Here is a 60,948-nt window from a genome sequence, read left to right on the forward strand (position 1 = left end):
AATGTGGCTAGTCCAAATTGACAAGAATAAAATAAAATACACCAGATCTCAAAGACTTGGTATGAAAAAGAAATGTAAAATACCTCATTTACAATTTTTATATTGATTACACGCTGAAGTAATAATATTTTGGATAAATTAGGCCAAATAAAACATATAATTTTATACTTTTTAAATCTGGCCACTAGAAAGTTTAGAATTTAGCTGAGTACAGTGGCTCACACCTGTAATCTCAGTACCTTGGGGGGCCGAGGCGGGTGGAACACTTGAGATCAGGAGTTCAAGACCAGCCTGGCCAACATGGTGAAACCTCATCTCTACTAAAAATAGAAAAATTAGTTGGGCATGGTGGTGGGTGCCTGTAATCCCAGCTACTTGGGAGGCTGAGGCAGAAGAATTGCTTGAACCTGAGAGGCGGAGGTTGCAGTGAGCCAAGATCATGCCATTGCACTCCAGCCTTGGCAAAAAGAGTGAAACTCCATCTCAAAAAAAATAAATAAATAAAAATTTAGAATTACACATGTGGCTTGTGCTTGTGGCTTGCATTCTACATTCATATACTGCATAACAACATTTCGGTCACCAATAGCCTGTATATACAACAGCACTTAGGAAGATTATGATACTGTATTTTTACTGTACTTTTTCTAAGCTATGTTTAGCTATATAAATCTTTACCGTTATGTTATAATTGCCTACAGTAATTAGTACAGTAACATGCTGTACAGGTTTGTAGCCTAGAAGCAAGAGGCTACTTCATATAGCTTACATGTGTAGTAGGCTGTACCCTCTAGGTTTGTGAGTACACTCAACAATGTTCATGCAATGACAAAATCATCTAACAATGCATTTATTTATTTATTTATTTATTTTGAGGCAGAGTCTCGCTCTGTCACCCAGGCTGGAGCGCAGTGGCACAATCTCAGCTCACTGCAACCTCCACCTCCCAGGTTCAAGCAATTCTCCTGACTCAGCCACCCAAGTAGCTGAGATTACAGGTGTATGCCACCACACCTGGCTAATTTTTTTGTATTTTTAGTCGGGGTTTCACCGTATTGGTCGGGCTGGTCTCATCCTGACCTCAAATGATCCACCCATTTCTGCTTCCCAAAGTGCTGGGATTACAGGCGTGAGCCCTTGTGCCTGGTCTAACAATGCATTTCTTATACCGTAGCATCATGAAGCGATGCCTGACTATATTTCTGTTGGACAGAGCTGTCTGAAAGGGTCCCCAGCACAACTGTGCCCACTTGCCCACAGGAGGGAACCCACTTTCTATCACATCCTTTTCTGTCCTTCCTTTGCTTGTCTCACTTTCCTACTTCCTCACCAACTTACATGGGATCATCCCCTAAATCAATTAATTGACCCCAAACCTTGTCTTGAAGCATACTTTTGGGGCAACCCAAACTAAGGAACAGATTTACCATATACAGGAAATCATGTTAATATCTACCTTTCTTTATATTCATTTTGCTAGGATCCCATAGGGAAATAAAGACAGTAACAGAAAAGGTTAAATACCAGATTTAAATAACAAAACAAGAGATGTGCATGATTACCTGTTAAGTGAGTAGTACAGAGAGCAAGTGCTAAGGGTTCGAAGGAGAAATGATACTAATATGGAATGGTATTGTTGGGGAAGGAGATTTCTGCTTGGTCCTACAAGATCTAACTGTTGTTTGCTTTGCTGCCAAAGGATGGTTGTGAAATGTAAAGCCTGAGCAAGGTCCTAGACTCAAGGAATGACTGGTGCATAACATGAGCTGTGTGTTTTGTGGGAAGTACATTTAAAATTGCAGTGTGTGTGTGTGTGTGTGTGTGTGTGTGTATGTGTGTGTGTGTCTTCAGAGTAGCGAAGGATGCCAGACCTGATTCCCTTTTTTCACTCATCCTGCTTATAAACAAAGCTGACAGTTTTGGGAAACTGTCAGAGAAGTAGATACAGCCTACTTGAGAGAAGCCAAACAAAACACACTTTCTAGAAAGGGATCAAACCCTCTACTCCTTTTCTATCAGGACCGTGCTCTTTGTGACTGAGATGAGCAGCTGTAACTGTCACCACAGGAAAGCAGGCATGCGTTCTTTGAGCATTACTGACCACTCACAATGGCCAGGCATTGTTAATAACAGCCATGCAGAAAGCAAAGAGTAAATGCATTGTCGCTTCCAGGAAGAAGAAATAAACCCCTGCACCACCAGTCCTTGAAAATAGGAAGTCAATATACCAAAAAAAGGCATAGAGGAAATAAAATGTCCTGAAGAACTGACATTTTGGCAGAATTATCCATTCTTTTCTAGTCCCCTTTATAAGAGAGACAATTGTTTTAAAAATAAGAATCCAGAGTTAGTTGGACTTTAAGAGTATACCAAATGAAGTATTTCTCCTGAAGAAAAGCAAACTCGGGAAAAAAACCGGTGATTGTGGTGCGCTGTCCAAGGTACCCAGGGCTTCTCAGTGAGACCAGCTGGAATTTGTGCGTCTTTAGTAGCCTAATGGAGTTAACATTTTGCCCTCAATAAGCAGGTGGGCATCACAGTCTATACTGATGTATGTGTATGTTAAAAAGAGCTTTTCTTTCATTTATTTTTATTTAAAATGTCCTATTCTGATTTAAAGTTAAGTTCTTTTAAAATACATAAAATCAGCTGGGCACAGTGGCTCATGCCTATAATCCCAGCACTTTGGGAGGCTGAGGTGGATGGATCACATGAGATCAGGAGTTCAGGACCAGCCTGACCAACATGATGAAACCTCATCTCTACTAAAAATACAAAAATTAGCCGGACGTGGTGGCAGGCACATGTATTACCAGCTATTCAGGAGGCTGAGGCATGAGAATCACTTGAATCCTGGAGGCAGATGTTGCAGTGAGCTAAGATACTGCCATTGCACTCTAGCCTAGGCGACACAGTAAGACTCTGTCTGAAAAAAAAGTTATATAGAATCAAAGAATTAAGGTTTTTCCATCCATTCAGTTCAAATGGTTGTAAAGCACATTTCATCTTCCTGATGAGGTTCTTTCTTATGCCCAGTTGAAACCTCTCCTGATTGAATGTGGAAATTCAAATTCAGATGTCTACAAAGACCAGACAGTGGAGCAAATGACTAAAATGGGACATTTAAAACAGTAACTGACATGGCTTCGGTGTGGGGAAGACAATAGGCGTGATGAGGATGGGTAACAGGAGAGTGTGCGCTCTGTCTAAAGAAAGAAGCTTCGTCTAGTCCATTGTGTCCATGTGGGACAAGCCCAGTCTTGCAAGGTTATCTAATTACTCAAGAAAGTTTCAAAAATCTCTCCATTTTAAACTATTTTTTTTTTTTTTGAGATGGAGTCTTGCTCTGTCTCCCAGGTTGGAGGGCAGTGGCACAGTCTTGGCTCACTGCAACCTCCACCTCCCAGGTTCAAGCGATTTTCCTGATTCAGCCTCCTAAGTAGCCAGGATTACAGGCACCTGCCACTGCGCCCAGCTAATTTTTGTATTTTTTAGTAGAGATAGGGTTTCACCGTGTTGGCCAGGCTGGTCCAAACTCCTGACTTCAGGGGATCCATTTGCCTCAGATTCCCAAAGTGCTGGGATTGTAGGCGTGAGCCACCATGCCTGGCCTAAACTTTTAAATTTAATTCAGTTTCTTAAAATTCACTGTGTAAGCCTGAAAATCTCTGGGTTGGATCCTAGCTACAGATTGCCACTGTGCTACCTCTGTTTAATGTAAATCCTTTTGTTCAAGATCTCATAAACAGAGAATTAGAAGATGTAAAAACAGGTATTATCTTTCCTACTTGACAGGTGGGAAAATCGAGGTAGAAAACAGGTAGGATTTGAAATTAATTCAAAGAGTTGAGAATGTAACCCCAAACATCTGTTACCAAATACACTAAATGAAAAAACAAACATTAGATAATTAGACAGTTTGCGAGCACTTAGGAAATCACTATGCAGTAGCCCCCCTTATCCAGGGAGGATACACCCCAAGACCTCCAGTGGACACCTGAAACCTTGTATAGCACCAAACCCTGTATCTACTAAGTTTTTTCTTATATACATATGATAAAGTTTAATATATAAATTAGGCACAGTAAGAAATTAACAATAACTAATAATAAAATAGAACAATTACAACAATGTGCCAGCATTACTACTCTTGCATTTTGGGGTCATTAAGTAAAGTAATAAATATCACCACAGTCAATCTGATAACCAAGATACCAACTACTAAATGACTAATGGGTGGGTAGTGTCCAGTGTGGAGATGCTGAACAAAGAGATGATTCACTTCCTGGGCTGGAAGGAACAAGACATCTCAAGACTTCACCACGCTACTCTGCATGGTGCACAATTTAAAACTTATGAATGGTTTATTTCTGGAATTTTCCATGTAATATTTTTGGACCATGGCTAACAGTGGATAACTGAAACCATAGAAAGCAAAACTGCAGATGAGGGTGGATTATTACTATAGAAAAAAATACAGCATGGATTGAGCACAGGACTTGGTATAGGGCAGGCACTCTATAAATGTATACTGTAAAAACTGCGGAATGAATGTCAGCTCAGCCACATATCATGGTTGTTTATCATAGCAGCGTGGTTTAAAGTATTTTGAATCATACAAAGTTTGACTTATACCACCAAATTGCTTATTAGCTGTATGACATTCTCTTGGCCTCAGTTTCTTCGACTGTAAAACAGGAACATCTAACCTGGCCATTTTCAAAGAAAGATCTGAGATAATACACTGTACCACACATGATTATCCAACTGTTACAACAGGTAGCTGGTCAGGTATGAGCAGGGCAAGAGAGGGCTCCCAACCACCAGGAGTATCAGACGACCATCAGGTGATGGTGTGGCAGTTTCCTGATTGTCCAGCAGTGGTCACACGAAAATGATAAGTTGTTGCAGCCGGCACCAGCGATTCCTAATAAATAAAAACACCTGAAATTGGTAATCAGCAGCTTTCAGGATTAACCAAGTGGGCTCGAGCATTTGCATTAAGAGGAAAAATGGTGAAATATGATCTTCCAGGGGCCTTTCACAGGAAAAGGGAAGAAAGCCTCAAATGAGCATGGCTACAACTTCTTAAACACACTGCACATGCTCACTTCCCAAGTGCAAGGAGGGCACCGCGCATGCGGGCAGTGCACCCTAAGGGAAGAATAAAAGGAAAGGGGTGAGAGATGCTGGAAGCACGTCAGCCTATGAAGTCCTAGGATCAAGACTAAACAGGGCGCTTGACCTCCAAAGTGCCCACTTGGGTCTCTTCCAAGTGTACTCTTCTTTCTTTCCTACTCTGGAGTACTTTTTTTAAAAAATAAACTTCCACTCTGGCTCTGAAATTTGCCTCAGACTGAGGGCCTTCTGCCCCTTAGTTGAATTCTTTCTTCTGAGGAGGCAAGAATTGATGTTACTGCAGACCCATACGGATTCACCATCAGTAACTCAGATATTTGCCACCCCTAACACGACTACATATACTTATATAATTACATATTTATATAATCATTATTATAAGTATTTGATAGATTACTAGACTGGTAAGCCTGGAAATTATGGCAGAAAAAGACAGTAAGTTTTAACAGAAAGGTCACAAGTCTTACAGCCAGTCCAAATTGAGTTGAAATGTACTTCTACCACTTACCGGCTCACCTACCCTGAGTAAGTTAAAGTCTTTAGTAATACCTACCCCCTCATAGAGCTGTTGTAAAAATTAAAGATATTTTAAAAATAAATCAAGTATTTACCATATGCCAGGCGCTATGCCGAGCAATTCACTTACATTTTTGCTCATTTATATAGGGTGCTTAGTACCGCCGGGACCATAATAAGTGCTCAACAAATAGGAATGTTATTACTCGTACATCTGAATGGCAACAGGGTACTTAACATTGCTTGGGAGAACCAGTGGACAACATGGAGAAAGGTAGGCTGGAAAGAATTATAATTAAGTGGGTTAGCAAATGAGTTTAATGTACATGGAGAAAACACTGGGTAAAGCTGAGGACCACAAGAGGCTTAAATGATAATTTAGAATCACATTAGGAAACTTTTTCTGTAAATGGTCTGACAGTAAGTATTTTCAGCTTTGTGGGCCAGTCTCTGTTGCACCTCCTCAACTCTGCCCTTGCAGTGCAAAAGGAGAAATAAATAATGCACAAAGTAATGGAAGTGGCTGTGTTTCAATAAAACTTTATTTACGAAAACAGGGGGTGGGCTAGATTTGGCCTGTTGGCAGTAATTTGCTGACCCCTTGCTTAGAATAAAAAGACAATGACATGCAAAAAAAATCAATGTAAAGTGTACCGTTCAGGAAAGCAACTGCACGAGCACTTAAATTCAGCGTTTAAATGAAAAAGTAGGACAACTGGAGATGGGAGTTGTCCTGAGTTACCAAAACAAAAACAAAACTACATTTATTTTAGTCACAAAGAAGAAAACGGTGCACTAATCTGTTCTGAAAACACCATTCATAAATCAGGTCTGGCTAAAACAATGTGAACTGAAGACTGTTCAACGGAGGTTGGTGATAAAGGACCGGAAATGGCATGTGTGTTTCATCTGGTGTGCTCCCTACTTCCCAGTCAATTTCCAGTGGCTTCCAGGAACACGCAGGGACAAGGATTCTGAGATCTCACATCTGAGCCTAGAGGAAATGAGGGCCATGATTAGTTATGAATGTCTGCCATGGGCACAAGGGGGAAGAGTAGCGGCAAGCGTGCCACATAATTGCCATTCCTAAAAATCTTATCACTTAAAGGATATGCAGTAAACAAAAGGAATTTGTTGCCCCACATAAGTTGCATAATTCAAAATATAATCATCTTTAAGCCAGGAAAACACCTTCTAAATACTAATCTCACTAAGAATGGACATGACAAATCCAAAATAGCTTTTATCACAGTGGCAGCAGGGGGTCTGACTCGGTCACCTCTGAATATCCTTCCCAGCACTGCACAAGACTGTGATTTTTCAGGAGGCCTCATTGTGCTATCACAGCTGTGTTCCAGGTGGCTTAGTCTTCCCAACAGCTTTGCTTTGAAGACATCATGAATATTTAAATATACTTTAGGCTACACATTTTTCATGCTTCTCAATTCACCCACAGTCCAAAGGTGGGTTTTGTTTGGCAAGAGGCTTATTTTCAAGATCTGCGTATTGCACATATATGTATATAAAGCCACAGGCATTGTATTACATACACACATTTAGACCTTCAAGGTGCATGTATGTAAATTCCTTTTCTTAAATCTTGACACTCAGCTCTGAAATCAAAGTCTGCAGTTAAAGACCATTGGCGTAACTTCAGGCCCAAGTCAGCAGCTTTGCAATAAGTAAGAATGTATTAATTATTTGGAAATGACCTACCAAGATTCCCACTGTAGTTATTCAAGGACCATGACCTCAGAAACACAGTGACTATGAGATACTCAATGAGTCACAGGAAGTCCCTAAGAGAGGTGGGAGCAAGTGTGGCATGAACAGCTGAGGTAAAAAATGTTGGTTAAGCCGGGCACGGTGGCTCATGACTGTAAACCCAGCACTTTGGGAGGCTAAGGTGGGTGGATCACTTGAGGTCAGAAATTCCAGATAAGCCTGGCCAACATGGTGAAACCCTGTATCTACTAAAATACAAAAATTAGTCAGGTGTGGTGGTGGGCACCTGTAATCCCAGCTACTTGGGAGACCGAAGCAGGAGAATCACTTGAACCTGGGAGGTAGAGGTTGCAGTGAGCCGAGATCATGCCATTGCACTCCACCCTGGGCAACCAAGAAACTCCATCTCAAAAAAAAAAAAAAAAAAAAAGTGTTGGTTTAATACACATATCTGTTTTCCTCTTTTCCATGAAATCACACCAAAAAAATAAAGTTTTTGTTTTTGTTTTAGAATTAAACCTACCAGAATAAAGGAATTGGAGAGAAAAAAAAATTGTAGAAGCTGAATGTAAATTTAAAAAACACAACTGAATCTTAAGCTGACAGTGGAGAAAACTGAGAATCATAGCAGCACCAAGGACCTCTAGACATGGAAGGGGAAGCAAAGGAGCTGGTTGAAATTCAGTTTAAGAGGCTCTCAGCTCCCTTGTTGCCTACTTCATGCAGCAAAATTGCCCAGATTCTAACCTGGCAAAATACTGGACATTTCTTCTGTAGAGAGAGTAAAATAAAGAGTCTCTGGATTCAGAAACTCTAGAATAGGATACTATTTTTTTAAAAAGGAGGGGATAAATATCAGGTAACAAAAATAGCTCTTAGAAAAAAAATTTAAACACAAGAACACAGGTAAAACTTGGTAGACGGTTTAGAAAATAAAATTTAGGGCTGGGCACAGTGGCTTATGCCTGTAATCCCAGCATTTTGGGAGGCCAAGGTGAGCGGATCACCTGAGATCAGGAGTTTAAGATCAGCCTGACTAACATGGTGAAACCCCATCTCTACTAACAATACAAAAATTAGCTGGGCGTAGTGATGCATGCCTGTAATCCCAGCTACTTGGGAGGCTGAGGTAAGAGAATCACTTGAACCTGGGAGGTGAGCCAAGATCACACCACTGCACTCCAGCCTGGGTGACAGAGCAAGACTCCGTCTCAAAAAAACAAAAAACAAAAAAACAAATTTAGAAAATCTCCCAGAATGTAGAGTAAAAATACCACAAGCTGGAAAATAAGAGATGAAAGAATATATGAAGACTGTTATAGGAAGTACAAAATCCAAGTAACAGAAATTTTGAATGTAAGAACAGAGAAAATGTAATTATCCATTACATTAGTTATCCATTGCTGCATAGCAAATTGGTCAAATTACTGAGCAGCTTATAATAACAATATTTTTTAAGTTACTCAATTTCTGAGGGTCTGGAATCTGGGAGCAGCCTATTAGGATAGTTTTAGCTCGGGGTCTCCCATGAAGTTGCAGTCATGTTGCTGGCAAAGGCTGTGGTTTCATCTGAAGGCTTGACTGGGTCTAGAGAATCCACTTTCAAAATGGTTCACTCACAGGGCTATTGACAAGAGGCCTCAGTTACCAGCTGGATATTGGCAGGAGGCCTCAGTTCCTTGCCACATGGGCCTCCCATAGGGCAGCATGGTCAACACGGTAGCTGGCATTCCCCAAAGAAGTGATCCGAGACTGCACTATCTTTCACACCCCAGTCTCAGAAGTGACATACTATTATTTCTGCTGTAGGCTGTTGGTCACAGAGATGAACCCTGGTCCAATATAAGGGTAAACTGCACAAGGGTATGACTACCAGAGGCAGGATCACTGGAAGCCATTTGGAGGCTGGCTATCACTTTATATATATTTCTCCCCTAGAATATAAGGGCATGCATTTTCAGAATTGAAAGACCCTCATAAGCACTGATTATCCCCAGATGATAAAAAGGAAGAAAAACCTCCTAACTGCTTAGCATAATGGATCCACACCAAGGCCCATCATCATGAAACTTGAAAACACTGGGAATGCTATGAGCTTCCAGAGATGGCAAGAAGTCATCTAGAAGAATCAATAGTCAGAATCATTTCAGACTTCTCAAGGGCAACATTGGAAGCTAAAAGCAATATACAATGTCTTCAAAATCTTGAAGAAAAATTATGTCCAGACTAGAATTAAACCCACCAAAATAAAGAGAATTGCAGAAGAAACAACCAACTTTTAGTAGCTGGAAAGTAGATTAAATACACACACATGCAAACATCTGCGTCTTAAGACTGACAGTGGAGAAGGACAAGAATAATGAATGAACAGCATGAGGAACCTCTAGAAGTGAAAGTAAAGGAAGGGGTGGGGTGGTTAAAATATACTTTACGTGTCAAGCACTTAGAATAATAGAATGAAGTTCTTTTCAATCTTGCTTGGGAGGTTGCTGGAAATGTGCTTTAACAAAATGGGGGAGTAAAGTAGAGAAACAGAAGACAAACAAAAAATGAAAGATTCAACCTCAAAAAAGGCATAAGGGGAGCTCCAGCATGGCGGTGCAGAAACTGCAGAGTGACAGCTATGTGCACGACAGGAGGAACCAGTCCAGTGTAGAGCAGTTGGGGTCCTCAAGGAGGAAGATTTTTCAAGGTAACAAAACTGATGGAATACCTGGTGCATCAGAATGCCTTAGGGGGAGAATCTGGACACTTGGTGAAAAGTTTAAGGTTGAATTCGTATTAAGTACATAGAAAACTAAGCAAACAACAAAAAGGAAAAAAAATACAATTATTAACTCCTGCGGGGAACGCTGTCAAGGAAAGATAAAGCAATCATAGTTTCAACATGGCTCAGCTGCGACTCGCGTTTACATAGTCATAATAACATAAACATTGAATACTGACCTAATCAAAATTATGAAATAACTATAGTGGGAGAGCGAAGGATGACTCCCACCATGGGAATTCAGTAGATAATGCCTGGAACTGAAATAGCTAGCTTTAATAATAAACAGACTATTTAGAAATAGATAATACCAAAATAATCAGCTAAGAGAGAGAAAATAATCAGCTAAAGGAGATAAAATAATCAGCTAAAGGAAATAAAATCATCTCTGCGAGGTGGAAATAAAGCAGAAGGCAGAGGGCTATTTTGTGGCCAACTTGGTGAAACATTTTGGCTTTCTGGATAGTTTTCATATTACTATGATTTAGAAAGATATTAATATGCTGCAGTGAGAATATGAGGCAGTAACCAACCATGCCTTCACTCAGTTTGGGGCTCTGGAGCCCCGAGAGGTTATGTGACACCTACAATGTACTCATCTTGGGAGATTTGGAAGAAAAGCAAAAAGACTCAGTCCCTGTCCTCTCCGGCTCACAGTCCAGTGGGTATCTCAACACACCCAGAGGGGCAGCAATTCAAACTCTTCTCTATTGAGAAGGATAACAAAGCGCAGAACAGATGCCTGAATATCTGCCTGTCTTGAATTAGTCAAGCCACTTGACCAGTGGCTTCTGTTGGCTTTCCCTGGATGGGGTTCTCTTGGAAGTCTGCAATGGGCTTATCCTTGAGGCACAACGGGACCTGCCTGAGTAGGTGGGGCAGGAGTTGGGGTAGGCAAACCCTGAGAGAACCATGGCAACCCAGCCCAGCAGTCAGCAGTGTGGGCGACATTTTCTTTTTGTCTGTTTGGTTTTGGGGATGGGGTCTCGCTGTGTCTCCCAGGCTGGAGTACAGCGGTATGATCATGGCTCACTGCAGCCTCAACCTCCCAGGCTCAAGCAATCCTCCCACCCCAGGCCCTGAGTGCCTAGGACTACAGGCATACACCACCACGCCTGGATCATTTTTGTAGATACAGGGTTTCATCATATTGCCCAGCCTGGTCTCAAGCTCCTGGACTCAAGTGATCCTCCCACCTCAGCCTCTCAAAGTGCTGGGGTTACAGGTATGGGCCACCATGCCTGGCCAGGTTATATTTTCTAAAGCACTCAAGTGACCTACAGTTTGTTTGGAGCACAGTAGTTACGGTATTGTTTTGCTCACATGACTTCATTTAATCTTGACAATAAACCTTTACTATCATTAGTTCCACTTTCTAGATGAGAAAACTGGAGTCCCAAGAGGCTAAGTGATTTGCCTAAGTTCACACAGATTGTAAGCAGCAAAGTTCAATCCAAATTCAAACCTGTCTCAAGCCCCTGCCTCTGAGTCTCACAACTGGATTTTTTTTTCTCCATTTGGACTGTTAAATTGAGAGTTGCAAAAACTGAGTTCTAGCTTCTGTTCTATCCTTAATCAGCTGTGTGATCTCGGGCAAGTTCCTTCCCTTCCTGGCACCTGTTTCCAAATGTAAAAAAGGAGGGGGTTGGCTAAGATGACAACTAAGGATCCTTTACGCCAGGCGTCCCCAAACTACGGCCCCCTGAGGCCATTTATCCGGCCCCCCGCCGCACTTCAGGAAGGGGCACCTCTTTCATTGGTGGTGAGAGGAGCACAGTATGTGGCGGCCCTCCAACGGTCTGAGGGACAGTGAACTGGCCCCCTGTGTAAAAAGTTGGGGGATGCCTGCTTTACGCTTTGGCCATCTCTATTAGGATGGGGGAAGCCAAAGGGGAAAGGAAATGTGTGAACATGGTGCAGAGGTGAACACTTCCCTCTGCAAGCCTCACTTTCATCATCTGTAAAATGGGAATCATGAAGACACACATCACATGGCAGTTTAGTATATTACATACAATAATGTATGAAAAGTACTGAGCACTCACCCAAATGCATGGTAAGTGCGCAATCAATGTGAGCCCTTATTCCTTCCCAAGATGCCTGCAGGGCTCCACCATGCTTGGATCCCCATAAGCTTCCACTTCTGGGAAGGTCAAAGGACCGTGTTTGAGAGAAGAGGACCAATCAAAGCAGGAGAAAGGGAGTCAGGTAAAATTACTGTCTGACAGGAATGTGTGCTGTTGCCCTTTCTTGGTTTTACATATGAGTTAGTTTATGAATACTTTCAGGTGCATGTAAGTGTGAAATTGGAAAGTGTCACTGCAGGACGGCCACGAGCCACTGCACTGGCGACAGAAAGGGGAAGAGCAAGCAGGGTGTGCATAGCGGGGAGAAGAGAGAGGCAGAAAGGAAAGAAAGGCAAGTCCTTGATGGGAAAGGGCAGAAAGATAACTGAATAGGGAGCAAACTGGTTTTAAAGTTCAAAACTTCTGGCTGGGCACAGTGGCCCACGCCTGTAATCCCAGCACTTTGGGAGGCCGAGGCAGGTGGATCATGAGGTCAGGAGTTCGAGACCAGCCTGACCAACATGGTGAAACCCTGTCTCTACTAAAAATACAAAAATTAGCTGGGCGTGGTGGCAGGCACCTGTAATCCTAGCTAGTCAGGAGACTGAGGCAGGAGAATTGCTTGAACCCAGGAGGCGGAGGTTGCAGTGAGCCGAAATTGCACCACTGCATTCCAGCCTGGGTGACAGAGCAAGACCATCTAAAAAAAAAAAAATCAAGCCTTGTGATGTATCATTGAACATACGATACTCTCCGATTTAAACATGCCTCATACCCACTTGTCTTTTTGCTCAAGCCATTTCCTCTGCATGGAATTCCCATTCCTGGTCACAGACATTGCTCGAGGCCTGCCTAGCTTTCTCTGAATCCCCCAAGAGAGCCTAGAACACTACCTAACATGCAATAAAATTTAATAAGTGGTTTTTGAACTGAATGCAATGACAAATGTGTTCCTCAAGCTTACAATTATTTGCTATTTCAAGTAGAAGAAGAAACACTCCGATAAATTGGCTGCAGGCAACCAAAAGGTGATCATGGGAAAGTCCCCGGTCTTGTTTGGGAGAAGAGTGAAGATCTCCAGGGATCCCTTCTGTGGTGGAAACACTGTTCCAATAATAATGAAAAAAAGAATAACAAGGAAAAATAAATATGTATTGTCTGTAGTCCCAGCTACTTGGGAGGCTGGGGCAGGAGGATTGCCTGAGGCCAGGAGTCTGAGGCCACAGTGAGCCATGATGGTGCCTGTGAATAGCCACTGCACTCCAGTATGGGCAACGTAGTGAGACCCCATCTCTAAAAATGTGTGTGTGTGTGTATATACACGTGTGCACGTGTTATATATTATACACACACGTATATGTGTGTGTATATAAATATATATAGAGAGAAGACTATGTCCCAAACACTACTTCTAAGTACTTTAACCATAATAAGGTATTTACTCCTCAAATCAAATCTGTGAAATAGTGGTTGTCACCCCCATTTTACAGAGGAAACTGAGTAGGGTGACCAACCGTCCCAGCTTGCCCAGGTCTGACAGGGTTTCTCGGACCTAAGACTTTCAATACTAAAACCAGACAGTCTCAGGCACACTGGGATGTGAATACACTAACACTGAGGCACATAGAGATTAAGTAAACGTCCCAGGGTTAAATGAGTGGCTGGGCTGGGAATATGAACTCAGGGCCCTCATCACCTCCACTGTGCAGGCACGGACAGAGGCAAAGATGCACAGAGAACCATGGCAATGTGAGGGCATTCCCAGCCCAGCGTGCCTGGGACTTTCTGGTTTTAGCAGTGAAAGTCTCACATCCCAGGAGCTGTCCACTACGCGTTCCAGCACCCAGCCTGGCATAAAGAGGTCCTCAAATGATTGTCCCCACTATATTCCAGCTGTCGTACTCACTACAGCCCTAAGACCAAGGGAAAGTCATTTAACATCTCTGGGCTGCAGCTGTTTTCATCTTCAAATGAAGGGTTCAAACTAAATCAAGAACACTAAGTAAATGGGCTCCCTTGCTCACAGCAAAGAAACTGATTGGGCCACTGTTTTCTGCTACACTGGAACTTGGGCCTCAGTCCTTCTCACTGCCGCACATGGGGCAGTCCCCACTCATTCGTAGGGGTTGACACTTAGCATGGTCTCCAAAGCCAGCAGCTTTACCTTCGTCATCTGTCATTAGCTAAAGTAGCATCCTGAAACGGTTCTGACTGCTAAGGATCTGGTACTCAGACCAGCATCCAAAGACAGGAAGCAGACAAATCTGCAATGGCAGGGACAGTCTTCATAGACTGGCAGTAACTGCCTGGGCTCAGAATCCTGGCTTCACATTTACTAGCTGTGTGACCTCGAGCAAGTTACTTAACCTCTCTGTTTCTCAATTTCCTCAATTACAAAATTGGAGCTACCTCATAGGGTTGTCATGAGGATTCAGTGAGTTAATAAAATACTTAGCACAGTAGGTGCTATGTTTTCAACATTTTTAAAAATTGTATTCCTAGCAGAAGAAAATTGGGGCTATACGTGTTAATATTAGAATCCTCAAAAACATATCTGAAGTAGATATGATTTAGCAGATGAAGAAACTGAGGTTCAAAGAAATTAAGTTGCCTGACATCACACCTAGCTAAACAGCAAAGCCAGATTCAAACCCTGATTCCAAAGCCTTTGCTCTTAGCCATAATGCCGCCCCGCATCTCAGTCAACACTCAAAACCAGGTGTCCCCAAACTACGGCCCGCGGGCCACATGTGGCCCCCTGAGGCCATTTATCCGCCCCCCCCGCCACACTTCAGGAAGGGGCACCTCTTTCATTGGTGGTCAGTGAGAGAAGCACAGTATGTGGCGGCCCTCCAACGGTCTGAGGGACAGTGAACTGGCCCTCTGTGTAAAAAGTTTGGGGACGCCTGCTCAAAACACTCATGAAAATAATCAGTGGTGAAATAAAGGGGATTCTTGATCACCTGTAGGGGCTTGCTACCCTGTACTGTGCACACTTACACAGTATCTGCTTGTTCCAACTCGGCATTGCTGAATCCCAGGACCAGGGGCATTGTTTCCCTAATTGGCTCTGGGAATGCCACCTACTTTAACCCCCTGCCTGTCCACACCACTGGCCGAGAGAGATGATGCCAACAGATTTGAACGTCAGCCTATGGAAAAACATAACACCACTGAGTCTCCAACTTCTGAAAAACAATCTTTAAGATTCTGGTTATTGGTCTTCTCGTATCAGCAAAGTGAATGTCATTTTATTTATCTGTATCTTTCAGGGAATCAGGTAAACAGAGATTAGAGAAAATGAGTAAAGGGATTAAGCACCTTGGTACCTACACTGTCTCTTATCTACCTCTCGCCTCTAGGGATCCTCCTAAACATATCTTTTTGTCTTAATAATCAGTTATTCACGAAAATATCTATTTTGGCAAACACCAAAGTTCCCAAAGCAAATGTATTCTTCACCATATTATGTCCAAAGAGAGTGAAATGATGTGTTTCTAGCTCATCCCATCCGGTGCTTTCCTTTTAAAAGCAGAAGTGCTTAGCCTTCCCAAGGATGGGGCTTGGAGTTCCTCTAACGATAGTGAAAGGGGCCAGAAACTGGTTTCATTCCTGCCTCTGCCCAAAGACTGCACACTCCGTGTTTGGTTGGTAAGCAGGTCGCCAATTAGAACTGAGCAGCTTTGGAGCAGGTGACATGGAGCTGAGGTATTCTTCCATTACAGTTCCTCTACCTGAAGACATTGCATGAAAACATCCACCAACATCACAGATTCAAAATGCAGAATGCCCAACTCCTCATCTACATTTTTAGAAACCAGTTCACTGGCTCCTACTCCATAAAGCAGGGCAGGAAGTTATCTGAATATATACCGATACATGTTTTTGTCCAAAGGCGCTTATGTTGCTTATTGGATAAAGCAGTTCTCATCAAGACCAATGAGCTGTTTCCATTCCTTTTTAGGATGGTTGCACTCATGCGCTATCAACAGAAAGCAAGCTCTTAGCTGGTCACTGTGACACTCAACTATATTGCGGAGAGAGAAACCCAGAGTTATCAGGCAGGGGAAAGGGTCATAGATTAAAAAAAAAAAAAAAAACTCGCAGAAAGTTGGAAATGTTGAATGTAATTTTAACAGATGAAGACAGGGAAGGACTGCAAAGCATAGTGGTTAGGGGAAACCTGGCTTAGAAACTTTAAATCCAGACTGTACTGTGTGACCTTGGAGAATCACTCCAATTCAAGAAATCGGTTTCCTTCTTTAAAAACTGGTGAGATGCTTGTTTCGTGGGTGACCAAAATAATTAAATTAAATACTTGTAAGAGCAGCAGTGTACTCGTCATTTATTGAGGCTTAAATGAGGTAACACAGGGAAGGGCCCCGCACCCAGGGCATTGGTCACCAGTTTGCGTTTGCACATCATATCCTAGTATCATTTGCTAACATTTACAGAGTATTTATATATGAGGCACAGTGCTTAGCTCTGGGTTTCTAGAATTAAGGCTTAGGTTGAGCCAGCCTTAAATTTGGCAGTTAGTGCTTTCACAGATTGTGAAGATTAGTCAAAGTGCCTGGCATAAAGTACTCAGGAAAAGGTAGATTCTATGATATCAAGGGCAAGCCCCATTCATCTTAGGAACAACAGGGAGGGTGAGCAGGTGGACCTGAATCTGTTTTTCCCCTCCCCATACAGTCATATCCTTTGCCGCCAGCTCTTAGCATTCCTGGTTAATCCCTAGCCTGCACCAGGTACCTGGCTGTTCTCTAGAAGCAGCTCAAGAGCTTGAAGGTTAGGGTACTTAAAACAGAGAAAACTGGTTGGGAGGAGTAGCTGAAAGTCTATGGGGCTTGTGGGTTGTGGAAATGTTACGTGTTGATCTGAATGCTTTAACAGTTACATGGATGAATTCACGTTGAGAGATTTCAACAACTTCTACAATCAAAACTAGTGCACTTTTCTGTCTGAATGTTATAATTCAAATGTTTTAAAAACAGGAACCACCCCTCCCCATCATTTAAAGCATGAAGCAGTCTTTCCCAAAGGAATGCCACAACTGGGTCACAGGTCCACCAGGTTAGTCACCTGGTGCAGCATGCAGGCTTGCCAGCTGACCCCAGGAGCAGTGCAAATACCAGCATTAAGATTGGTAGGCACTGATCTCAAGAGCCAGGAACAATATCCTCCTTAATGCCAAATGAACAGTATCCTTAATCACAAGTTTATTTCAAGGTTGTTTTTTCAACCCAAGATCCATTATTTACTCCATTTTTAATTACTTTTAACTGCAACAAGAAGAGTGCACAACATTTAAGGGTCAACACCCCTAGCTCGCTCTTTACAAAACTGAGTATTAGCCTTTCTGACATCATTCTGTATCTTGCTCTTCACTGATAATTAAACGTCTAGAATATCCCTTCCTCTGCCCTAACTTCCTTTCCCCATAAGCAACGGATCAAAAACCTAAAATAAATTTCTATCATTTATCAAGTCAATGGATACAATACAGACTTCATGCTGGTTTTCTTTTTGAAAGTTTATTTAAAAAAAAAAAAACCCTATACCTTTCATATTTTACATTCACCTCTCAGAATATTTAATGGTACCCGTTTATGATATTATAAAAAAGACCACCAGCTGCTTGAAATGGCTGCAAATTTACCATGTTCTGGCATTAAAGTGATTTCAACTCTTTGGAAAAATTGGTGTCATAGTAAGCACCGAGATTTCAAATTCCCAGAAGAGAAAAAAAGTTTTAATCAGGAGGAAATTATTTAGTAAAAATTCAAGGCTAAAAGGAAATGTTAGAAGGAAGCCAAAACCAAAAAACTGTAAAAAATAGAATCTTCTCTCCAGAATTCGGTTAAAAAATACAGTCAACCCCACTCTAAACCCCATATTTCTTAGAAAAGCCACCCAGTCCTGAACACAGGGTCTCACACACAAATACATGTAAGCTTGATTTGCAGATCAGCCTCTGGGATCGATCTTACACTGGCCCCAATTAGAAGTTCAAAAAGAAAAATTAAGTTAGCCATCTACAAATACTGGTATCTGCATGAATGAAAACACCCTGGCTTTGGTATGGCTACAGAAATCCATCTGGAAATTGTTCAAGAGGACACTGGCTCAAGGAAACGGGGGTACGCCAGGGCATGGGGGGAGGGAAACACACAAAACCCCCAAGCAGAGGTAAAATGAATACTGAGACACACCCACAGCAATCACTGTACACAGACTTGAGGCAGATGCTTCTAACATAACACATGCACAGCTTCTTTATCAGAAGTGTCTAGACCAACCTTGTTCAAAGTAATCACTTGCAGGAAACAGTTTAAACTTGGCAATTCATCTGGTGCCCTGGGGTCTAGTGAGAGACAAAGACCTCCTGGAGTAAGAATGGCCACCCAGGCTAGAAGCTAGCCGCCTCATCCAGGAGCCTCAAAGTCTGTCTCCCCTTTGAGTCAGACTTCTGCCCACCACAGAAGTACCCCCATCTAACAGGAAGGTTGCTTCTGCTCCTGGTCACCCTGAGGCCTGTCAGAAGAGTTCAACTGCTGATTTTTCACCTCTGGGGTGACATAATAAAAGATTAAGTCCTCTGGGATTAGAAATGTAATTTATTATGATGCATCTCAAGTGGACTTTCACACCTGCCTCCATTTTCACTAGGCCCAATTAAGGGCTGTGAGGACACCAAGGAGAGGGCAGTGGTGGAGTCGAGACCACGATTAAGAATGGCCTCAATACCCTCAAAAGTCAGAGAAGAGAGAAGGCAAAAGTGCCCATACCCTGGTCTTCAAGTCAATAGCTGCTTCACAAAAGCACAGAGGTACCACCAGAGAAGGCCAGGAAAAAGAGGCAACTGGTTGCTACTTCAGTGCGGAGCCCCAGGGGTTATCAACACAATCCTCAACAATAAAAACGAACTTTGGTATACTGTTTAGGAGGACAAAAAAGAGGGCCATTGAAAAAACCCACCTTCAATGACAAAATACATGAACTATATCTGACTTCCATCACAGGGCACTAGATGAAAACCAACAGCTGCATGATATGCGACGTGACACACACCCTGTGTGTGCAACAGTTCAAGCAAAGGACGTCCTGCCTCATAGCCAAGGCCGGCAAACAAGTATGGGTGAAGCCTGTGTTCACCATGGCCTTGGTGCACTGTAGTAAACATCGTGGCAGTGGGGGCTGGAGGGCAGAGAAGAAACACAGAACGCCCAGGCAACTTTTGATAACAGCGTCGTTTATCCTGTTTTCTAAATAAGACTCCCACACCAGGAAAAAAAGTGAGAAGAAAAAATGGATTATAAGTTAAAACAAAAATCTACCTGTACGAGTCTTTACTCTGAGACAGTAAGGTTTGGTCTCTGTGGAGCCAGAACTTCAGAGAAGGTGATTTAATTGTCATCACAGCCCCCCAACCTGCTTTGGGGTATGTACATCAAGAGACAACACGAAGAGAATCACTTGAGACCAAGAGAATTACTTACAAAGAAAGATTTCCTAGAATGTGTAAGTTCTACTGATTGCCCATAGAGATGCTAACTGTTGCTCTAACCCCAAATTTTTTAAACATCTCAAGATGGCAACATGAGTATAGAAAACCCCAACACCCATCACCCAATGAATCATTTCTCTAATCATGGGAATGAGGAGAGGATGTAGGAAAGGCTGTTTTATCAGGACTCATTAGGGAGGGTGTCAGTTCAGAGGCAGCCAAGGCAGAGCTGTCTTTGTCTTCAACCTGGGCCAAATCTCCTGGGAAGCTGTGAGTGCTCAGGGCCTGACAACAAAGTTCTCCGCAGATTTGGAATGGCCAATGTGCAATAATGGCATCAGCCACAGGAGCAAAACTTCAGTCGTACATGAAGGTCTACAGATCACTGATGATTGCACTATCAATCTCACCTCCCACCCGTAAGAGATTACCCAGATAATCAGCCCATGGCACATACTACTACTAACACCCACTTGAGAACAAGGGAGAAGAAGGAATTACAAATGAAAACTTCTGAAATGACCACTTCTTATTCCAGCTTAAGCTAGAACAAATGTTTGAGTAAATCACCTGCATTAAATAATATTTAAAATATGGCACCTTCGCACATTATAAATACGAAATGTTCCCTTCCCCAACCCCATTTACTTCAGTGCACAGAGTCTCCCAGTCAAGCTTTCCCATTGTTCAGCCAGTGGAATGGATGGCATGTGCCAGATGTTACACAAAGCATTTATTTCTCCAAGAAGGCTGAGAGCCAGGAGAATTAATCTCCTTCTGCTAGGACCTCTGCCCCAAGCTTCTGGTGAAATAGTGAATTGGGCTCGACAGGGAAAGTAGCTACATGATCCACTAATCAGATTCAAAACATGAAATGCACTGGAGAGTGTATCCCTTCCTGTTCTTCTCTACGGTAGAAAGACCTAAAGATAATTAATCAAAACAGCTGTCCCTTCAAACGCAAAGGTTTTCAAAAAACAAGCAAAAATAAAATAAAATAAAAGGAAAGGAAAGGAAATCAAACCCCCAATACTCCTGAAAGTAAAACACTCTCATGGTGACTGATGTCTGGAAGAAGTTGAGGCAGAAAAGACTGACACAGAGCTGGAAGTGGCCGGCCACAAAAGTGCCTAAAGGAATCCACGACAGTGCTCTCCATTTCCAACGCTGAGTAGCTATTCCCAGTAAGTTAATGTTTTTCTATTAAGAAGAAAACAAAACAAAACAAAAATAAAAACCACTCCGGAAAAAAGGTCAAGAGAAGAGCACTGCAGAACGTCAAGCAGCCGAGCGTCGGCGGATCACGAAGAGCCCACGCTGAAGCTGGCCCAGGTAGATCCTCATCTTGGTGCTGTCACTTGTCTTCCTCACCCAGATCTGCAGCAGAGAGGAAAGAGAGAGAGACGAGAAGTCAAGAAATACAGAAGAGCAAATCTCCTACACCATCGAAATATCTGCACAAGTTAGACGCAGGCAGAAAACCGGCAGACTCTTGCTGGAATAAACTGTCGCAACTTGCGAGGGCTTCACAAGCACTCCTGACCTCCGGCCATCTAAGACATTGCCGCTGGGAACCAGCACCAGCTTTGAACTCATTTATCAGCCATGTGTCTCACACCCGTGATTACAAAACTGGAAAGCACAGCAATCTTGGGTTCCATTTCTGCCTTGATCTTAAAGATGCTTTTAAATTTGGTTTGATTACAGTGTTATCAACACTCAAGAGACATCTATTCATAAACACAAACTTTCAATCAAATTTGGAAGTATTTTTCTCGGCCCAAGGGAATTCCATATTATAAACACAAACTTCCAATCAAATTTGGAAGTATTTTTCTCAGCCCAAGGGACTTCCATATTATAAAACCTTTCAATACTTTGATTTCCTGGCAATGAAGGCTAACTTTGATTTCCTGGCAATGAAGGCTAACGGTTGTGCAGAAAAAGTGGGGGACAAATACCAACAATAGAAAAATGCCCACTAACGAGCTAAGGCCCAATCACGATCATGAGCAGGTTGAAGCACCTCTGAGAGTCCTTCCCTCCTCACCATACCCCTCCACCTCAGATGGTATCAGATTACAGTGCATTTTAAGGGCAGATGCATTCTTCTGTAGAATTGAGAATGAACTCTTGCAACAGGGGACTGTCAGGGCTGACAAGTGCACTGGATAAGGGGCATCCTAAAGCCATGGGTGAACACGGGAGCCGCTACCAGTCACCTGACCCCCTGAGTCAGGGTCACTGTGCCAGACACCGTGCTGATCAAGTTGAGCTTTTTCACCCACTAGACAACCCTATGAAATAAGTACTATTACTGGCCCCATTTTAAAGAAGAGGAAACCAAAGCTCAGCAAGGCTGAGTCACTTAACACCATGTGAATTCTGGCGCCTGATATCAAAGCCCCTGGCTCTTCTCTAGTAAAGCAGTCTCTGGCTTCTTCTTGCCTCTTTTTCTGTAACATGCAATTAAATGGAGCCAAAAGCAGAGTTTTCTGAAAGGTCTACATCGCACCCATATATACGAGTTTACAGACGTTATCTCCTCCTTCTTGGACTCAATTTTCAGGTTTTAAAAAAGCTCATTCTCAGTTTCATCTCAATTTCTTTAATGTGATTATTCAGCAGTAGAGAGACTTTAAAGTCAAATACACTGGCTTAAAAATTTAAAAAGTTAAGGACCTCACGTGAAGCTAAGCCTCCAGAGGACCTTGCAGACTCATTTTAAACTGAAAACTGATCCCAAGAAAGGCTAAGTCAGGGAGTCGTCAACACACTTAGAGCTGCCCACCAAACCTGCTCGGAGTCAAGCTGTGCTAAAGCCAAGTAGCTCCCATGTCACCTAGGATTTGATCTGAAAAGTGAACTAGAACACTTGCAAGAAACGAGAACTGTTTCCACATTGCCAGAGTTGCATGTCTTCAATGCACTGAGGCTTCTCCCCTCCAGGAGACATGTTTCAGTGTCACTGTTTCTTTGTCAGATCTCACTAACACTATTATGTCAAGAAGTGCTACAGAGAGAGAGAGAGAAAGAAAAAAAAATGAACTTGCATTTTTATTTTTCTAAAAAATCTTGAGGTACCACAGAGGAGAATAATGCACTGGTTCTGAAGTTAGGGTCAGGTACTAGAAGGCCATGTGCTTTGTGGAACAACCCAGACAGCCAGGTGCAAACACCTATCATGAAATTGTGACACCTCTTAGCTAAGGAACAGGTCTATTCGATTCCTGTTCTGGTTCTGACTTGGCTTGAGGGGACTCACACAGATCCTCAGCCCAGAGAAGAATGGCATTCATTTATCTAGAAGGCTCTCCCTAACTTCTAAGTAAACAATCATTTTGCAAACTAGTCACACTTCAGGGCATTTTCAATTCAGGAAGCTGGAAGAATAGAAGAGGCTTAAGTTATTTCATAATCCAGTTTCATTAGATTTACTGTGCAATGGCACGAATAAGTTACAGAGGGTAGACACATAAAAATCAATTTATTTGCAGACATTTGAGGACTGATAAAACATCAAGCCAATCCAGCTATTAAAGTTTTAAACTTTTTTTTAACTAACAACATTAAGTTACACATTGCTGACATACTCCTAACGAAGGACCACTTGGAGAACTCAGAGGGCAGTCACATCATCCTCAGGTATAACCCTCTGAGCTGACTTTTAAACCAGACCCCATCCTACAGGAGTGTCTCGAGGAGACCAAAACCAAGGGCATGAACCAGGCAACTTGTTCAGAGGCACGACAGGACACCTCAGCTGGAAGAGACAGCAGGCAATTGGCTAGTGGGTTATTTGAGGCCAGCACTCATTTAGTGAGCACTTACTGGGTGCTAGACCCTGTGCCAGGTGCCTCATTCAATCCTCACAGCAAGAAACAAATCTATTGGTACGTGTGAAAGTTCTAGAAAAACCAAGAGGGACTATGCTCCACAGGCAAGCTCCATTCTCAGTAGACGGTTACCTTAAAAAGAAAGCTGTATTCAGCGGTAGCTGAATATAGACACCACACACACTTGCTTTTTGTTCTTTCCAGGAATCTAGCTCCGTGGTTCCCAAATCAGTGGCTGTGCAAGAAGTTCACAAACACCCCAGGGAATAGACAAATCTGCATATATTGCAGTCAAGCAAATGTAAGGGCTTTTCAAGGATGATTCTGACCACGTGCAATTTCTGCCTGACTTTAGAATCTGCCCTACACAGAAGACATGTCTCCACTGCACTTCCTTGGCGGCACTTTCCCCTCAGGTTTTCACATCGACACTTCACAGTGCACATTTTGCTTTCTTAAAGGTGAGGGAGTGTGGTTCCCACCTCATTGGCTCCTACAGAACTGATCACACAGCTCAGTTTCTGGTTGTCCTTTGACTCCAGATAGATGGCCTGGCTCTTGTGGTACCTTGAAAAAAAAACAAAACAAAACAAAAAAAAAACACACATTTGTAAAAAGGGAGGGATAGAGGAAGTAAAAACCAAACAAAAGGAAAACAGCATTACAACAAAAATTATCATTAAGTAAGTCTTTTTTTTTGGAGATGGAGTTTTGCTCTTGTTACCCAGGCTGGAGTGCAATGGCGCAATCTCGGCTCACCGCAACCTCCACCTCCTGGGTTCAGGAAATTCTCCTGCCTCAGCCTCCTGAGTAGCTGGGATTACAGGCACGCGCCACCATGCCCAGCTAATTTTTTGTATTTTTAGTAGAGACGGGCTTTCACCTTGTTGACCAGGATGGTCTCGATCTCTTGACCTCGTGATCCACCCACCTCGGCCTCCCAAAGTGCTGGGATTACAGGCTTGAGCCACCGCGCCCGGCAAGAAGTCTTAATATTTTAAATTGAGGAATAGCCTGGATTTCCAACGGCTTAACTAAAAGGCTTCCATCCTTAGATTAGAGGACCAGCTGATCTTCTGGATCTAAAGCTTGTATTCCTTGGTCCCTCTACAGAGGGGAAAAGAGAGGCTGAAGAAAGGGTTGAAGAACTATATATTTTTCCTTTTCATCTGGACTATATATATGACCCAGGTCAAAAAGTAAATTAAAAATTTTTAAATAAAAACTCTGTTCCCTCTTTCTGGCCCCACCCCAGAACACTGAAGAAGGCTGGATAGACAAAACAAATAAATAGGCTTGAGCAACTGTTACTATTTGTCCAAATAAGTCACCAACAAGAAGGAAGACTAACTTTAACCCTTTAGTCACTCATTCAAAAATTCATTAAGCACTTACTGTGTACCACTAACTATGCTGGAGATTGAGGAGAGAGTGAAAAAGGCCACAAGGCCCCTGCTATCACAAAGCTTCAAATCCAGTGGGGATAAAGAACATTAAATCATCCCACAGGCTGAGCAAGGTGGCTCACGCCTGTAATCCCAGCACTTTGGGAGTCCAAGGCAGGCACATCACAAGGTCAGGAGTTCAAGACCAGTCCGGCCAACACAGTGAAACCCCATCTCAACTAAAAATATTAAAAAATTAGCCGGGTGTGGTGGCGGGTGCCTGTAAACCCACCTTCTTGGGAGGCTGGGGCAGAAGAATCACATGAACCCAGGAGGCAGAGGTTGCAGTGAGCCAAGATCACGCAATTGCACTCCAGCTCAGGTGACAGAGGGAGACTCCATCTCCAAATAAATAAATAATAATAATCTCCAATAAATAATAATAATCACACCTGATATATGCTAATCAGACAAAGTTCCAAGTGTTGTGATGTATACCAAAGGGTATCTAACATGGCTTGGACAGTTAGGAAAGCTGCTTTGAACAGAGTAGATAAGACAGACACTCTCCTTTCAATTCCTGCAGCTGCTGTCGACCTGTAGTGTAGGATCACTTCTTATTTCTACAAGTTTAGGGACAAGGCCAAGGATGAAAGTGAAGTTGCTGGGGGGCCAAAGCCTAAATGGGACAACAGCAGCTGCCACAGGATGAACAAGTCGCCTGCTGGATTACAAGAGTTGGAAATCTCAGCAGAGCTGAGGCTAACAGACCTAGCCTGGGCCAGCTCCAGGTAAGTTAATAACATAACCTTTGGTTCATTTTGGCTGCAAAGATCTGGCTAAGCAGACCCATAAACTCATGTAAATTCACCAAAATATATCTCCCAGCAAAGCATGATAGCTTACTATTTCTGTTTTGCTGCTAAAACAAAACAACCTACCGCCAAGACCTCACAGTAAAGGATGTACTTCACTCCCACATAATGAACTTTTTCCAGTCTAGGGTCTAACTTCTCTTTAACCTGCTACTTAGGAACTGAAAACTCACGTTTCCAAGTCAATTTACTTTCAGAAAATACTATTAAAAGAAACAGCATTTTAGTCTGGGCATAGTGACTCACACCTGTAATCCCAGCACTTTGGAGGCCAAGGCAGGTGGATCACCTGTGGTCAGGAGTTCAAGACCAGCCTGGCCAACATGATGAAATCCCATCTCTACTAAAAATACAAAAATTAGCCAGACATGGTGGCAGGCGTCTGTATCCCAGCTACTCAGGAGGATGAGGCAGGATAATTGCTTGACCCAGGGAGGCAGAGGCTGCAGTGAGCCAAGATCACAGTACTGCACTCCAGCCTGAGTGACACAGCAAGACTCCTGTCTTAAAACAAGCAACAAAGAAACAGAATTTTCAATTCAATTAGAACAGCGAAAATGGTTTAGATGCAAATTTTAAAGTCGCTTTTGGTTCTATATTAGTTGGTAAACTGGATCAGGGGACCTTCATTATGCTAAACATGTACTATCACAAGGTCTGAACTGTACATGCAGGAGAAAAGGCTAAGTTCATACTAACACTCTAACACTTCCCCTGGTTTCTCTCCCACATCTGAGCTGGCTCTCCTACATAAATAGTAATGTCTTAAGTAATGGTTAAAATAAAAATACAGAGGCAAAATACTCACAGTTATTCTACAGAGACTGTAATTATTAAAGAGATAAAGACACAAAACAAAATGCAACTACCCTCAAGTCATTCTGATACAACTTTCTAACCACTTTAATAAAGAAAGGTCACAGATGTGGTACAGAATATTATGAGTGTGGAAACATGCTCAATATACTGCTAAGTAGAGAAAAAACAGGCCGGGTGTGGTGGCTCACACCTGTAATCCCAGCACTTTGGGAGGCAGAGGCGGGTGGATCACCTGAGGTCAGGAGCTCAAGACCAGCCTGACTAACATGGTGAAACCCTGTCTCTACTAAATATACAAAATTAGCCCAGCATGGTGACACATGCCTGTAATCCCACCTACTCTACTTGGGAGGCTGAGACAGGGGAATCACTTGAATCCAGTAGGCAGAGGTTGCAGTGAGCTGAGATTGTGCCACTGCACTCCAGCCTGGGCAACAAGAGCAAAATTCCTATCAAAAAAAAAAAAAGAAAAGAAGAAAAAACTACGTCCACTATGTTCCTGTGTTTATGATAAAACATATACTTGTTATACTTGTTACAGCTGGGCACAGAGGCTCATACCTGTAATCCCAGCACTTTGGGAGGTCAAGGCAGGTAGATCACTTGAGGTCAGGAGGTTCAAGCCCACCCAGACCAACAAGGTAAAACCCTATCTCTGCTAAAAATACAAAAATTACCCAGCATGGTGGTGTGCACCTGTAATCCCAGTTACTCAGGAGGCTGAGGCACAGAATTGCTTGAACCCAAGAGGCAGAGGCTGCAGTGAGAGATGATGCCACTGCATTCCAACCTGGGTGACAGAACAAGACTCTGTCTCAAAAGAAAGAAACCCAAAAATAACAACTACATGTTACATGTGTATCATATCCTCACAAAGGTCTGTTAAAGAAAACAGCTGACTCTGGGAGGCTATTCTAACAATTCTCATGAGATACACTGTATTTTCCTTCAGTTGTACTTAGAACCCAAACAAAACACATTTAACTGACTTAAAAGTGAACACCCAGAGTAAATGATGCAACCTGGTCTATTCCATCTGAGAAGTGGTCTGGAACTTGGGAACATGGCCACCTCTCAGATCCACGTCTTCTGAAATCACCAAACAGTGGTGCCCTGAATATCCATCATTGGTCCCCATTTGCTCCACAGTAGAGCTGGCCAATATGCTTCCCAAAGCAGCCAACTTCCAAACCAACTGATCCCCAGGTCCCTCCTGAACCAGTCTGAGACCTTCAAAGGATTCTCATGCACTACATGATGTCTTGGGGAACCATTATCCCTAGAGATCAAATCTATTAAATAAACGGTATTTGGATTCTCTGAAAAGATAAGTCCTTAGAGTTCAAGGCTCACACCTGTAATTCCAGCACTTTGGGAGGCTGAGGCAGGAGGATCACTTGAACTCAGGAGTTTAAGAACAGCCTAGGCAACATGGCAAGACCTCGTTTCTACTAAAAATTACATATATATATGTATGCCAGGCATGGCAGTGGAAGACTATAGTCCCAGCTACTCAGGAGGTTGAGGCAGGAAAAACGCTTGAGCCAGGGAGATCAAGGTTCCAGTGAGCTATGATCACACCACTGCACACCAGCCTAGGTGACAGTGAGACTCTGTCTCAAAAAAATAAATAAATAAAATAAAGTGATCATATGGGGAGTTTTAAAGATGAAACCAAAAAGTATGTGACAACCTTAACATATAAAATTACTTTTCAATTTTTTTTTTTTTTTTTTTTTTTTGAGATGGAGTTTCACTCTTGTTACCCAGGCTGGAGTGCAATGGCGCGATCTCGGCTCATAGCAACCTCCGCCTCCTGGGTTCAGGCAATTCTCCTGCCTCAGCCTCCTGAGTAGCTGGGATTACAGGCATGTGCCGCCATGCCCAGCTAATTTTTTGTATTTTTAGTAGAGACAGGGTTTCACCATGTTGACCAGGATGGTCTCGATCTCTTGACCTCGTGATCCACCTGCCTCGGCCTCCCAAAGTGCTGGGATTACAGGCTTGAGCCACCGCGCCCAGCCTACTTTTCAATTTCTAAAGAAAAACCAAAGCGGGAGGGAGAATTTAAAAATATATTTAGATATAAAATGTGCTAGGAAGCAACATCAATAAGGTAATAACAATGTGCATTATATTTTTTTTGGCCAATTAACCTGTTTTACAAGCTGCAACTCAGTTGCTGACAAAAGATACTTTAAATAGCAACAAAGAATAAGCCCCAAATGTCAAACTGACTTTATTACTTTGTTACTAATGGAAATTCTGACCTGGGACTCTCTACAATTAAGTTTTCTTAAAGCTTTGTGCCTCACTATTAAACCCAACAAAACCAGAAATTACCACTACTGTACTATTTTGAAAAAGCAATTTCTTAAGAAGGTGGGCACAAAAGTGGGGCAAGGAGGAAGGAAAATTAATTTAATTTTGTATCCTACTGAGAATCCTGGTATTAACAGTTTATTTCCCCAAAAAGTGAGTTCATGTTATAGTGACAGAACCTCAAGGAGTCCCAGTTCTCCTGGTAAATATTCACTCTTTTAGTCTTTTGTGTCAACCAAAGGCTGGAGGGTGAAATCCACTTGAGCAAGTGGGTGGCTTCATTTCTCATTCGCGGTAGCAGCCCCAGATTTAAAATGAGGAGAGAAAAAAAGAAGTCCACCAGTACCATCAGTTAGTTATTTTCAAATATCAGCTGCTTTTTCACAGTATTTTTTGAGAGAGGTCATTAGTCCAAATCAAAATGTGAGGTAAATTATAGCAGGATATAAAATGCCTTGAATGCAGTGTAAGAGCAAGGCAAAGCGAAGATCCTTATCTTTCAAAATGAAAGGAAGCTTGGAAAGTATTTCACACTAAGATGGGAAGCCTGAATCCCATTTGTTTTGCTGAAGCCATTTAAAACTCAGCAAGACATCTTCTGCCAAATATTCAGCTGCACCAAAACATTTCACACCCCTGGAAAGAGCACAATGCAACGCAGTTGACCTCTCAGCCACAGGCCAGGTCTGAAGAAAGAAAAACGAAACCTCCAAACTGATACAAAAGCCAAACAGGAGTCTGGGGAGATGAGAGAGGCTGGCTCTGCAGTGAATCCTTAGCCAGGATTCCCAGGAACACTTTTCAACTGTCACTGAGGAAGAGAGGGGCCCGTCTTCAACAACTGCATTATCGTCTCTGACTTCCACAGCGAAAACTGAAAAGTATACCGAATAGAGAAGAAAGCAACATTCTCAAAGTATATTTAACAAGAGAATAAACAGTTTCAGATTCACTGAAAAAGTTCAATGTGTCCAGTAACATTCATTTCTAAATTTCTGCTGCTAATGTAAGAAAGATGGTGAAAATTCCTTCAAAATACTTAGGGTAGATCAAATCTGACCATTCTGTTTACATTAGGAAACACCAGATACTATGGATCCTTTCTTTAAAAAAAAACAAGAATTTTATTTAACTGCATTTTCACCCTCAAGACACGTCTCATAAAGTCTGAGGATTAAGCTTAGAAAGAGGAAGATTCAAAGCAACACAGTTACAAAATGAACATTGTTGGAAATATCACATGGCTTTAAGACTCACAGATCCGTAAAAATGTTAGCGATAAATCTCATCATTTTCAAAGATGCTTCTTATGTGTGGGCTTGATCTTTAAAGGTTATTTGGTTATCATTATTAGAAACATTTTTCATCTCATTTTGCCCTTCTCAGTGGTAAGCTGTTAGAGCCTGCCACCTAGTGGTGATGTGTTCTGAGACATAGTAAGACAACACAAAGCGACCTTCCTGAAGAATGCCAAAGAATGCCAAAGAAAACCAAATCGAGGGGAAGAAGTCATTAAGATCAGCCTTAGAGATAAAGCAAGCCTCCAGCATCTATTGGGTAATTAACTCATGCAGCCTCACAGGTAGAAATAATTTACTTCAGGCATGACTAGACCCCTAAGCATTTTTGACAAGTACAATATTATCAAGTAACCAATGTAACGCAAAGCCGGGGGGTTTTTGTTTTTTTTGTTGTTTTTTTTTTATTATTATTATTTTTTTAAGAATTCAAAATAGCCCATTACCCTAAATTTTGGAACTTTTGGATATTAAAACTCAAAGGATCATTATATAGCCATTATAAATAATTGCAGACACCTGACAGTAACCCAGAAAAACATTCTCAATATAACCAAACAGGAAGGCAAAGCAAACCATGTGACCTATGACTTAAAATGAATACAGTATGCCTGCCTGCATAGGAACAAAGAATAGAAATATATCAGAATGAGAGGACCTGAGAAATGATGGCAGTATCCATTTCATACCTACCAGAATGCCTAATACAGAACAGAAAAAAATGTTTATTGAATAAATAAAAGTATGAGCTTTTAAGGTTCTTTCATATTGTTTTGCCATTACGTTTCCAAAGAAAAATGCTAGCTGCTCTGAAGATTTCAAACAGTCTTCAATCTAAACCAGGAATTTAGCCAGGCATGGTGGCTCACACCTCTAATCCCAGCACTTTGGGAGGCTAAGGCAGGCAGATCATGTGAGGTCAGGAGTTTTGAGACCAGTCTAACCAACATGGCAAAACCCCATCCCTACTAAAAATACAAAGATCAGCCAGGCATAGCGGTGGGTGCCTATAAACCCAGCTACTCAGCAGGCTGAAGCAGAAGAATCGCTTGAACCTGGGAGGTGGAGGTTGCAGTGAGCAGAGATCAAGCCACTGCACTCCAGCCTGGGCGACAGAGCAAGACTCCATCTCAAAAAAAAAAAACAAATAACTAGGAATGTTTTAGGATACAGTTCCCCCAAGCAAGTTTCCTTGACCACTTCTGCAGCAGGATCACATATTAAAAAAAGGGTATGTGGCATCAAAAAAACACCTAATAACATCTTAGAAATTCAATGTACATTAGCATATCACAGGACCCAAAGGGTGCTACAAGGGAGAAACCATTTATCTTAATTAACAGGATCATCCCGAAACTGATTTGACCACAAAATCCTTTAATCTGAAGAGCACTTATTAACTTTAGCACACAAGGGCAGAGTTAATAAGAGGGCTCAGAGGGGGACATACATCCCAGCCCCAACTGGCAGGGGCATCACAGAAGATATCAGCCTGCAAATTCTAGTAGAGAAACGGCAGAATGGAGAAGGAAGGGGAGCAAAACATGGTTTTGGGAAACGCTGCTTTCAAAGGTCTAACGGAAGAATTGATTAAATGACCACTGATACATTTTTTAACAGTTTCTACTTTTAACGGTACCATGTAAGTTTAGCAGCAGCCATGCTCTGAAATAACCACAGTAGCCCCAGCCCTCTTTCCAAATGGTTCTTTTGAGATTCTTATTAGTCCAGGCTTTCCCATAACATACCATCTTTTATCATAGTACAGTTTGCCATCTTCTATCCGAGCTTCAAACCTCTGGGCTGGAGATTCCGAGGGTGTTGCAGGCAAGTGCTCAGGAGAGGATGGAGATGCTGGAGGAAACCAATATTTACGTGACTAAGAATGTAACAAGCACACGAGTCCACCAGTTAACATGCTTTAATTGAAACACTATCAGAATGTAGTAATAATCATCATTGAGCCATTACAGTGCTAATGCATGGGAATTCAACAAAATTCTTGTATATTTCACCTACACTTAATCATCAAAACAACCCTGGGAAGGAGGCAAGACACAGATTAACCTCATCAAACGGAAGAGACACCTGGGGTTCAGGAAGATTAAGGTCAAATGTGCAAATATATAAGGTCACTTAGAGTAGGACTAATACCCTGGTGATTATAAGCCCTAAAGGGCAAGTATTACGAAAGTCTCTTAAAAATTGAATCATTTCACCCAGGCATGGTGGTGCAAGGCTGTAATCCCACCACTTTGGAAGGCTGAGTCAAGTGGATCACCTAAGGTCAGGAGTTTGAGACCAGCCTAGCCAACATGGTAAAACCCTGTCTACACAAAAAATACAAAAATTAGCCAGATGTGACAGCATGCGCCTATAGTCCCAGCTACTCAGGAGGCTGAGGCAAGAGAATCGCTTGAATCCCAGAAGGTGGAGACTGCAGTCAGCCGAAATTGCACCACTGCACTCCAGCCTAGTGACAGAGCGAAACTCCATCCCCCCCAAAAAAAAACATTTCAAAAACTACTAAACTTACACATTCACACAACTCTCCCCCGCTCTCCCCATCATGCCTCAGAAGGTCAGGACATCTCTGTGGACCGCAGTGGCCCCCAGGAAGATATTATCTACAAAAATTGATTTTGTTCCACAAGACTCAGTGAGCAGAGGAATGTGTGAGTAATCAGTGCTTTAAACAAACAAACAAAAAGATGTCACCAATTCAGAATTCTAGTTTGCAACTAGCACTGATTATCTCAAGTGCTGTTCTGGAAAGAACCACCGTGAACACTGAGCTGCTTGGTCTCTTCTATGAACTGCGAGTCAGAGCAGCCTTCAAATGCCTCACCAGAGTCAGGCCATGAAAAGCCACTGGAACAGACCTACCTAGGATTTGAGTTTAGAAAGCCAGTAATACTTAAGACCCTTCTGGTTTCATTTTCGAAAATGGATGTATACTTAAATCTTTTGCCTGATGTCTACACAGAAGGAAACCTTTACCAGACAATCAAATGCCTCTTTTATAATAAATCCTAAGGAAAAAAATAAAAACAACAAAGCAGGGGTTAAAAAAAAAGAGAGAGAGAGAGAGAAAGAAATCAGGGATGGGTGCAGTTAAGGTCCCCTTCAGTTTTCGTGATGACTACTCTTAGGCAAATGATGAACATTTCATTTTTGAAAATTGCAACAATTCCCTGACGGGTATTCACAAGATTTTCCAACAACATGATAAAAAGATTGCACAAATGCCAATACATCATGCACTTACCTGGTCTCTTGGGTGACTTAAGCTGTAGGAAGAACAACAACAAAAAATCTTAGAAAATCATTTCAGATGCAACTTCAGGTGTCAAAGGCATAATGATTTAACAAGTAACATGTTAACAAAGGAAAGCAGAAAACCATGTAAGCCTGATTTTTCAAAAAATCATGAAGTCAAACTGTACCTTATTTAATGTTCTCAGATCCTCCATGATCTGTTCATCTGTTAACAAATAGTTTAGCTGGGGTGTTGAGAGTTAAAGGACTATGTCTGAAAAGTACAGTTTCCAAGCAAAGAGTAATCAACAAAATGGTACCAGTATTTTAGAATTTACAAAGTGTGATTTTGTTAAATTATGTTTTTACAGTAAGTTTGCTTCTTAGAAATTTATGATTCTACTAAACGTCACAGTACTTCAGTACAGAAAGGAATTCACATCCCCCACTGTTAGGATGAGAAAGTGAAATGAGTTTCATTAGGCATCTTCAGTAACAGAGCACAGGTAACAGTAAAATAAGAATTTCATCATGAATGTATAAAGTGTTTTGTTCCAAAGATCTAAAGACTTCCACACACACATCCAAGGTAGGGTTAATCTTCCCTCAGCAACTTAAATCCTGTTGTGAAGGGGAGGCAGCCTGAAGTTAAATTCCCTTTCCTGGTGGCACACAAATGACTACACCATTTGGGGCAGAGAGCTATTTACTATCTCCTTGAAAGGAATAGAAACACTTCTCCATCTCTCCTGTTTCTGTTGCCATTTTTATAATTAAAGGGCTGCTTTATGTCTGACTGAGATCTCATTTGCTTTCATTTAAAAACAGTTTGCAATCCACTATATTAGGGACACAGGTAACAGAGGTACATAAAGGTAGGTATTATTGTCTTCATTTTACAGTTGGAAGGTGGAAAATCGCAGGTGAAAAAATTAAGGCACATCAAGTTTTCAGATGCCCCTGAATTTTGATGTTAGTGTTAAAACCAAGCTGAAAACCACATTGCCATGTGTGTACTTATGCAACAATCCTGCATGATCTGCACATGTACCCCAGAACCTAAGGTACAATAAAAAATAAATAAAACCAAGCTGAACTTCACATGCAAAGCACCTTTCCAAATCGCGACTCTCTATAAATCTCTCCCAGCAAAAGCAGTAGCAAATGAGGACTTCCATGATAAAATGAGCAACCCTTAACCCACGGACAAATATTTCACATCTGCCTTCCAATTAAATCTAACTATTTTCTGTAGGACAATGACCATGTATACCCTATTGAATTTTAAACGAAGGATTCCAGAGTCTTAAGAAAAGCGATCACAGCTTGATGTAAATGGATATCTGGAGCAGGCTTCCTCCTCTTGTCTGGGATGGGGACAGGATCATTTGGTCGCCTCCGCAACTTTCTGGTCATGATAGGTTTCACCTCCATAGAATCTGTGACAAGAATGAAACAAGTAAATCTATCCAACTCCTACTTGAAGTCAGTAAGAATTTCTACAGTGTAAGAATATCTGCCCCCCAGCCACCCAATCAGAACTGTTTTATAGGGGATGTTTGTTCTACACATGCCCATAACCAGATGCCCCATTAGATTTTAGAAAGTGTTTATGCCTTTAAGATTCTGGCCAGGCGCGATGGCTCAAGCCTGTAATCCCAGCACTTTGGGAGGCCGAGGCGGGTGGATCACAAGGTCAAGAGATTGAGATCACCCTGGCCAACATGGTGAAACCCCGTCTTTACTAAAAATACAAAAAATTAGCTGGGCATGGTGGCACGTGCCTGTAATCCCAGCTACTCAGGAGGCTGAGGCAGGAGAATTGCCTGAACCCAGGAGGTGGAGGTTGCAGTGAGCCGAGATCACGCCATTGCACTCCAGCCTGGGTAACAAGAGTGAAACTCTGTCTAAAAAAAAAAAAAAAAAAAAAAAGATTCAGATGAACTGCCCTACATACAAGCTCCTCTCAGAAATGCAGCCCTACAGTCAAGCATTACAGCCACTGCAGGCATCTCTCCAGCACCGTCAAAACCTAGGGGATATTCCTCCTCTCCTTCAAATTAAGAAGCCCAGAGTCACAGGCTCTTGGGATAGGAAGGAACCTGATGGTCATCTCAGCTGACTAATTTCTGCAGTTCCCACAGAGGGTGGGTGTGCCAAAGCCCACTGATACGAAAGGCTCTTTTAGAGGCCACTGGCCTCAGTGCCAACATTTTTAGACGAAGTCTTCATTTACAGATTCAGACTTTTTTTTTTTTTTTGGAGACGGAGTCTCACTCTGTCACCCAGGCTGAAGTGCACTGGCAGGATCTCAGCTTACTGCAACCTCTGCCTACTGGGTTCAAATGATTCTCCTGCCTCGGCCTCTCGAGTAGGTGGGACTACAGGAGCGTGCCAGCATGCCCAGCTAATTTTTTGTATTTTTAGTAGAAACAGGGTTTCACTGGGTTAGCCAGGATAGTCTCGATCTCCTGACCTCGTGATCCACCCAACTTGGCCTCCCAAAGTGCTGGGATTACAGGTGAAAGCCATCGGTGCCCAGCCCCTTTTTCCCTTTTATAACCTTTTGTAGCTACTTGACTATCAAAATGACACAATAAGGGCTCACGATGAGAGCCTCTTTCCTTTCTTCTTCATTCCTCACTGTGGTCTCACAGTGCTACTGACTTCCCACACCTTAAAATCGCTCCTCCCAAGCCATGGTGCACAAGCTGGTGAACGTGCTTCCTTGGGGTCCTTTTTCGCTTGCCTGCTCCCTGAATACGGGTGATCTTTGGGGTCCACTTAGTTTCTTTCAGACTGTATCCCAACCAATCTGCAATCATCAATTTCAGCTCCCCACACTCCTCTACATGGCAACAGGTATCTGATACCACACATTCTCCACGCCCCGCACAAACTCAGTATTCCTCGTTTCCCTCCCACGGCCACCTCTTTTCCCTTGTCTCATCAGGGGCATCAGATCTACTCATCCTTCCATCCTAGAACAAATCTGTCACCTGTGACTCGTCTTCCTTCACCCAGCCATGAGGTTCACCAACAAATGTCAGTTCTGACTCAACTCTGTCCCTTCATCCTTTCACTGGCCTACCTCCGTGACCTTCAGTGGTCTCTCCCATATCCCGAGACACAAATCAGATTGTTTTGCTTATCACTCTTGTTACTAAATATTTTTCTTTATTTATTTTTGAAACAGAGCCGCACTCTCACCCAGGCTGGAGTGCAGTGGCACAATCTTCATTCACTGCAACCTCCGCCTCCTAGGTTCAAACAAGTCTCACGCCTCAGCCTCCCAAGAAGCTGGGACTACAGGCATGCACCACCAAGCCTGGCTAATTTTTTGTATTTTTAGTAGAGATGGGGTTTCACCATGTTATCCAAGCTGGTCTCGAACTCCTGACCTCAAGTGATCTGCCCTCCTTGGCCTCCCAAAGTGCTGGGATTACAGGCATGAGTCACCACACCCAGCCATCTTCTGATTATTTCAATGGTTCACCACTCTCTAACTACTGGATAAAAGCCAGACCTGATTTCTGGTCTTCCTCCCTTCTCCTTCATTCACACTTACCCTGTGTGCAAGCCTTTAGCTATCCTGTTACCCAAGGGCACCAGACTTTATATACCTTCAAGCCTTTGTAAGGCTGTCCTCTGCCTAGCCTCTTTTCTGCCTGGCAAACTCCTACATAACACCCTTTGAGAGTCAGTTCAATGTTCTCCTTTCTGTGACAGCTTTCAAAGGCAGAGACTCATTCCATCTGTCAAGTAACCAGAGCATCTATACAAACCTCAAGTAGACCAAATGCCACTCTGTATAGGTCATTATCTACCCCACTTGGATGTCTGAATTCTACCCCAATACCTAGCAATACTCTTACACAGTAGGGGTGCATAATGTTTTGTGCAGAACGGTTAGATAAGGTCGAGCCTGACCATGGGATGAAGTTATTTTGTAATTATGCATATAATCAGCAGGGCAGGCAGGACAGCTCCAGGGAATTCTACCAAGCAGTGTGCAGGATCTTACAGCATGTCATACATGTGCTACAGAAATTAAAAAAAAAAAAAAGGCTTCTGCATGTTGCTCTTAAGAGAAATGGACAGTATTAAAATGTGTTTTCTATGAATGGAACAGAGGTAAAATAAGAGCCAAAGACCTAATTAATGAATATTCATAAAAGTGTACTTGGAAGTATAAACACACACACACACACACACCCCAGAAACAAGCAGCGAAGGCTTCTCCCTAAAAGAAATCTCCTACCCTATGCTGAGGTGCCACCCTTCTCCAGTCAGTTACTGGCCAGTGGGCACAGCACCATGGTCAACAGCTGGAGTATCACACAAACATGGGTCTGAATCCCTGCAGCGGCTGTGTGACCTAAGGCAGGTTTGTAAGTGCTCTATGTCCCAAGTTTTGTCGTCTAGAGAATAGAAACATTAGTAATGCCTCCCCTACTGTGTGCTGTGCGGGTTACACATGATGATGCATGTGAAGCCTTAGCACAGTGCCTGGCATAACGGGAGTGCTATCAATGCTAGTTTTTATCATTATATTTTCAGGCAGGAAAAACCTATACAAAGATCCCTTTTTAAAACTCAAGGCACAAAGACCTGAAAAGAAGTTACATAGTTGAAAGCAGCTGATGTCAGCTGTGAGGCTGTGCAACACTGACACCTAATTTAGAAAACAAAGTGTACAGGGAGTTCACCCAACCTGAGAGAGCACCAAAGAAAAAGCACATAGCCCCTGAACGTGATGGAACGTTCTGTCCACCAAAGAGAATGGCTGAGCGTGCTCTGTTCCGCAGGCTGCCAAGACTGGGGAGCGGGGAAGGTGGACACTGCATGATGGATGAAAGCCAAGTGAAGGCCAATCACAGCCAATGAACGCTGAAAACCATAACTATCACTTACAAACCAAACAATATAATCCAATTCTTATGAAATGGTGAAAAACAATCGATTTTGTTAGCCTGGTCACAGCAACAACCTGATTAATTTTATCCGAAAGACTACTCTGCAGAAGGAAGGGACTCTGGAGAAGCCCCTAAAACTTATCAGCTTGTCTCCATCTCCACCTAGGAAAGAGGAGACAGAAGGGAGCAGTCCTGGCCAACGGCCCAGGTGGAAGACAGGATTTAAAGACATGATCAACATGTATCACAGCCCCAACAGACATAATAAGATTATCCGCTTAAGTCACCTTGCTCCAATGCCAGCCAGGTTTGCCTAGTTGGCTTCTAAGGTGGATTTTTCATAGAAGAATGGAGCCTGACAACCTGGGTCTGAGTGTGCCTGGAAGTTCTATTTCTCACTGCAAGCAACGAGCTGGCATCCTGAATTCTGCCATCGGTGTCCTATGAGTTTGGACCCTAAAAGTTCCAAGGCACTCGATCTGGCTACACTGACAAAAATCAAACTTTCAGAACTGAAGCTCAGACCCTGGAGCGTGACAACCCTGGAGAAGACACATGAGCAGGGATTCAGTCAGTCTTCCTCTCAGTCAGCATGCAGCAACCACAGAAAAACTCTAACTGGCTGAAATTAGAAACCCTCTCTGATCCAGAGGTCTCTTCTCAGGTTTGCTCCAGTAGGGAAACCATTTATATCATTAAACATCTAGCACTTAAAGCAGACTTGGGAGAGTGTGAGAGAAAATACCAAACAAGTAACAAGACTAGGCATGCAACTCCTCTCCAAGCCACCCTGCAATATGACTTTTAACAGTGCCAATCCTCCTGCTCTACTCACTAGGAAACCTGATGAATACAGGCACCCCCCAGCCACCACTCGGAGCACTGATTCCAACATCTTAAAAATGGGAGCTCAGGTTGAAACAATGCTAGGTAGAGTCATTAGAGCACAGTCCCCATGGAGAGGTATTCCTGATAAATTAACCGCAATTTACATACAATTACCAGTTTACTGGCTGGCCTTTTGTTCTGCACTTCTCTAGGCCTGTTCATTCATTGCAACAGCCTACCTGCCTACAGTGTACAATTGCAGCAAAAGCTTCAATTTAACATACTTTAACTATTAAAACAAGCTCATATTTATCTAATAGAAAAAATATTAATCACAGTGATTCAAAGGGGCATCCTTTAAAAATGAGATATAAGACCGGGTACAGTGGCTCACACGTATAATACCAGCACTTTGGGAGGCCAAGGAGGGTGGATCACTTGAGCCCAAGAGTGCAAGACCAGCCTGGGCAACAGAGCAAAACCCCATCTCTACACAAAAATATGAAAACCTAGCTGGACTAGGTGGCACGTGCCTATAGTCCCAGCTACCTGGGAGGCTAAGTTGGGAGGATCACTTGCACACAGGAGGCAAAGGTTGCAGTGACTCGAGATGGTGCCGCTGCATGCCAAGCTGGGTGACAGAGCAAGACCCTGTCTCAAAAAATTAAGTTTATTTTAAATTTAAAAAGGAAATTTTCTTAAAAAAGAAATGGGATGTAAGTGGCAGAAAGAAAAGCCACTGCAGAGTAAACACTATAGCAGATTGGCAATTACCTCCAAACCAGGGCAGGAAACCATGGGGTTAGACTAGAGGCCCAGAGCAATCCTAGCATGTCCCACGCCCTTCTCTGGCAGGATGGAGGGTGCCATCAGTGTTGACACAAATTACTGCTGCAGTGGTAACAGGAGAGTGCTTACGGATTGTCGAGGAGGGGAGTAACAATGAATGTTAGAGATGGGCGCAGTAGCTCACATTTGTAATCCCAGCACTTTGGGAGGTCGAGGCAGGCAGATCAACTGAGGTCAGGAGTTCGAGACCAGCGTGGCCAACATGGTGAAACCCCGCCGCTACTAAAAGTACCAAAATTAGCCAGGTGTGGTGACATGCGCCTGTAGTCTCAGCTAATCGGGAGGCTGTGGCAGGAGAATCTCTTGAACCTGGGAAGTGGAGGTTGCAGTGTGGCAGTGAGCTGAGACCGCACCACAGCACTCCAGCCTGGGTGACAGGGCTCGACTCTGTCTCAAAAAAAAAAAGAATCAATGTTAGGTCTTTGGAGGCCAAATCAGAGTAGGAATAAAGGGACCAATCTCCTTAAAGCCAAAGGTGCCCATTATGAAAAGAGGGCAATAAACAATGAGCCAATCGAGCCCTCCTCTCTGCACCCTCAAGCACATTAAAAAACCTGATTCCACAACGTCAGCAGCAGGAAAGAACATCCTGAGGACAAGCCCACTCCACCCAAACTCCAGGTCACCGCTTCCATTCTCCTTCCCCAGACACCTGTGTGGGGTCTCTTCCCCTTGTCTTGACACACAAGTAGCTACTCATTAGCATCTATTGCATATGTGTGAAACTTACTGCTCCTATAGTAGCACAACCACATATATCTTAGGGTTTTAAAATGAGTAAAAAAGCCAGACATGGTAGCTCACGCCTATAATCTCCTTTGGGAAATCAAGGCGGGCAGATCACTTGAGCCTAGGAATTCAAGACCAGCCTGGGCAACATGGCGAAACCCTGTCTCTATAAAAAATACAAAAATGAGCCAGGCAAGGTGGCACATGCCTGTAGTCCCAGCTATTCCAGAGGCTGAGGTGGGAGAATCATTTGAGTCCAGGAAGTTGAGCTGCAGTGAGCCGTGATGGCACCACTGCACTCCAGCCTGAGCGACCAGAGAGAGGCCGTCTTTAAATAAATAAATGAGTAAAAAAATGAGCCTGTCAAATTGTTACCTTTATTTAGGGGCCCTCCATCTCAACACCACATTACCCTGGGGAAGCCAAGGAAGTTGTCTCAGCTAACTCCCAGAAAACAACCTCCTAGAAGACACAGACTTCATCCATTAGCCTCATTTTGGGAGTTACTTAGTGCTACCACATCTATCTATGGCAGGCGTCCCCAAACTTTTTACACAGGGGGCCAGTTCACTGTCCCTCAGACCGTTGGAGGGCCGCCACATACTGTGCTCCTCTCACTAACCACCAATGAAAGAGGTGCCCCTTCCTGAAGTGTGGCGGGGGGGTGGGGGGGCGGATAAATGGCCTCAGGGGGCCGCATGCAGCCCGCGGGCCGTAGTTTGGGGACGCCTGATCTATGGTATTTGCAGAGTCAGTAGTAATGGTGGTGAAGAGAAAATGCTTGAAGGCAGACACACACTAGCTTAACCACTATCTCACTGAGGGACTCTGAGCCAATGGTTCCACTTCTCTGAGCCACCTCTGCCATCTGTAAAATCAGAAGCGATACACCCCAGGTCAAAGGGAGCGGCAGGAACTCAGTGAGGTTACAACTTCCCAATCCCTGAGAGTTCACACTGTGAACCAGCTACTCTTTGAAGCAACTTATAGGCATTATGTCATCTTATTGTCACATCAACCCTCTGCAATAGATTCTATCATCCCCTTGCCAAATAAGAAGACCCCACCTCACCTCAGAATTAAATTTGTGACAGTGCCAGAATGCAGCCCAGGTCCATCAGCCTGCAAAATTGGCTCTAATATTTGTATGTAATGCTTGGCTCAGCATAAGTGCTTGGGAAATAAGAGTTTTATCTTGACATTGTAATGACTCATGGTACCAGCTCTGAACCCACCATCTTCTACAGGAACTCACAGTCTTTACTAAGGTCATAAGCAGCTTCCACAGGGGCCTAAGGATTGGAAGATGCCCATGGTGACCAAGAACTTACAAAAGAAAAGGAAGGAGCAGGGAGTGAGCTACAGGAAGAAAGGAGAGAAGAATGAGAGAAAGAAAAACACATTAAAAATGGTAAAGCGCCGGGCGCGGTGGCTCAAGCCTGTAATCCCAGCACTTTGGGAGGCCGAGGCGGGTGGATCACGAGGTCAAGAGATCGAGACCATCCTGGTCAACATGGTGAAACCCCGTCTCTACTAAAGATACAAAAAATTAGCTGGGCATGGTGGCACGTGCCTGTAATCCCAGCTACTCAGGAGGCTGAGGCAGGAGAATTGCCTGAACCCAGGAGGCGGAGGTTGCGGTGAGCCGAGATGGCGCCATTGCACTCCAGCCTGGGTAACAAGAGCGAAACTCCGTCTCAAAAAAAAAAAAAAAAAAAAAAAAGGTAAAGCTCCCACATTTTAAAGCTCATTAACTTCTCACTGAATACTTAGGTTACTTGTAATCTTGGCCTCTACTTCAGAGAAAGCTCACCCTCAGGCAACCGTATCTATAACTTCACGGCTGAAGTGTGGTCCATCCAGCAGGATCAACGGCCCCTGGAAGGTGGTTAGAAATGCAGTATCTCAGCCTCCTCTCCAAAGCCTCTAAAACAGAAGCTGCATTTTATGAAGATCCCAATGACCTAAATACACATTGAAAGTGGGACACACTGATCTATAATTCATCCTAGCTTCTCCATGTACAATCATACATTTCTGCCTCAACAACCCAGTTTTCCTAAGTTTTCCACCAGAGGTTTGGGTGGTGAACACAACATCCTGCCAATTTCTATGGAGATTTGTAAACACTTTAAGTCATGATGGGAGCAGGTCACTAAATACACCCATTTCCAGTGGGTTATTTGGATGAAGGTTCTCATCATCCTCTATCCTACTTTGCTTTTCAAGACATTTTCATGTTGAACCAAAAAGGAGACTTTAGAAAGTATATTTTCAGGGCAGAGCTGGGCAACACTGATATTGGGAATTAATCCACAAAGGTGAAGTAAGTCACTCAATTAGAGGAATGAAATCAAGCCTTTAATTCAACACCATAGCCGCACCATCTGTGGAAACGCTAATTACCCTTCTAGCTCTAGTGCCTTGTCTTCCAACACTCCATCATTACCTTGGCAGTGTTTTCCATACCAAGGGTACCAAATGGCTTGAGGAAGGACATCCGTACTTTTAATGCCCATGGTTACCTTGAAACACTTCTGTAATCTATTTTATTGCATTACAAATGATTGCCCTGCATTTATTTGTCTTGTCTACTCTGTCAAGCTCAGTCCCAGTCACTGAGGGTGCCTCCTGTCCCAGTTAAGAGTCTGGCTGTAAAACTGCCTGGCCAAACAATGTCTATTGCTTATCAATAATTAGGATGCCAAATCACAGGTAAGGTGATGATACCCTTCCCCACAGATGGGAAGGAAGTGGCTATAAACCGATAATATTTCCCACTAGCCTAATGAAGGCTCCCAAACATCTGGTGGCTCTAGCAGAGAGCAATGAAGCATCAATGCCAGTCACAGCCGCTATCAAAGAAAATGGTGTTCAGGTCCAAAAGCTGGCAGACAGAGAGTGGTACCAGACAAGGTACCACGGTGCTATCGGTCCAGTTAAATAAGCACTTCCACAAGAACAAGACTACGCTGTCTGAAGCTGCTGTTCTGTCATCCATTCTCACAAAAAAAACATTTCTGAGCTGCTTTCAGAGGCCTTCAAGGAGCTCACTTCTCTTGCCAAGTCTTTCTATGAGGAAGCTATTTTCAAAAGTCAGACCCCACCTCAGGCACAATCACATTCTCTTCAGTGTATCATGAGGATTAGAGCCAGAAGTCTGTGTCAATCAGAAGGCCAAGCTGGTTCATAGCGCCAGAAATATACAGAGGGGAACAAAGATTTTAACTAGTTACTTTTAATTTCAAAGTCAGCCCTGAGAACTTCCACAAAAACACTGCATGCATTCCCTACGGAACCCTGCTAAAATCAGACTCACCAGAGCCCCACCACTTTCCTAATATAATTACAGGAGTTAAACTCTGGGATGTGACCAGGCGCGGTGGCTCACGCCTGTAGTCCCAGCACTTTGGGAGGCTGAGGCAGGCAGATCACCTGAGGTCGAGAGTTTGAGACCAACTTGACCAACAAGGGGAAACCCCATCTCTACTTAAAAAAAAAAAAAAAAAAAAAAAAAAAAATTAGCCGGGTGTGGTGGCACATGCTTGTAATCCCAGCTACTCAGGAGGCTGAGGCAGGAGAATCGTCTTAACCTGGGAGGTGGAGGTTATGGTCAGCAGAGATCACAACATTGCACTCCAGCCTGGGCAACAAGAATGAGACTCCATCTAAAAAATTAATTAATTAATTAATTCTGGGACGTACAGAAAGGCATGCCACCTCCATATCCAAGTGACAAACTCACCACTGACTTGATTTGCAGTATTTGCCAAGTTCCAAAATAGCTAGTTCAAGCCAATTGCCTGTATCCTTCAAGGAATCATCAGTCTACATACGGCAATGAAAGAGTCGGCCCATATTGTTTTTCCTGAACACCTGCCTACAACCAGCTGAGTTCCCATATGTGGATTACTAAATCCTAGAAAGTTAGAAAGGGATTGGTTCTGACTCTCATGCAACTTTCCTACCTTTACGGGAAAACAGTTAAGTTTGGCTACCCTGCTGGAATCGTATGAAGTCTTTCTGAAATGTTCACAGTAACACCTGGCAGAAGAGATCTAATGGCACAGAGGATATAGCCAAAAGCCTTTGTTCTTATATCTAGGTCAAAGGAAGACAATACCTCTTCTGTAATTAAAGCAGACTGGAAAAAAAACAAAGCCGAGGGATTCCCATCACCACAGATGGACTCGGGTAAGCAATTTGGGAACACAACCAAGATATAAATGGCAGCTGACCCAGAAATTAAGTAGAGCATAAGTCAGAGCTTGCAATTACTATTAAAAGTCTATCAACTATTGAACACCTGTTATGCACAGGACACTGTACTAGGCACTCGTAGGTGTAACCACAATCCTGTGAGAGGGTATGATCGGCCCCATTTCATAAAGGAGGAAACAGAGAAGTTAAGCAGCCAAAGGTCACACAGCCAGTAGAAGGTAGAGGTGGAACCCACGCTCCACCTTGCTCTACTCTTGACAGGTAAGACAAAAGTAACTGGAACAGCCCTTCACAGCCCCACTCAGAGGCCCCAGAATCCCACCCCACAGGGCTTTCCTACCTCCAGTCAGTTCCATTGTCAGCTTTTCATTTTCAATCATTTTCTTCTTTTCCTCTAGCTCAGCAATCAGGTTCTCTTTCAGCTCAACCTTCTTGTCTTCAAATTCTTTCACTGCGGCCTTCTTTTCTTTAATGTAATTTCGTTCCACTTGTTCAGTCTAAGCAAAAGAGAAACACGGGCTGGGAGTACATGGCTCTGGGAGCCAGGGGCTCCAACTCCAGGTCTAGCCCCATCCTCAACAGCAAAGAAAACGCCTTTGCTAGAAACATGACAAATACAGTTTCACTCTCACACACACCTGCAGTAAGAAGTGCAGTAACAATGTCTGAGAGCAAGTGTTCCAATGAACACATAAAATCAGACCCATGTGACTTATGCTGATTTTTGAGCACACTTCACTTGCTACTCAGATATATTTCTCTTCCACATCTTATATTTTATACTAAAACACATTTCTCAAAGATAAATAACTTATAAAGTTACAGCTTCAAAGGGAAACAGGAGATTCTAAATAAATTTGTATATATTCAAAAAATAATTTTAAAATACTAAGGCAAGATGGCGTTAAGTTACTATTATTTTTGATACAGCAAAAAGAAAGAATGGAATATATTTAATAAGTGCCTGAACCCCAAAGTACACGAATATTGGTACTACACTAAGACAAAAGTTATACATGCCTCCACTTTTCAAATCTCGCCCCTGCAGTGAGTGACAACATCTGGGCCTATGGAGGGCTAGGGATGTGTGTACCTCACTTGCGTACACCTTCAGGCTGAGCACGTGATCCTTCAGGCTGCGTGACTATGGACACCAAACTGATCTAAGGAAAGTAGGTTCCAATAATGTGACACTGAAAAACCATAACTTTCTCAAAAAGCAACCCTCACACACATGCTAGCCACCCTGGGAGCAGGTACATCATCCAGGATTCAGGCCCTCATGTCTGTATCACAGCACAGAATCTGACACAGAACCAGCACTCAGATGTCCATGGAATGAAAGGAAAACTTAGAAATCAGAAATGCATCTTTTTTTTACTGGCCCAGAGAGTTACAGCTGTAAAACAGAACTGTTGAGCCAATTCTGAAACTGAACTGCTTCAAGGACCAGTATCAAACTATTAGGCCATTAAAACTTAGAGACTTCCAAACAGCTTTAATGTGGGATAAAAGTCAATAAGCAAGCCAGGCACAGTGGCTCCCATCTGTAATCCCAGCACTTCGGGAGGCTGAGGCGGGTGGATCACAAGGTCAGGAGTTCGAGACCAGCTTGGCCAACATGGTGAAACCCTGTTTCTTTTTTTTTTTTTTTTTTTTTTTTTTTTGAGACGGAGTTCCGCTCTTGTTACCCAGGCTGGAGTGCAATGGCGCGATCTCAGCTCACCGCAACCTCCGCCTCCTGGGTTCAGGCAATTCTCCTGCCTCAGCCTCCTGAGTAGCTGGGATTACAGGCATGCGCCACCATGCCCAGCTAATTTTTTTGTATTTTTAGTAGAGACGGGGTTTCACCATGTTGACCAGGATGGTCTCGATCTCTCGACCTCGTGATCCACCCGCCTCGGCCTCCCAAAGTGCTGGGATTACAGGCTTGAGCCACCGCGCCCGGCCCCCTGTTTCTACTAAAAATACAAAAAAAAAAAATCAGCCAGGTGTAGTGGCAGGTACCTGTAATCCCAGCTACTCAGGAGGCTAAGGCAGGAGAATCGCACCTGAGAGGTGGAGGTTGTGATGAGCCAAGACCCAGCCACTGCACTCTAGCCTGGGCAATCGAGCGAAACTCCTTCTCAAAAAAAAAAAAGTCAATAAGCAGTGAGGGGTGGGTCCTCCTTATTCCACTGTGATAAGCAGAGGCTGCGCAACAAGTGAACAGACAGGATGTCTGAACCGAGACCAAATGTACTTTAGTCAAACAAAACAGTGGTGAAGGCTTCCAAACTATCTACTTGGTGATAAAAGAAAAGGCCACCAGATCAGGACAGCAAGATTCCAGTCTCAGAAAGAGCCTGCAAACCCAGAAGATCCGTGGTACTTACTTCTAGCTGGAGGAAGAGTTCTGCAAGAGATAAAAAGTGCAATTAGATTTGCTAGACTGTGCCACCTTTCCAGACAGCAATGTTAGCATTCATTTAGAAGCAGTAATTGTTTTCTGAAAGCATGTTACACAGAGCAAATGTTTTCATCAGTGAAACGTTGATATACACGAAGGGAAAGGACGCAGGAAGTACTCAAGCGTAGTTAAAATGCGGCCCTGCCAGCCTGCCAACACGGCAAAACCCCGTCTCTACTAAAAGTACAAAAATCAGCCAGGCATGGTAGCATTCGCCTGTAATCACAACTACTCAAGAGGCTGAGGCAGGCAGGAGACTCACTTGAACCTGAGAGGCAGAGGTTGCAGTGAGCCCAGATTGCGCCACTGTACTCCAGCCTAGGTGACAGAATGAAACTTGGTCTCAAAAAAAAAAAAAAAGTGGCCCTGTGGCAGTTCTGCCTGAGGGCAAAAAATGAGCAGCAGAAATCCAACTACCTCGGCAAAACTAAGTTATCCTTCCTTCCACTCAGTACACCCTCGACGGTCCCCACAAGGGCTGGATGGGTCAAAAAGAAACAATGCAATTACTCCAAAAGCAGAATGGATACGATGTTTTAAAGCAGCGGTCCCTGACATTTTTGGCACCAGAGACCAGTCTGGTAGAAGACAATTCTCCCATGAACTGGGGCAGGTTACGTGGGCAGGCAGCAGGTGGGGGGGGATGCAACCCAGTGGTCCACAGCCTGAGGGATGGAGAACCCTGGTTTTGGGGTTTTGGATTTTTTGAGACAGTCTCTCGCTCTGTCACCAGGCTGGAGTGCAGTGGCGTGATCGCGGCTTACAGCAACCCTGCCTCCCAGGCTCTAGCAGTTTTACTGCCTCAGCCTCCCAAGTAGCTGGGATTACAGGTGCATGCCACCAGGCCTGGCTAATTTTTGTATTTTTAGTAGAGACAGGGTTTCACCATGTTGACCAAGCTGGTCTCGAACTCCCGACCTCAGGTGATCTGCCTGCCTCAGCCTCCCAAAGGTCTGAGATTACAAGTGTGAGCCCAACGTGTCCAGCCAAGACCCCCGTTTTAAAGCACTATATGAAGGGCTATGTGTAGTAAGGAAGGACCTTCACAGAGAATCAACAGGACAGAGGCTCCAGGCACTCTTGGGGCTTCACTGTCAGGCCGTCAAGCTCTGCTCACACTGTCTGCCCCTGCAATGCCCTCTGATTTCCTGTTCACATTCCCAAGTTCTTGACTGAATGCAGCCCACTCCTGAGGCCTTTCCTGATGACTCCTCACTATCATGCCCTTCAGATGCCTCATCTAACAGCACTCAGCAACTAAGTTAGCACCTACCATGTACCAGATGACTCGAAACTGTTACCTAGCAGCTTCCCTCACCCCTAGATTTACAATAGAGTAGAAACCTGTCTACAAACCCGCAACTTGGAGCAAAATTGGTCCATGGCTTCTACTCTTTTCTGGGCAGCAGGGGGCTGTGCATACAGTCCACAAAGATTCTCGGTGGACCAATAACTCGTGGGGATGCTATTTTCAGTCTACTATGGGCCCCTTGGCAAACCTGGCAAATGCTACGAACCCCGTCCCCAGAAAAAAAGCACATACACAAATTCACACAAACTGCACAGAATTTTGACATTTCCAGGAGCCCCAGATCAAGAGCCCAGATGTCTATCAATAGTTGTTGATAGAGAAAATCGACTGAGGAAAGGGACAAGCCACTCATCATTTTTTTTTAGCCCCCAGAAGTCCTACCCACTTTGGCACTGGGAATTGCTGGGGATAGGAACCCAGGCACACTCAACCCAATGTGATCATTCCTGTAACAGCTTCAGACCTGTACCATGCACAAGTGGGCCAGAGAGCTGGACTCCTGTGCCATTCCAAGAAATCATGCCTTGCACCAACAAGTTGAAATGACAATTAGCACTTAGAGGTGCCAGTTGTTTTAGTTAAAGCAGCCAGACACCACTAAAGCAGGTGGCTCATCTCTGCAGAAAGTACTTTTTAAAGCTCAAGTCGTGACTGATTTAGGAGCTCTTCTACATTTTTACCTAGGGGAGAGAAACGTGAAAGAACAGAGGAGGGCCAGGCACACTGGCTCATGCCTGTAATACCAGCACTTTGGGAGGCCGAAGTGAGCCAGGCGGATCACCTGAGGTCAGGAGTTCGAGACCAGCCTGGCCAACATGGTGAAACCCTGTTTTTGCTAAAAATATGAAATTAGCCAGGTGTGTTGGCAGGTGCCTGTAATCCCAGCTAATCAGGAGGCTGAGACAGGAGAATCGCTTGAACCTAGGAGGCAGAGATTGCAGTGAGCTGAGATAGCACAACTGCTCTCCAGCCTGGGAGACAGAGACAGACTTTGTCTCAAAAAAAAAAAAAAAAAAAAGGAAGAACATATGAGGACAGGATTGAGAGTCTGTGCAGAATGAAGAAAAACAACTCTATACTCACTCTGCTGTTCTAACTTCAGAAATATGACTCACATCCATTTTCTTTCCTTATTTCCACCTTATGCCAATTCCATGAGGTATTAATATTCCCCTCTACAGATGGGGAAATTGAGGTTTCAAGAGCAAATATTCTACTTAAAAGATCAGATCTAAAGTAAGGAGGCAGGACTGAACATAAGACCACCTCCTTCCACAAATGCCATCTCCTTTATCTGCAAAAGGGGGAGTCTAGGAAGAGCAGCCAGTTGAGGATTTTCAAGACATCTCAAGGAGGTGCTTCAGGAACTGAGTAGAATGGGGTACAGCAGGGAGAGGTAGGAGGCGAACAAGCAGAGGGATAATAGCCGGGGCTCCACTTTCTCAGTGCCCACACACGCTTCAGCCCCTTTTCTATCTGTTGGTATGCACCGGGCAGCTTCTCACTGAGGAGACAGAGTGAAGGGTTGGAGAGTCACTGGACCAGAACGAAAGACGACAGCAGCATGAGGAGTGGCACCCAGCCGTCATTTTAAAACCCATCATTACTTCTACCATCGCAGGAACAAGGACTCTGCTGGCACCCAAACTGCTGGCTGATGATGAGCTTTAAAAATTCAACACATACACAAGATTCCCTGTAATATGAGGAATCCATGTTTACACACTTTAAACAGCTGTCACATCTTACTTTCTGCATGGTTCTTTAACTCACAGCATTCCTTAGCTTTACGCATGTGGTATCTTGTCAATGAAACAGCAAGTTTCCTAAAGTCAAGGCAATGTGTTACATGACTGTATATTCAGCACAGTGCTTGGATGTAGCAGGTGCTTAATTAATTTTTGTTAACTGAATACATTTACTGTATACAAGTAACCAAAAGTGTGCCTTTTCTTTAAATTCTTATAAAAACAATATGGGGAGAAAATAACAAGAGCACTCTCCCCAGTCCTAGCACAGAATTCCAAAAGAAACAAACTTAAAAGGGGACAAAAACAACCTATAATCCTTTTCCTCATCAGCACTTCTGACTGTACTTCAGACCAGCCGTGCAGACATGAGCAAGAGCGTGCAAGACTACTCTTGGGGTACCAGGGAGAACAACCTAACTGCGAGGAGCCTCCTTGGACACCCTCCACTACTGGGCCATTCCTCAGCAACAGAAGCAAATGATGAAACCATTTTCCATAACTGCAGCTTGGAAGTCTCTCTTCTGCAAAACTCTCCCGGACAGAATATCTGGGACACAATTTGGAGAACAGCTCTTAGGGCTAACTTACACTGATGATCAGCAAATGGTCGAACATTTAAAGATGATTCATTTCCATTTAAAGGAGCCTTACCTGCATTCCGTATCCTCTCTTTGTACTGCTGATCTAGTTTTTTCATTCTCTTCTGATATTCCTGTAATGTACCTGATTTCAAGCATTTAAAAAATAAAGTTATTGTGAATATCAATCTGCTCTACATTTTGTTTCCTAAAATTATTCTCCAGCATCAACACTGTTTCAGTAATACCAAAGGAAAACAAAAGCCAGCGGAAGCCACAACTCAGCAGTTAACTCTGGTTCTTAAGAGGGGCACACAGCAGAAACCATCAGGGGCCTATCTGAAGTCCACCCAACCCAGTGGATCAGGGTTCTGTAGTGAGGGAGGGGGAGTGGAAAGGTGCCAACATCTCCACACTATTCTGATCAGTTGCTGCAACAGTCTCAATCAGTGGGCCCTCCTTTCCTGGAAAAGGTTCCTTCTCCTTCAGTAAGGTCTAGGTCAATGCTGTTAAGGATTAACAGCAGAACCTTCTGCAATGGTAGAAGTGTTTCATATCTGCAATGTCCAATATGGCAGCCACTAACCATCTGTTGCTATTTTAGCACTTGAAATGTGGCTAGTGGAACTGAAGAACTGAATTATTAATTAAATTTAAACAGCCACATGTGGCTAGTGACAATAGTAAACAGATCAGATAGAGATTCTCACCAAATCGCTATTTATTTCATTGCTCTTCCCACAAAACAGTTAATTATGACGGGCCCATCTTGTGGAGGGAAGCATTTCCTGATTATAATGCCTGACCATGGGCTAGTCCAAGGGCGTGGATCACTCACAAGGAATAAAAGCACATAGTAGAAAAAGCAATTTCACTGATAAGGGGACTCTACAATATGAAACCAAAGAGCTCACTGCCACAGCTAACCGTCCCCGGGGCCTCACAATGTGCACACTGCTGTGCTAGACACTCCTCGTGCAGAATCACATCTTCTACTACTATCTTCATTTTGCAGATCAGAAAACAGATTAAGCAAGAGAAAGTGGCATGCCCAAGGTCTCATCACTAGAAGCAGAGAAAGTGGGATTCTAACCCCTCACAAGACTCCGGAGCCTGCACCTTAACTCTGATGCTGCACTGCCTTTAGCAGCCAGTGGCATTTGACAAAATACCATCTACTTTTAATTTAACAAGCAAAAAGGAGAAAGCACAATGTGAATAATCCATAGGTCATTAACATTTGATTTAGAAAAAATAGTAAAACTTTATTCTTTAATAACAATGTCCCTCCTAAAAACATCTAGCTTTAGGCACAGTGGCATTCAATTCGTGTTCCCTTGAAAGCCTCAAATGAGATTTATTTGAAGAAAGAATCTCATATATATTAGAAATAAATTTTTCAAAATCAAGGAGTTTGAAAATCACTTTACTGACAGCAAAAGACAGCAACATGTGTACTGGATAGTTAAGATCAGCCAGACCAAGTTTTAAATAACTCCCATAGAGAAGTGAAATACACAGATTTCAAGGGTTTGTAACGTTAAGAAGCATATTTAGAAATGCAGAATTCAATCACACACCAACCTTCTTGTAGTTGTTGCAATTGCCTCTTGAGAGAAGCCAGTTTGTCCTGATACATCCTATTAAAAAAAAAAAAAAGAAAAAAGAAAAGTCACACTACCGGATAAAAACATTCAATACTCAATTCCAAAACAACCTACCCACAGAAATTACCTGGGTTATTAAGGGAATGTCATTAATGTTCATTAATGCCCTTCAGGAAAGAGAGGAGACTAAAGTCGGCCTGCTAGCTTAAAATGCATCAGCAGGCCAGGCCTGGTGGCTCACGCCTGTCATCTCAGCACTTTGGGAAGCTGAGGCAGGTGGATCACCTGAGGTCAGGAGTTCAAGACCAGCCTGGCCAGCATGGTGAAACCCTGACTTTAAAAAAAAAAAAAAAAAAAAATGCACCAGCAGCCACAGGTATCAGAAAGGAACAAGAACCCTGTGTTCCTCTCTCTAATTTTGTAGATTCTCACAGGTTATCCCACCTTTAAAGAATCTATCTAAAACTTACAACTATGAAAATAGCAGAGTTTAATAAATGACAATGATAAACAGGCAAGAACATACAAAAAAAAAGTATGATGCCATTTTCTTCTGAATTTAGAAACATAATACATACACAACATAGAAATGGCATTAAACACAAGTCTTACATCGACTCTACAATTAGATTATAAGTTAGAAGGGAGTAAGATTATGCCTTCAGCATGTTTTTCTAAACAGATCGGGTTAGCTATGTAAAAACTAAGTCAATAAACCTCCATGTCATTTTTTTAAAGCACTACTCTTTCAGGATCAGAGAAATAATAGTAATTCAGAAACAAAAGTTACAAGGCAGCATTTATTTGCAGCCCCAGCTGGATGAGAATACACTGCACACACAAAGCAAAAGCATTTGGAATGTTATTTTTTTCCTCTCACACCTAATGGATTACAGGCAGTCATAACTTCAGCAAGCCAGCTTGACGGTAGATTCCACATATAAATCACATTTCAGCAAGTATTTTTGCTTCTACCTGAAAAACACCCCCAATTTAACAGTGATAAAAATAGGATTTGTGATCTGAAAGAACACTGTCCAACACATAACAAGCACAATAACCTTCTGGTATATGTGCTGCTAAAGTGAGCATGTGGGCATGATAACCTTTTTAGTGCTCAAATAAGGGCTGCAAATACAACCCAACTCTCTGTTAAGCGGGAGAACAGGCAGAATCTGAGACTCACACATGTCTGACTCTTTTAAAGCAAATTCTTACGTACTTTCAATGTTCACCTTGAATCATACAACTCATTCCATTTTAATCAAAACTATTTTCTATATCATCAAATACTAACGGAGGCCAGGTGAGGTGACTCACGCCTGTAATCCCAGCACTTTAGGAGGCTGAGGTGGGCGGATCACTTGAGGTCAGGAGTCTGAGACCAACCTGGCCAACAAGGTAAAACCCCATCTCTACTAAAAAAGTACAAAAATTAGCCAGACACAGTGCTGGGTGCCTGTAATCCCAGCTAACTGGGAGGCTGAGGCAGAAGAATTGCTTGAACCTGGCAGGTGGAGGTTGCAGTGAGACGGGATCACACCACTACACTACAGCCTGGGCAACAGAGCAAGCGAGACGCCATTTCAAAAAAAAAAAAAAAAAAAAACTAAAAGACACAACTAAAAGACCATCTCATATGTTGAAGCCAATCAAGTACAGAAGAGAGAACAAATGAGTAAACTACGTACAAGTATTTAGAAACCCAAGCTATTAAATTTTCCAGCACTTTGACAGTGCCAGCCAGTACTCTGAATTCTAAGTCTGTCGATACTAACAGACTGAAGAATCAACAGCAGCAAAAAATTCACATTCATGGAGATCGCGCATGAGGAAAGTAGCAGGTATGTAAAAATACCTCGCAAATGGTCAAGGTTAAATTAAGCTCTTTGCTTGAAGAGAATAAAGAGCAAGCAAAGCTTCAGAAATGAAACTGTGAGAAAGATCACATTAATTATTAAAGCAATCCTTTTTAGTCCAAGGTAGGAGGATCACTTGAGGGCAGGAGTTTGAAACCAGCCTGGGCAACATCATAAGACCCCATCTCTTACAAAAAAATCAAAATATCAGCCAGGCCAGGCATGGTGAAACATGCCTGTAGTCCTAGCTTCTTGGAAAGCTGAGGCAGGAGGATCACTTGACGCCAGGAGTATGAGGCTGCAATGAGCTATGACTGTGCCACTGCACTCCAGTCTGGGCAACAGAGCAAGACCCTGTCTATTAAACAAGAGGGGGAAAAAAAAAAAAAGGCTGAGCACATTGGCTCATTCTTATAATACTAGCACTCTGGGAGGTCGAACCAGGAGGAATGCTTTAGCTCAGGAGTTTGAGACCAGCCTGGGCAACATAGCGAGACCCTGTCTCTACTAAAAACTTTAAAAATCAGCTGGGCATGGTGGCACGTGCCAATACTCCCAGCTACTTGGAAGGCTGAGGTGGGAGGATCAATGGATTGAGCCCCGGAGGTTGAGACTGGAGTGAGTTGCTATCGTGCCACTGCATGCCAGCCCAGGTGACAAAGCAAGACTCTGTCTCAACAAAAAAGTGGCCCGGCCCAGTGGCTCAGGCCTGTAATCTCAACACTTTGGGAGGCCAAGACAGGCAGATCACCTGAGGTCAGGAGTTCAAAGACCAGTCTGGCCAACATGGGGAAACCACGTCTCTACTAAAAACAGACACAAAATCGTGTGGTGATGCATGCCTGCAGTTCCAGCTACTCAGGAGGCTTAGGCATAACAATCACCTGAACCTGAGAGGCAGAGGTTGCAGTGAGCTGAGATCGTGCCATTGCACTATAGCCTGGGTGACAGAGTGAGACTCTGTTTCAAAATAAAAAAGTAATCTGTCTTTATTCAGCACTGGTTAGACCTAGTTGAATTATCCCTTTGAGTTCCAAAGTGCAAAAACAATGAGAGAATCCAGAGGATGGCCACCAAACATTTGCAAAAAGGACCTTAAAGGAAAGAAATGTGGATCATCTTGTTAAAACGTAAAGAACTTTAAAAACCTAACACATTCAACAAATATGTATTAAATATACTTTATACTGTCTTCCAACTGGGTGTGTGCTAAATGTGAGTAGGATTTTCATTTCTCTGGATCTGTTCAACTGTGGCTCTGCCTGAAGACAATGAGAAGGCTTAGATGAGAACACGTGCAAACATGGACAGAGCACTGGCCTAACAGTCAGCAGCCAGTTGGGTGTAGCGGATCACTGGTAATCCCAACACACTTTGGGAGGTCGAGGTGGGTGGATCACCTGAGGTCAGGAGTTCGAGACCAGCCTGGCCAACATGGCGAAACACCATCTCTACTAAAAATACAAAAATCAGCCGAGTGTGGTGGCACATGCCTATAATCCGAGCTACTCAGGAGGCTGAGGCAGGAGAATTGCTTGAACCCAGGAGACAGAGGTCGCAGTGAGCCGAGATCACATCACTGCACTCCAGCCTGGGCAACAGAGTGAGACTCCATCTCAGAAAGAAAATTTTCTTCTAAATTAAATAAATAAATAAGAGTCAGCAGCCCTGCTTTTCAATCATGGCTTCTCTGAGCTCTCCAGGCCTCTGGCACCTTGTCTAGCATGTTAGTGCAGTGAGTTCACACTCATCTGAGAACCCAGTTGCTTCAAGACACTAATTACCCTCTCTGTGCACTGGTTTTCCCATTAAAAAATAAAAATAACGGCCAAGCATGGTGGCTCATGCCTGTAATCCCAGCACTCTGGGAGGCCAAGGTAGGCAAATCACAAGGTCAGGAGTTCAAGACCAGCCTGACCAGTATGGTGAAACCCTGTCTCTACTAAAAATACAAAAATTAGCTGGGTGTGGTGGCACATGCCTGTAATCCCAGCTACTCAGGAGTTTGAGGCAGGAGAATTGCTTGAGCCCGTGAGACGAAGGTTGTAGTGAGCAGAGATCGTACCACTGCACTCCAGCCTGGCACCAGAGCAAGACTCCATCTCAAAAAAAATAAAATAAAGGAGTAAGTGGTAAAAGGTCCTCTCCTGTTGTACGGCATCATTCCCTCCCCTGTGTCCATTTCCCTCAAGATTTTTTCTAGAGGGTACTCAACAGAGTCTTATAACGGGAAGACCGATTAAATGTGATTAACTTAAAATGGAGAACTGCAAATATACAAGGTCTTTGGAAGCACTTTGGTCAAAACCATACACGTAAGGTCACTTAGGAGCCGGCTGCGGTGGCTCACGCCTGTAATCCCAGCACTTTGGGAGGCCGAGGCGGATGGATCACGAGGTCAAGAGATCGAGACCATCCTGGTCAACATGGTGAAACCCCATCTCTACTAAAAATACAAAAAATTAGCTGGGCATGGTGGTACGTGCCTGTAATCCCAGCTACTCAGGAGGCTGAGGCAGGAGAATTGACTGAACCCAGGAGGCAGAGGTTGCAGTGAGCCGAGATCGCACCATTGCACTCCAGCCTGAGTAACAAGAGCAAAACTCCAACTCAAAAAAAAAATACATAAATAAAAATAAAATAAAATGCCTAGGAACAGAAGTATTTTGGGTTTTTTCAAATTTTGGATAATTTGCAATGTACTTACCAGCTGAGCAGCCCAAATCCAAAAATCTGAAATCTGAAACAGTGCAATGAGCATTTCCTTTGAGCATCATGCTGGTACTCAGAAAGTTCTGGATTTTGAAGCATTTGAGATTTCAGATTTGGGATGCTCAACCTATATGAAGATTCTGTTGTCAATTCTCTGTTCCAGAAAAGTCACAGAAAAATCATACTCACTGTTCCTTCATTTCTACATAGTCTTCTTCATCATGCTTTGCCAGGTCAGTTTCACTAGCATCCTCAGTGTCTGAATAAAGTTAGGAAACAGGGACTAGTTAAAATCATAATTCACAGAGTCTCTGTCACCTGACACAGAATGTGCACTTAATACACTCCTGTAAAATCAATTTCTATTCAATATAGGCCTGCAAAAAGCCATCAATGAAAAACATTACGTACAGTTAGTTTGCCATCCCTATCTGCAGATGTAAAACCTGTGGACACAGAAGGCCAATGCAAAGAATTTGAGCATCCTCAGATGTGGTATCCATGAAGTCCTGGAACCAATCTCCCATGAATACCAAGGGACAGCCATACCTCAGAAAAGAAAAAGCTATTTCCAACTTATGGTCAAATTTACACAAAAAGCTTACCTTTAATGCCTGTAATCCCAGCACTTTAGAAGGCCAAAGTGGGCGGATTACTTGAGGCCAGGAGTTCAAGACCAGCCTGGCCAACATGGCAAAACCCTGTCTCTACTAACAACACAAAATTTCGAGCCAGGCACGGTGGCTTACGCCTGTAATCCCAGCACTTTGGGAGGCAGAAGCAGGTAGATCATCTGATGTCAGAAGTTCAAGACCAGGCTGATCAACATGGAGAAATCCTGTCTCTTCTAAAGATACAAAAAAATCAGCTGGGCATGGTGGCATAGGCCTGTAATACCAGCTACTCGGAAAGCTGAGGCAAGAGAATCGCTTGAACCTAGGAGGTAGAGAGTGCAGTGAGCTGAGATGGCGCCGTTACACTCCAGCCTGAGCAACAAGAGCAAAACTCTATCTCAAAAACAAACAAACCAACAAAAACAAATTAGCCAGGTGTATGGCAGGTATCTGCAATCCCAGCTACTTGGGAGGCTGAGGCAGTAGCATTGCTTGAACGCAGGAGACAGAGGTTGCAGTGAGCTGAGATCGCGACACTGCACTCCAACCTGGGTGACAGAGACTCCATCTCAAAAAAAAAAAAAAGATTATTTACAATATCTGATAAAACGTAAATACTGTGGAAATCATTGTTACACTATACTGTTTAGGAATAACAGAAAAAGTCTGCACATGTTCAGTACAGATCCAGCTTTTTTTCCTGAATATTTCTGAGCTGCAATTGGTTCAATTCACAGATGCAGAAACCACAGACATGGAGAGCCAACTGTATACAATAACAAAGGGGAATCCGTCAAAAATAATTGAAATATTTTCCAACTTACAACTTAAGGGGAAAAGATGGCTGCCAGATGATCAAACAAAAACTGTTTCAAAACAACTTAAACGTTGTTCTTAGAACAAGGTAATGGCTGGAGTGTCTACAAAATTTCAATAGCCCCTATAGTAGAAAGGAAAAAACTCAATTTTGGTTCCACCGCTCCCCCTCGTGGGCATGCGATGCAGTGCAAGTGCGTCACATTCGAAATCTCTGTAAGCCGTGTCTTCCGATCGAGTTAAACCGAATGCAGTTCCTTCAACTTTATATGTCATGTATCTGCAGCTGCTTTTTGTAAGGCTGCTGCAGATCCAAGTCCCCACAAACCCTTCTCCCCTCCTTCAGTCAAGAGGCGTTCCCTAAGTTCCCGCCAGCCACATTACTTGGCACTCGGAGACTCAGATGAATAAAACATGTGCCCCATTCCAAACAGCTGGTCTAGCTTTTGCTCCACGGCCCGATTTTGTCCCAGAATATTCGACTCATATATCGGTCTCTATCTCCTCTTTCTTCTCCCTTAACTTTTCATAATTCATCATCTTCCTCCTCCTCCATCCCTCCAAAATAGTGTTCCTCACGCTTGCCAAATTATAAAGCCCAGTTTGAAAAGACTCTGGACGCTGTAATGACAGTGTAAAGAGCACGGACTGAAAACACAGCACCTGGGTACCATTAAGCAAATCTCTCTCACCCGTTTCGGGGGGGAAGGGAGGCGGAGAGAACATTTACTACACAAGGCCAAGTACTTTATGCGCATGTCATTTACTCCTTATACCGACCCTAGGAAGTGCTTTCCAGGGCAGGCGTGGGAATTAACCAGCTCCATTACAGCTGGGTAAATCGAGGCTGCAAAGCTTAAGTTTACAAAGCTGAGTTGAGGGACAGAGCAAAATTTAAACCTGTATCTCGCTGGTTCTAGGTCCCTTTCCTTTAACCAATCTGGGTTCTCAAGCCTGTACCACCTGAAGTGTGGCTTATGCGTTTCGGGGGCGCGGAGGGGCAACTTAGGACTCTGAAGCTCTCAGACACACAAAAGATGTGAACTACACTCGGTGCATTCAACAGACGAGTTTCCCATTCCCACTAGTGAAGATCTGAGGTTCAATCAGACACGGTTGAGAGGGAGGACAGGGTCTTAACGGGACCCCCAGCGTGACAACATCTAAGTCCCTTCTCCCCATACAGCGAGTGTAAGGCACTCAACGTTTCCCCGCTAATCTAGCACGGATGGGGGTAACTTCCCCGAGCCCCGCCACCCCCAGCGGCCCCTCCACGCAGCCCCAGGCCCCAGAGGCCGCCCCGCCCCTCTCCCAAGCAGCCCCACCCCCTCCCCAAGCGGTCCCACCTCTGCTCCGGGCGGCCCGGCGAGCTGCAGGACTCACCTTCGTCCGAGTCGCGGCCCCGACAGCTGCGCTCGTCGTCCTCGGCGCTCTCCAGCTCTTCGTCCTCCTCGGGGTAGTACTCGGGGGCCGGCGGCGCTCCAGCCGGGGCCGGGGCCGGGGCCAGCAGCCCGGCAGCACTCATGTCGCCTCTGACCGCGGCTACGCGTGGCCCAAGGACACCGCGGCCACCCGCGCTGGGCACTCGCCGTCTGTCTAGCGGCGTCCGAGGGAGCCCCCGACTCGAGGACCGGGAGCTGCGGCGACCCCTTCCCCGTCTCCGCCGAGCTCCGCCCCCCGCGCCCGCGCTCGGCAACGGGGGCCTCGCGCCTCGGGCGACTTCCGGGTCGAGAGCTGCCCGACGACGGCCTGACTCCGCCATTCTTGGGAAAGTGGAGAGGCCGCTGGACGCCCCGGTCACCACAACCTCAGCCCTTTCATTGCCGTCTTAAAATTCTCAACGTATAGTCGGGGAGGGGCGGAGGCAGGTTCTCTAGAGTCAGGCAAATCCTCGGTCAGGCCCAGCAGCGGTCAGGACCCCGAGGCGCGCGGCGATTTACGGAAACAGCCGCCAGGCGGCGCCTGGAGCCAGAACCAAAGCGGGAATCGTTAGCGACTTAGAGGCGGAGGGTTTGAAGGGCCCCTGGCAGGTGGAAGTGGTCTCTAATTTAAGCAGGGGAACTACGCGAACTGCCCCCTTATTAGGTCGGGAAAGCTAGACATCCGGAGTGTGCGTGATTATGGCTCCTCCTCGGACTATCTGGAGCGTTATTAAGAGCTAAAAGACACGGATGCTGATATGCCATCCTGA

The 60,948-nt window shown here is 43.7% G+C and overlaps 1 protein-coding gene across 1 annotated transcript; it reads right to left on the reverse strand.

Annotated features, from left to right (window-relative positions):
* Positions 1-17,753: 17,753 nt before the first annotated feature.
* SUDS3 (SDS3 homolog, SIN3A corepressor complex component) lies at positions 17,754-60,450 on the reverse strand. The gene is made up of 12 exons (XM_074402169.1): positions 60,141-60,450; positions 57,517-57,586; positions 52,734-52,789; positions 51,223-51,294; positions 47,435-47,454; positions 45,400-45,556; positions 34,869-34,955; positions 33,705-33,775; positions 33,527-33,548; positions 32,007-32,112; positions 24,042-24,126; positions 17,754-21,100 (listed from the first exon to the last, which is right to left on the reverse strand). Exons 1-12 carry the CDS (start codon positions 60,280-60,282, stop codon positions 21,002-21,004), a joined length of 987 nt encoding a protein of 328 aa, XP_074258270.1. The 5' UTR covers positions 60,283-60,450; the 3' UTR covers positions 17,754-21,001.
* Positions 60,451-60,948: the final 498 nt, after the last annotated feature.

Source organism: Saimiri boliviensis, chromosome 7 (genome assembly GCF_048565385.1).
Source record: "Saimiri boliviensis isolate mSaiBol1 chromosome 7, mSaiBol1.pri, whole genome shotgun sequence".
Lineage (NCBI taxonomy): Eukaryota > Metazoa > Chordata > Mammalia > Primates > Cebidae > Saimiri > Saimiri boliviensis.

Excerpts from the sequence above, each read along its gene's own strand:
- SUDS3 (XM_074402169.1), bottom strand. The coding sequence starts at position 60,282 with ATGAGTGCTGCCGGGCTGCTGGCCCCGGCCCCGGCCCCGGCTGGAGCG. Across the intron at positions 57,587-60,140 it reads GGGCCGCGACTCGGACGAAG|ACACTGAGGATGCTAGTGAA; the intron begins GTGAGTCCTGCA and ends AACTTTATTCAG. Across the intron at positions 21,101-24,041 it reads GTTCTGTAGGAGCCAATGAG|ATCTGGGTGAGGAAGACAAG; the intron begins GTGGGAACCACA and ends TCTCTGCTGCAG.